This window comes from Triticum aestivum, chromosome 3D, assembly GCF_018294505.1.
Source record: "Triticum aestivum cultivar Chinese Spring chromosome 3D, IWGSC CS RefSeq v2.1, whole genome shotgun sequence".
NCBI classification, from domain to species: domain Eukaryota; kingdom Viridiplantae; phylum Streptophyta; class Magnoliopsida; order Poales; family Poaceae; genus Triticum; species Triticum aestivum.
The window spans coordinates 577,839,471-577,910,716 of record NC_057802.1 but is presented as its reverse complement, the minus strand read 5'-3'; the positions used below and the strand labels follow the sequence as shown (position 1 = coordinate 577,910,716).

General features: G+C 45.3%; 3 protein-coding genes, 2 long non-coding RNA genes and 1 pseudogene across 8 annotated transcripts; 2 read left to right on the top strand and 4 right to left on the bottom strand.

Moving 5' to 3' along the window:
* The first annotated feature begins 29,233 nt into the window (after positions 1-29,233).
* On the top strand, positions 29,234-30,463 carry LOC123080629 (uncharacterized). Its single transcript, XR_006438502.1, has 3 exons — positions 29,234-29,708; positions 29,820-29,933; positions 30,047-30,463. It is a non-coding gene; the product is annotated as an uncharacterized lncRNA (long non-coding RNA).
* A 2,236-nt stretch (positions 30,464-32,699) lies between these two features.
* On the bottom strand, positions 32,700-35,576 carry LOC123080628 (uncharacterized). Its single transcript, XR_006438501.1, has 2 exons — positions 35,010-35,576; positions 32,700-33,934 (listed from the first exon to the last, which is right to left on the bottom strand). It is a non-coding gene; the product is annotated as an uncharacterized lncRNA (long non-coding RNA).
* Positions 35,577-36,069: 493 nt separating this feature from the next.
* LOC123080627 (disease resistance protein RGA5) lies at positions 36,070-40,302 on the bottom strand. Its single transcript, XM_044503557.1, has 4 exons — positions 39,360-40,302; positions 36,975-38,936; positions 36,729-36,886; positions 36,070-36,479 (listed from the first exon to the last, which is right to left on the bottom strand). Exons 1-2 carry the CDS (start codon positions 40,184-40,186, stop codon positions 37,004-37,006), a joined length of 2,760 nt encoding a protein of 919 aa, XP_044359492.1. The 5' UTR covers positions 40,187-40,302; the 3' UTR covers positions 36,070-36,479; positions 36,729-36,886; positions 36,975-37,003.
* A 4,764-nt stretch (positions 40,303-45,066) lies between these two features.
* On the bottom strand, positions 45,067-52,969 carry LOC123080625 (uncharacterized). 3 transcript variants are annotated; one of them, XR_006438500.1, is made up of 5 exons: positions 49,377-52,955; positions 47,135-49,110; positions 46,998-47,030; positions 46,231-46,906; positions 45,067-45,488 (listed from the first exon to the last, which is right to left on the bottom strand). XR_006438500.1 is itself a non-coding variant. In XM_044503555.1 (3 exons), the coding sequence occupies exons 1-3, from the start codon at positions 52,966-52,968 to the stop codon at positions 45,376-45,378; spliced, it is 525 nt and encodes a 174-aa protein (XP_044359490.1). In that variant the 5' UTR covers position 52,969; the 3' UTR covers positions 45,067-45,375. The 3 variants fall into 3 exon arrangements, 2 of the variants coding, with proteins under 2 accessions (XP_044359490.1, XP_044359491.1); XM_044503555.1 differs by lacking the exons at positions 46,998-47,030; positions 47,135-49,110 and having other exon boundaries at positions 46,231-46,372; positions 52,699-52,969; XM_044503556.1 differs by lacking the exons at positions 45,067-45,488; positions 46,231-46,906; positions 46,998-47,030; positions 47,135-49,110 and having other exon boundaries at positions 51,266-51,478; positions 52,699-52,969.
* Positions 52,970-54,768: 1,799 nt separating this feature from the next.
* Positions 54,769-59,499, bottom strand: LOC123080624 (disease resistance protein RGA5). Of its 2 annotated transcripts, none has more exons than XR_006438499.1 (5): positions 58,538-59,498; positions 56,114-58,147; positions 55,973-56,022; positions 55,836-55,884; positions 54,769-55,251 (listed from the first exon to the last, which is right to left on the bottom strand). XR_006438499.1 is itself a non-coding variant. In XM_044503554.1 (5 exons), exons 1-5 carry the CDS (start codon positions 59,362-59,364, stop codon positions 55,238-55,240), a joined length of 2,970 nt encoding a protein of 989 aa, XP_044359489.1. In that variant the 5' UTR covers positions 59,365-59,499; the 3' UTR covers positions 54,769-55,237. The 2 variants fall into 2 exon arrangements, 1 of the variants encoding a protein (XP_044359489.1); XM_044503554.1 differs by having other exon boundaries at positions 55,973-56,018; positions 58,538-59,499.
* A 10,828-nt stretch (positions 59,500-70,327) lies between these two features.
* LOC123076562 (uncharacterized) lies at positions 70,328-70,909 on the top strand (annotated as a pseudogene).
* Positions 70,910-71,246: the final 337 nt, after the last annotated feature.

The following is a 71,246-nucleotide window of genomic DNA, read 5'->3' as shown; positions in this document are numbered from 1 at the left end:
TCTCCGTTTTCAGCGATCACGTGGTCAAGGAAGAATGCCGCCAATTCCTCTTGAATTCCTCGCATACGATCTGGTGCTAGGAGTTCATCCCGCTTCCGAAACATCTAATTTGAAGAAGGGGGTCAATACATATATATATGAATAAATGAAACTCAACACAAATGATGGTAATAAAATAAAATTGTGAATATTATTGCTTACGCACTCCATATTGTTCTTAGTGTAGCCCCGCTCACAGGTCGTGTAGCGGATGGACTCGCAAACGTAGTATCCACAGTAATTATTCTCGGGTTCCTGCCACAACCACTTTACAAGAAATAGAGGTCAATCAAATTGATAAGCAAGCATGCTAAATGGTATTGATGAAACTAGCGCTTGAATCACTAGGAGATGCGCGGAACATGCTACTATAGTACTTACTTTCGGGTGATTAAATTGCAGCTTCTTCGGCAGTCCCGGAGCTTTTGAGGTGAATTTTCTCCAAACCCTGCCAGACAAAGAAAACAATTACTTGATATCAGGAAATGAACAAAGTTGCTGATATGGTGGATAATGATCGATTTAACTTACTTCTCGAGCATTTGAGTCATGTTCGCATAGTCCTGGGGATCTTTTCGTCTCGAGTCTAAGACGGTTACTACTCCCTGCTCAAGCTTAATCTCTAGGAGAATATAGTGGAAGCTGCGCATGCATGCATAAGTCATCAATTACATTACCATAACCTGGACTAATAAGGGAAACCGAATATGCACAAGACAGTAACACTCACTTGAAGTTGTAAGGAAAGAGTATTATATCTTTGTTTTGATTTAATACCAACGATTGTAGCAAGTTGGCCTCGGCTTCTTTGGGATGTTTTTCAACCGTATATGCATCTATGAGATTTGTGTTAATGAACCCAATATCACCGATTTGTCTTTTCTTCAATTCGGCGATCTTCAATCTGCATAATATAGTGAGGATAATTATAAATACATGCAATGAAAGAGCTGACCTATATAGAGAGACTTAATGACAGAAGTAGTACTACTTACAGACAGTAGCAAGTGATCGTTGTTTTATCGAGGGCCTTTTGATTGTAAAACTGGAAGAAATCCTCAAATGGAACATTCAGCAGATCAATTCCAACGAGGTCATGCTCCGGTTTAACTCTCAGCGTCAAAGTATCCATCCCATCAGACTCTCTGCAGGTTTTCATGTACCAATCATGTAGTCTTCGCATCATCGTTGATAGAGATCTTTCATCTTTCACGAGAGGCTTCCCGTAATGGTATTTGTGTTCGTCGACCTCCATGATTTCATAATGTACATCATCGGGCAGGTAATCTCCAAGATTGCTATAACCGGCCACCATCCTCGGATCATTAGCGACGATGTCTTTTGACACCTTGAGCGGGGGGCACGATTGGTTCGCTTGTTCGCCGAGCTGGGCAATTTTTTTCCCAGCTCGTCGTTCTTTTAACCTTTGATCACTGACAGTACTTCCCGACCGCTCCGCTTCGGCATATGTCTTTGCGAGAATGCGCTCATAGTTGCCTCTCGGCGGAGACTTTGGTGGTTTTGTCAGGGCAGCCAGAGTGCGCTTTGCTTTCACCGGATCTACCTTCTCCTCCGGAGGTGGATGTTTCTTTGCTTTCACCCCTTCAAAGAAGTTTGTCACTTCGGCTCGCACAATCTTCCTGGTTTCCTCCTCGGTCCTCTCGTATGGTAACTTCTTTGGAGTCTTCAGAGAAGGACCGAATCTGTATTGCCTCCCGCCTCTGGCAGCTGTACTGCTAGACGCCGGCAGAGCAGACGGAGCGGCTGCTGTCTTCTTTCCTTGCTTACGAGGCGGAGGAGAAGGACTACGACGCGCCGGAGCAGCCGCAGCGGCGGTGGGTCTCTTCCGCCCTTGCTGACGAGGCGGAGAAGGAGGAGGCTGGCTGCTCTGGCGCGCCGGCGCTGGCGGAGAAGGAGGCGGAGTGCCGCCACGCGCCGGAGAAGGAGGCTGAGTGCCCTGATCACTCGCCGGAGGAGGAGGCGGAGTGCCCTTACTCGCCGGAGCCGTCCAGTTCGGAAGCTTGATGAGCTCCTTCCGCCATAGGCATGGAGTCTTCAGAGCAGAACCCAGCCGAGTCTCCCCTTCACCGGTAGGGTGGTCAAGCTGGAGCTCCTCAAATCCCTCCGTTATTTCATCCACCATCACCCTAGCATATCCTTCTGGAATCGGCCGGCAGTGGTAGGTTGCGCCGGGTTCAGGAGGTAAAACAGAGCCAACAGCCGCCTTGACTTTGAAGTTCTGCCATTCCGCCATAAGGTGGCAATGTTGAGACTCCGTGATAGCATCCACGGGGTAGCTAGCAGGAGCCGCATGCTCCAGCTGAAGCAGCTCGGTGGAAGCCATGCTCCTTCTCCGCTGAGATGGCGGTGTAGCTTCGGGGGCAGTTTCGGCATGTCGATTGCCGTCTCGTTCCTCTAGCGCTTGAACCCTTTCGTGCAGCTTCTGAATTTGGATCTGCTCCACTTTTTTACTCCTCTCCTGGCTTTTGTAACCGCCCGCGTCCGGAAAACCAGCCTTCCACGGAACGGAGCCTGGCGTGCCTCGTGTTCGTCCAGGTTGCTCAGGATTCCCGAGGGCCATTGTGAGCTCGTCGCTCTCTCTGTCTGGAATGAACGTCCCTTGCTGCGCTGCATCGATATATTGCTGAATCTTCTTCACTGGTATTCTCAAAAGCTCGTTCGTCCAAACGCACCTCCCTGATACAGGGTCCAAGGTTCCACCAGCCCCGAAGAACCAAGTCCGGCAACGGTCTGTCCAGTTCATTGTTTGTGGTTCGATCCCTTTTTCAAGCAGATCATTCTCAGCCTTGGCCCACTTAGGTCGGGCTTTGAGGTAGCCACCTGACCCCGTGCGATGGTGAAGCTTCTTCTTTGCAGCATTCTTCTTGTTTGTCGCTGACATCTTCTTACTCTTTTCCGATGTCTTGTGGGCCACAAATGCGGGCCAGTGATCTCTGATCTTCTCATACCGGCCGATGAATTCTGGTGTCTCTTCTTTGTCGACAAACGTTTTCAGCTCATTCTTCCACCTCCTTAATAGGTCTGCCATCTTCTTAAGAGCCTGAGACTTGATTAATTGCTCTATAACTGGATTCTCCGGATCCTCCTCTGGCGGTAGGGTGAAATTTGCCTTCAGCTCAGTCCAAAGATCATCTTTCTGCATATCATTGACATAAGACACCTCAGGGTCTTCCTTCTTAGGCTTATACCATTGCTGGATGCTGATCGGGATCTTGTCCCTAACTAGAACCCCGCACTGAGCAGAAAATGCATCCTTTGTCCGGATGGGTTCAATCGGTTGGCCGTCGCGCGCGATTGCTGTGATCTACGCCCACAACCCCGTTCCGACTAAAGTGGGAGAGACAGACACCCGCTAGCCACCTTATGCAACTAGTGCATGTCAGTCGGTGGAATCTGTCTCACGTAAGCGTACGTGTAAGGTCGGTCCGGGCCGCTTCATCCCACAATACTGCCGAAACAAGATAAGACTAGTAGCGGCAAGAAGAATTGGCAACATCTACGCCCACAACTGCTTTGTGTTCTACTCGTGCATAGTAACTACGCATAGGCCTGGCTCATGATGCCACTGTTGGGTATCGTAGCAGAATTTTAAAATTTCCTACGCATCACCAAGATCCATCTATGGAGTATACTAGCAACGAGGGGAAAGGAGTGCATCTACATACCCTTGTAGATCGCGAGCGGAAGCGTTCCAATGAACGAGGTTGATGGAGTCGTACTCGCCGTGATCCAAATCACCGATGACCGAGTGCCGAACGGACGGCACCTCCGCGTTCAACACACGTACGGAGCAGCGACGTCTCCTCCTTCTTGATCCAGCAAGGGGGAAGGATAGTTTGATGGAGATCCAGCAGCACGACGGCGTGGTGGTGGATGTAGCGGGATCTCGGCAGGGCTTCGCCAAGCTTCTGCGAGAGGGAGAGGTGTTGCAGGGGAGGAGGGAGGCGCCAAGGGCTGTCTCCTTGCTGCCCTCCCCCCTTTATATAGACCCCCTGGGAGGGGGGGGGGGCGCCGGCCAAGAACCCATCAGGGGGGGGGGGGCGGGGGCCAAGGGGGGGAAACTTCCCCCCCCAAGTCAAGTGGGGCGCCCCCCCCCCACCCTAGGGTTTCCAACCCTAGGCGCAGGGGGGAGGCCCATGGGGGGCGCCCCAGCCCACTAAGGGCTGGTTCCCTTCCCACTTCAGCCCATGGGGCCCTCCGGGATAGGTGGCCCCACCCGGTGGACCCCCGGGACCCTTCCGGTGGTCCCGGTACAATACCGATAACCCCCGAAACTTTCCCGGTGGCCGAAACTGGACTTCCTATATATAATTCTTCACCTCCGGACCATTCCAGAACTCCTCGTGACGTCCGGGATCTCATCCGGGACTCCGAACAACTTTCGGGTTTCCGCATACTCATATCTCTACAACCCTAGCGTCACCGAACCTTAAGTGTGTAGACCCTACGGGTTCGGGAGACATGCAGACATGACCGAGATGCCTCTCCGGTCAATAACCAACAGCGGGATCTGGATACCCATGTTGGCTCCCACATGTTCCACGATGATCTCATCGGATGAACCACAATGTCGAGGATTCAATCAATCCCGTATACAATTCCCTTTGTCAATCGGTATGTTACTTGCCCGAGATTCGATCGTCGGTATCCCAATACCTTGTTCAATCTCGTTACCGGCAAGTCTCTTTACTCGTACCGCAATGCATGATCCCGTGACTAACTCCTTAGTCACATTGAGCTCATTATGATGATGCATTACCGAGTGGGCCTAGACATACCTCTCCGTCATACGGAGTGACAAATCCCAGTCTCGATCCGTGCCAACCCAACAGACACTTTCGGAGATACCCGTAGTGTACCTTTATAGTCACCCAGTTACGTTGTGACGTTTGGCACACCCAAAGTACTCGTACGGTATCTGGGAGTTGCACGATCTCATGGTCTAAGGAGAAGATACTTGATATTGGAAAAGCTCTAGCAAACGAACTACACGATCTTTAAGCTATGCTTAGGATTGGGTCTTGTCCATCACATCATTCTCCTAATGATGTGATCCCGTTATCAATGACATACAATGTCCATAGTCAGGAAACCATGACTATCTGTTGATCAACGAGCTAGTCAACTAGAGGCTTACTAGGGACACGTTGTGGTCTATGTATTCACACATGTATTACGATTTCCGGATAACACAATTATAGCATGAACAATAGACAATTACCATGAACAAAGAAATATAATAATAACCATTTATTATTGCCTCTAGGGCATATTTCCAACAGACAGCAGGTGGATATATTAGTGCAAACGTAGACCTAGCTTATTCCGGGTTTGGGGTGGCCTAGGCAACGCTTCAAGGGTAGGGGCGCGGCGGGAGGGGGTAGGAGACCGACATCGTTTTTTCTAGGGTTTGGGTATCCTCGAGAGTTTTGGTCGAGCGAGAGGGCCGGGGGGTGCTCCCGTGGTATAAGTTATCATGGTCGAGAGGGGGTATAAATATCGACCGTCCATCATGTCGAAGTTATCTGGGAGGGAGTTATATATATCGACAACGACGACATACATACATGGGAAAATAATGTTATCGGGGAGGGGGTATATCGACCCCCCCACGTGTTGAAGTTATCGGGAGGGGGTTATATCGACAACGACGACATACGTACATGGGAAAATAATATTATCGGCGGGGAGGGGGTATATCGACCCCCCCTCGAGTTGAAGTTATCGGGAGAGGGGTATATCGACGACGACAGACCCGATAAAACATAAGAAAATGAAGAAGAAATAAAAAGAGGAGAAGAAGAAAAGGAATAGAGGAGAAGATCGAAGAAAAAAAAGAAGAAAAAAAAGAGGAGAAGAAGAAAGGAATAGAGGAGAGAAGAAGAAAAAATAGAATTTTTTCTATTTTTTCTTCTTCTCCTTTTCTTTTTCTTCTTTTTTCCTCTTCTTATTTATTTCTCCTCTTCTTCCTCTCCTCTTCTTCTCCTTTCTTCCTCTTCTTATTTTCCTTTTTTATGAACATATCATCATATATATGAACATACATTTTCTTTGCATATGCATATGAACATACATTTTCTTTGCATATGCATATGAACATACATACATACATTTTTCTTTCATATGAACATACATACATACATTTTTCTTTCATATGAACATACATACATACATTTTCTTTGCATATGACCATACATACATTTTTCTTTGCATATGACCATTCATACATTTTCTTTGCATATGCTTTGCATATAAACATACATACATACCTATAAACATAACATACACACACAAAAAATTCTAAAAATCTGCCTAAAAAAATTATATGAAAAAAAGCATACATCATCCATCCATCCATATAATGAACATATACATCATCCATCCATCCATATAATCAACATATGCATATGAAAAAAAATTATATGAAAAAATTATATGAAGAGGATCGAGGGGACAGGGAGGAAAGGGGGTCGCCGGAGCCGAACCGAACGGGGAGGAGGGGCGGCGTCGAGGCAGGGGCGGCAGTGGGGGCGGGCGCCGGCGACGACGACAATGGTGGGGGCGGGCCGGGGCGCAGGGGCGCGGCCGTGCGTGCTCGGGGACGGGGCAGGGGCACGGGGCGGCGGCCGGCGTGGGCTCGGGCGCGGGGCAGGGGCACGGGGAGACGGGGATGGCGGCCGGCGGCGGCGACGGCGACGAGGAGCGCGCGAGCGATTTGGGCAGCCTGGCGGCGAGGGCAACTGGCGAGGGAGGCGAGGGAGATGTGAAATTTTCACAAGTCCTGGTTATATAGCAAGGGCATTGGTCCCGGTTCGTGGCACCAACCGGGACCAATGCCACCCTTTAGTCCCGGTTGGTGCCACCAACCGGGACCAAAGGTCCCTTTTCAGCAGCGCAAAGGGCGGGAAGCGGCGGCCTTTGGTCCCGGTTGGTGGCTCCAACCGGGACTAAAGGGGGGCATTGGTCCCGGTTGGTGCCACGAACCGGTACCAATGCACCCCTTTAGTCCCGGTTGGTGGCACCAACCGGGACCAAAGGCCTCTTGCTGCCCGCGTCACGGCCAAAAGTTTAGTCCCACCTTGCTAGTTGAGAGGGGCTCGGAGTGGTTTATAAGCCCCGCTGCGGCTGCTGTCTCGAACTCCTCTCTATAGCAGGCTTCTGGGCTAACTTTGGCGCGCTGCCCGTTGAGCCCTCTAGCCCTTCTGGGCCTGTATTTGCAAACCCGAGGGTTGGAGGGCCCAGCGGGCAGCGCCCCAACAATTTTTTTTGCTGTCCGCATCGCGGCCAAAAGTTTAGTCCCACCTCGCTAGCCGAGGGGCGCCCGCACCAGTTTAAATGTCGCGGCGCGGCTGCTGTTTCGAACTCCTCTCTATAGCAGGCTTCTGGGCCTAACTTTGGCGCGCTGCCCGTTTAGCCTCCTAGCCCTTCTGGGCCTGTATTTGCAATCCTGAGGGTTGGAAGGCTAAGCGGGCAGCGCCCCAACATTTTTTTTTTCTGTATTTAGTATTTTTGTTTTCTTTTTTGCTTTATTTATTTTGTTTTGTTTTTACTTACAACAAAAAACTTATTTATTTTATTTTATTTTGTTTCTAATTAATTATTTATTTTACTTTATGATAATTCTTTTTGCTATTAAAGTTTCTATCAAAAAAAGTTCTTTATGAATTTTTTTTGCTGTCTCCTTGCTGCCCTCCCCCCTTTTTATAGACCCCCTGGGAGGGGGGGGGCGCCGGCCAAGAACCCATCTAGGGGGGGGGGGGGCCAAGGGGGGGAAACTTCCCCCCCAAGTCAAGTGGGGCGCCCCCCCACCCTAGGGTTTCCAACCCTAGGCGCAGGGGGGAGGCCCATGGGGGGCGCCCCAGCCCACTAAGGGCTGGTTCCCTTCCCACTTCAGCCCATGGGGCCCTCCGGGATAGGTGGCCCCACCCGGTGGACCCCCGGGACCCTTCCGGTGGTCCCGGTACAATACCGATAACCCCCGAAACTTTCCCGGTGGCCGAAACTGGACTTCCTATATATAATTCTTCACCTCCGGACCATTCCGGAACTCCTCGTGACGTCCGGGATCTCATCCGGGACTCCAAACAACTTTCGGGTTTCCGCATACTCATATCTCTACAACCCTAGCGTCACCGAACCTTAAGTGTGTAGACCCTACGGGTTCGGGAGACATGCAGACATGACCGAGACGCCTCTCTGGTCAATAACCAACAGCGGGATCTGGATACCCATGTTGGCTCCCACATGTTCCACGATGATCTCATCGGATGAACCACGATGTCGAGGATTCAATCAATCCCGTATACAATTCCCTTTGTCAATCGGTATGTTACTTGCCCGAGATTCGATCGTCGGTATCCCAATACCTTGTTCAATCTTGTTACCGGCAAGTCTCTTTACTCATACCGCAATGCATGATCCCGTGACTAACTCCTTAGTCACATTGAGCTCATTATGATGATGCATTACCGAGTGGGCCCAGAGATACCTCTCCGTCATACAGAGTGACAAATCCCAGTCTCGATCCATGCCAACCCAACAGACACTTTTGGAGATACCCGTAGTGTACCTTTATAGTCACCCAGTTACGTTGTGACGTTTGGCACACCCAAAGTACTCCTACGGTATCCGGGAGTTGCACGATCTCATGGTCTAAGGAGAAGATACTTGACATTGGAAAAGCTCTAGCAAACGAACTACACGATCTTTAAGCTATGCTTAGGATTGGGTCTTGTCCATCACATCATTCTCCTAATGATGTGATCCCGTTATCAATGACATCCAATGTCCATAGTCAGGAAACCATGACTATCTGTTGATCAACGAGCTAGTCAACTAGAGGCTTACTAGGGACACGTTGTGGTCTATGTATTCACACATGTATTACGATTTCCGGATAACACAATTATAGCATGAACAATAGACAATTACCATGAACAAAGAAATATAATAATAACCATTTATTATTGCCTCTAGGGCATATTTCCAATAGTCTCCCACTTGCACTAGAGTCAATAATCTAGTTACATTGTGATGAATCGAACACCCATTGCGTCCTGGTGTTGATCATGTTTTGCTCTAGGGAGAGGTTTAGTCAACGGATCTGCTACATTCAGGTCCGTATGTACTTTACAAATATCTATGTCTCCATTTTGAACACTTTCACGAATGGAGTTGAAGCGACGCTTGATATGCCTGGTCTTCCTGTGAAACCTGGGCTCCTTCGCAAGGGCAATAGCTCCAGTGTTGTCACAGAAGAGAGTCATCGGGCCCGACGCATTGGGAATCACCCCTAGGTCGGTAATGAACTCCTTCATCCAGACTGCTTCCTGTGCTGCCTCCGAGGATGCCATGTACTCCGCTTCACATGTAGATCCCGCCACGATGCTTTGCTTGCAACTGCACCAGCTTACTGCTCCTCCATTCAAAACATACACGTATCCGGTTTGTGACTTCGAGTCATCCAGATCTGTGTCGAAGCTAGCGTTGACGTAACCCTTTACGACGAGCTCTTCGTCACCTCCATAAACGAGAAATATATCCTTAGTCCTCTTCAGGTACTTCAGGATATTCTTGACCGCTGTCCAGTGTTCCATGCCGGGATTACTTTGGTACCTTCCTACCAAACTTACGGCAAGGTTTACATCAGGTCTGGTACACAGCATGGCATACATAATAGACCCTATAGCCGAGGCATAGGGGATGACACTCATCTTTTCTCTATCTTCTGTCGTGGTCGGGCATTGAGCCGTGCTCAATTGCACACCTTGCAATACAGGCAAGAACCCCTTCTTGGACTGATCCATATTGAACTTCTTCAATATCTTGTCAAGGTACGTACTCTGTGAAAGACCAATGAGGCGTCTTGATCTATCTCTATAGATCTTGATGCCTAATATATAAGCAGCTTCTCCAAGGTCCTTCATTGAAAAACACTTATTCAAATAGGCCTTTATACTTTCCAAGAATTCTATATCATTTCCCATCAATAGTATGTCATCCACATATAATATGAGAAATGCTACAGAGCTCCCACTCACTTTCATGTAAACACAGGCTTCTCCATAAGTCTGTGTAAACCCAAACGCTTTGATCATCTCATCAAAGCGAATGTTCCAACTCCGAGATGCTTGCACCAGCCCATAGATTGAGCGCTGGAGCTTGCATACTTTGTCAGCATTCTTAGGATCGACAAAACCTTCCGGCTGCATCATATACAATTCTACCTTAAGGAAGCCATTAAGGAATGCCGTTTTGACGTCCATCTGCCATATCTCATAATCATAGTATGCGGCAATTGCTAACATGATTCGGACGGACTTCAGCTTCGCTACGGGTGAGAAAGTCTCATCGTAGTCAACCCCTTGAACTTGTCGATAACCCTTAGCGACAAGTCGAGCCTTATAGATGGTCACATTACCATCCGCGTCTGTCTTCTTCTTAAAGATCCATTTATTTTCTATGGCTCGCCGATCATCGGGCAAGTCAGTCAAAGTCCATACTTCGTTTTCATACATGGATCCTATCTCGGATTTCATGGCTTCTAGCCATTTGTCGGAATCCGGGCCCGCCATCGCTTCTTCATAGTTCGAAGGTTCACCGTTGTCTAACAACATGATTTCCAGGACAGGGTTGCCGTACCACTCTGGTGCGGAACGTGTCCTTGTGGACCTACGAAGTTCAGCAGTAACTTGATCCGAAGCTTCATGATCATCATCATTAACTTCCTCCCCAGTCGGTGTAGGCACCACAGGAACATCTTCCCGCGCTGCGCTACTTTCCGGTTCGGAAGGGGTGACTATCACCTCATCAAGTTCCACTTTCCTCCCACTTAATTCTTTCGAGAGAAACTCTTTCTCCAGAAAGGACCCGTTCTTGGCAACGAAGATCTTGCCTTCGGATCTGAGGTAGAAGGTATACCCAATAGTTTCCTTAGGGTATCCTATGAAGACGCATTTTTCCGACTTGGGTTCGAGCTTTTCAGGTTGAAGTTTCTTGACATAAGCATCGCATCCCCAAACTTTTAGAAACGACAGCTTAGGTTTCTTCCCAAACCATAATTCATACGGTGTCGTCTCAACGGATTTCGACGGAGCCCTATTTAAAGTGAATGCGGCAGTCTCTAAAGCATAGCCCCAAAATGAGAGCGGTAAATCGGTAAGAGACATCATAGATCGCACCATATCCAATAGAGTGCGATTACGACGTTCGGACACACCGTTTCGCTGAGGTGTTCCAGGCGGCGTGAGTTGTGAAACGATTCCACATTTCCTTAAGTGCGCACCAAATTCGTGACTTAAATATTCTCCACCACGATCTGATCGTAAGAATTTTATTTTCCTGTCACGTTGATTCTCAACCTCACTCTGAAATTCCTTGAACTTTTCAAAGGTTTCAGACTTGTGTTTCATTAGGTAGACATACCCATATCTACTTAAGTCATCAGTGAGAGTGAGAACATAACGATATCCTCCGCGAGCCTCAACACTCATTGGACCGCACACATCGGTATGTATGATTTCCAATAAGTTGGTTGCTCGCTCCATTGTTCCGGAGAACGGAGTCTTGGTCATCTTACCCATGAGGCATGGTTCGCACGTGTCAAATGATTCGTAATCAAGAGACTCCAAAAGTCCATCTGCATGGAGCTTCTTCATGCGCTTGACACCAATGTGACCAAGGCGGCAGTGCCACAAGTATGTGGGACTATCGTTATCAACTTTACATCTTTTGGTATTCACACTATGAATATGTGTAACATCACGTTCGAGATTCATCAAGAATAAACCATTGACCAGCGGGGCATGACCATAAAACATATCTCTCATATAAATAGAACAACCATTATTCTCGGATTTAAATGAGTAGCCATCTCGAATTAAACGAGATCCAGATACAATGTTCATGCTCAAAGCTGGCACTAAATAACAATTATTGAGGTTTAAAACTAATCCCGTAGGTAGATGCAGAGGTAGCGTGCCGACGGCGATCACATCGACCTTGGAACCATTCCCGACGCGCATCGTCACCTCGTCCTTTGCCAGTCTCCGTTTATTCCGCAGTTCCTGTTTTGAGTTACAAATATGAGCAACCGCACCGGTATCAAATACCCAGGAGCTACTACGAGTACTGGTAAGGTACACATCAATTACATGTATATCACATATACCTTTGGTGTTGCCGGCCTTCTTATCCGCTAAGTATTTGGGGCAGTTCCGCTTCCAGTGACCCCTTCCCTTGCAATAAAAGCACTCAGTCTCAGGCTTGGGTCCATTCCTTGGCTTCTTCCCAGTAACTGGCTTACCGGGCGCGGCAACTCCCTTGCCGTCCTTCTTGAAGTTCTTCTTACCCTTGCCCTTCTTGAACTTAGTGGTTTTATTCACCATCAACACTTGATGTTCTTTTCTGATCTCCACCTCCGCTGATTTCAGCATCGAATATACCTCAGGAATGGTCTTTTCCATCCCCTGCATTTGAAGTTCATCACAAAGCTCTTGTAGCTTGGTGGAAGCGACTGAAGGATTCTGTCAATGACCGCGTCATCCGGGAGATTAACCCCCAGCTGAGACAAGCGGCTGTGTAACCCAGACATTCTGAGTATGTGCTCACTAACAGAACTATTTTCCTCCATTTTACAGCTGAAGAACTTGTCGGAGACTTCATATCTCTCGACCCGGGCATGAGCTTGGAAAACCATTTTAAGCTCTTCGAACATCTCATATGCTCCATGTTTCTCAAAACGCTTTTGGAGACCCGGTTCTAAGCTGTAAAGCATGCCGCACTGAACGAGGGAGTAATCATCAGCACGTGATTGCCAAGCGTTCATAATGTCTTGGTTCTCTGGGATTGGTGCTTCACCTAGCGGTGCTTCTAAGACATAATCTTTCTTGGCAGCTATGAGGATGATCCTCAGGTTCCGGACCCAGTCCATATAGTTACTGTCATCATCTTTCAACTTGGTTTTCTCTAGGAACGCGTTGAAGTTGAGGACAACGTGGGCCATTTGATCTACAAGACATATTGTAAAGATTTTAGACTAAGTTCATGATAATTAAGTTCATAATCAAATTATTCAATGAACTCCCACTCAGATAGACATCCCTCTAGTCATCTAAGTGAAACATGATCCGAGTTAACTAGGCCGTGTCCGATCATCACGTGAGACGGACTAGTCAAGATCGGTGAACATCTCCATGTTGATCGTATCTTCTATACGACTCATGCTCGACCTTTCGGTCCTCCGTGTTCCGAGGCCATGTCTGTACATGCTAGGCTCGTCAAGTCAACCTAAGTGTATTGCGTGTGTTCCGAGGCCATGTCTGTACATGCTAGGCTCGTCAACACCCGTTGTATGCGAACGTTAGAATCTATCACACCCGATCATCACGTGGTGCTTCGAAACAACGAACCTTCGCAACGGTGCACAGTTAGGGGGAACACTTTCTTGAAATTATTATAAGGGATCATCTTACTTACTACCGTCGTTCTAAGCAAATAAGATGCAAAACATGATAAACATCACATGCAATCAAATAGTGACATGATATGGCCAATATCATTTTGCTCCTTTGATCTCCATCTTCGGGGCACCATGATCATCTTCGTCACCGGCATGACACCATGATCTCCATCATCATGATCTCCATCATTGTGTCTTCATGAAGTTGTCACGCCAACGATTACTTCTACTTCTATGGCTAACGCGTTTAGCAATAAAGTAAAGTAATTTACATGGCGTTATTCAATGACACGCAGGTCATACAAAACTAAAGACAACTCCTATGGCTCCTGCCGGTTGTCATACTCATCGACATGCAAGTCGTGATTCCTATTACAAGAATATGATCAATCTCATACATCACATATATCATTCATCACATCTTCTGGCCATATCACATCACATAGCACATGCTGCAAAAACAAGTTAGACGTCCTCTAATTGTTGTTGCAAGTTTTTACGTGGCTTGTATAGGTTTCTAGCAAGAACGTTTCTTACCTACGTAAAACCACAACGTGATATGCCAATTTCTATTTACCCTTCATAAGGACCCTTTTCATCGAATCCGTTCCGACTAAAGTGGGAGAGACAGACACCCGCTAGCCACCTTATGCAACTAGTGCATGTCAGTCGGTGGAACCTGTCTCACGTAAGCGTACGTGTAAGGTCGGTCCGGGCCGCTTCATCCCACAATACCGCCGAAACAAGATAAGACTAGTAGCGGCAAGAAGAATTGGCAACATCTACGCCCACAACTGCTTTGTGTTCTACTCGTGCATAGTAACTACGCATAGGCCTGGCTCATGATGCCACTGTTGGGTATCGTAGCAGAATTTTAAAATTTCCTACGCATCACCAAGATCCATCTATGGAGTATACTAGCAACGAGGGGAAAGGAGTGCATCTACATACCCTTGTAGATCGCGAGCGGAAGCGTTCCAATGAACGAGGTTGATGGAGTCGTACTCGCCGTGATCCAAATCACCGATGACCGAGTGCCGAACGGACGGCACCTCCGCGTTCAACACACGTACGGAGCAGCGACGTCTCCTCCTTCTTGATCCAGCAAGGGGGAAGGATAGTTTGATGGAGATCCAGCAGCACGACAGCGTGGTGGTGGATGTAGCGGGATCTCGGCAGGGCTTCGCCAAGCTTCTGCGAGAGGGAGAGGTGTTGCAGGGGAGGAGGGAGGCGCCAAGGGCTGTCTCCTTGCTGCCCTCCCCCCTTTATATAGACCCCCTGGGAGGGGGGGCGCCGGCCAAGAACCCATCTAGGGGGGGGGCGGCGGCCAAGGGGGGAAACTTCCCCCCCAAGTCAAGTGGGGCGCCCCCCCACCCTAGGGTTTCCAACCCTAGGCGCAGGGGGAGGCCCATGGGGGGCGCCCCAGCCCACTAAGGGCTGGTTCCCTTCCCACTTCAGCCCATGGGGCCCTTCGGGATAGGTGGCCCCACCCGGTGGACCCCCGGGACCCTTCCGGTGGTCCCGGTACAATACCGATAACCCCCGAAACTTTCCCGGTGGCCGAAACTGGACTTCCTATATATAATTCTTCACCTCCGGACCATTCCGGAACTCCTCGTGACGTCCGGGATCTCATCCGGGACTCCGAACAACTTTCGGGTTTCCGCATACTCATATCTCTACAACCCTAGCGTCACCGAACCTTAAGTGTGTAGACCCTACGGGTTCGGGAGACATGCAGACATGACCGAGACGCCTCTCCGGTCAATAACCAACAGCGGGATCTGGATACCCATGTTGGCTCCCACATGTTCCACGATGATCTCATCGGATGAACCACGATGTCGAGGATTCAATCAATCCCGTATACAATTCCCTTTGTCAATCGGTATGTTACTTGCCCGAGATTCGATCGTCGGTATCCCAATACCTTGTTCAATCTCGTTACCGGCAAGTCTCTTTACTCGTACCGCAATGCATGATCCCGTGACTAACTCCTTAGTCACATTGAGCTCATTATGATGATGCATTACCGAGTGGGCCTAGAGATACCTCTCCGTCATACGGAGTGACAAATCCCAGTCTCGATCCGTGCCAACCCAACAGACACTTTCGGAGATACCCGTAGTGTACCTTTATAGTCACCCAGTTACGTTGTGACGTTTGGCACACCCAAAGTACTCCTACGGTATCCGGGAGTTGCACGATCTCATGGTCTAAGGAGAAGATACTTGACATTGGAAAAGCTCTAGCAAACGAACTACACGATCTTTAAGCTATGCTTAGGATTGGGTCTTGTCCATCACATCATTCTCCTAATGATGTGATCCCGTTATCAATGACATACAATGTCCATAGTCAGGAAACCATGACTATCTGTTGATCAACGAGCTAGTCAACTAGAGGCTTACTAGGGACACGTTGTGGTCTATGTATTCACACATGTATTACGATTTCCGGATAACACAATTATAGCATGAACAATAGACAATTACCATGAACAAAGAAATATAATAATAACCATTTATTATTGCCTCTAGGGCATATTTCCAACAGACAGCAGGTGGATATATTAGTGCAAACGTAGACCTAGCTTATTCCGGGTTTGGGGTGGCCTAGGCAACGCTTCAAGGGTAGGGGCGCGGCGGGAGGGGGTAGGAGACCGACATCGTTTTTTCTAGGGTTTGGGTGTCCTCGAGAGTTTTGGTCGAGCGAGATGGCCGGGGGGTGCTCCCGTGGTATAAGTTATCATGGTCGAGAGGGGGTATAAAAATCGACCGTCCATCATGTCGAAGTTATCTGGGAGGGAGTTATATATATCGACAACGACGACATACATACATGGGAAAATAATGTTATCGGGGAGGGGGTATATCGACCCCCCCCACGTGTTGAAGTTATCGGGAGGGGGTTATATCGACAACGACGACATACGTACATGGGAAAATAATATTATCGGCGGGGAGGGGGTATATCGACCCCCCCCCTCGTGTTGAAGTTATCGGGAGAGGGGTATATCGACGACGACAGACCCGATAAAACATAAGAAAATGAAGAAGAAATAAAAAGAGGAGAAGAAGAAAAGGAATAGAGGAGAAGATCGAAGAAAAAAAAGAAGAAAAAAAGAGGAGAAGAAGAAAGGAATAGAGGAGAGAAGAAGAAAAAATAGAATTTTTTCTATTTTTTCTTCTTCTCCTTTTCTTTTTCTTCTTTTTTCCTCTTCTTATTTATTTCTCCTCTTCTTCCTCTCCTCTTCTTCTCCTTTCTTCCTCTTCTTATTTTCCTTTTTTTATGAACATATCATCATATATATGAACATACATTTTCTTTGCATATGCATATGAACATACATTTTCTTTGCATATGCATATGAACATACATACATACATTTTTCTTTCATATGAACATACATACATACATTTTTCTTTCATATGAACATACATACATACATTTTCTTTGCATATGACCATACATACATTTTTCTTTGCATATGACCATTCATACATTTTCTTTGCATATGCTTTGCATATAAACATACATACATACATATAAACATAACATACACACACAAAAAATTCTAAAAATCTGCCTAAAAAAATTATATGAAAAAAAGCATACATCATCCATCCATCCATATAATGAACATATACATCATCCATCCATCCATATAATCAACATATGCATATGAAAAAAATTATATGAAAAATTATATGAAGAGGATCGAGGGGACAGGGAGGAAAGGGGGTCGCCGGAGCCGGACCGAACGGGGAGGAGGGGCGGCGTCGAGGCAGGGGCGGCAGTGGGGGCGGGCGCCGGCGACGACGACAATGGTGGGGGCGGGCCGGGGCGCAGGGGCGCGGCCGTGCGTGCTCGGGGACGGGGCAGGGGCACGGGGCGGCGGGCGGCGTGGGCTCGGGCGCGGGGCAGGGGCACGGGGAGACGGGGATGGCGGCCGGCGGCGGCGACGACGACAAGGAGCGCGCGAGCGATTTGGGCAGCCTGGCGGCGAGGGCAACTGGCGAGGGAGGCGAGGGAGATGTGAAATTTTCACAAGTCCTGGTTATATAGTAAGGGCATTGGTCCCGGTTTGTGGCACCAACCGGGACCAATGCCACCCTTTAGTCCCGGTTGGTGCCACCAACCGGGACCAAAGGTCCCTTTTCAGCAGCGCAAAGGGCGGGAAGCGGCGGCCTTTGGTCCCGGTTGGTGGCTCCAACCGGGACTAAAGGGGGGCATTGGTCCCGGTTGGTGCCACGAACCGGTACCAATGCACCCCTTTAGTCCCGGTTGGTGGCACCAACCGGGACCAAAGGCCTCTTGCTGCCCGCGTCACGGCCAAAAGTTTAGTCCCATCTCGCTAGTTGAGAGGGGCTCGGAGTGGTTTATAAGCCCCGCTGCGGCTGCTGTCTCGAACTCCTCTCTATAGCAGGCTTCTGGGCTAACTTTGGCGCGCTGCCCGTTGAGCCCTCTAGCCCTTCTGGGCCTGTATTTGCAAACCCGAGGGTTGGAGGGCCCAGCGGGCAGCGCCCCAACAATTTTTTTTGCTGTCCGCATCACGGCCAAAAGTTTAGTCCCACCTCGCTAGCCGAGGGGCGCCCGCACCAGTTTAAATGTCGCGGCGCGGCTGCTGTTTCGAACTCCTCTCTATAGCAGGCTTCTAGGCCTAACTTTGGCGCGCTGCCCGTTTAGCCTCCTAGCCCTTCTGGGCCTGTATTTGCAATCCTGAGGGTTGGAAGGCTAAGCGGGCAGCGCCCCAACAATTTTTTTTGCTGTATTTAGTTTTTTTTGTTTTCTTTTTTGCTTTATTTATTTTGTTTTGTTTTTACTTACAACAAAAAACTTATTTATTTTATTTTATTTTGTTTCTAATTAATTAATTATTTTACTTTATGATAATTTTTTTTCTATTAAAGTTTCTATAAAAAAAGTTCTTTATGAATTTTTTTGCTGTATTTTGTTTTTTTGTTTTCTTTTTTGCTTTATTTATTTTGTTTTGTTTCTACTTACAACAAAAAACTTATTTATTTTATTTTATTTTGTTTCTAATTAATTATTTTATTTTACTTTATGATAATTCTTTTTGCTATTAAAGTTTCTATCAAAAAAAGTTCTTTATGATTTTTTTTGCTGTATTTAGTTTTTTTGTTTTCTTTTTTGCTTTATTTATTTTGTTTTGTTTCTACTTACAACAAAAAACTTATTTATTTTATTTTATTTTGTTTCTAATTACTTATTTATTTTACTTTATGATAATTCTTTTTGCTATTAAAGTTTCTATCAAAAAAAGTTCTTTATGAAAATTCTTTTTGCTTTTAGTGATTTTGAACAGAAAATACTTCGATAATTTTAGTTGCATCAATTTTATATGATTTTAGTTTCAATAATAATAGAGGTTTCTTATAATGTTTTGAACAGAAAATACTTTGTTAATTTTAGTTTCATAAATTTTATTAAAGTTTATTTTATTTTGTCGGAACACAAGAAGTCCGGAGTTGTAATAAGTTATTAAAAATAAAAAAGAGGCGCAATGCTCGTTGATTTGCTTCAAGCCTTTCGGAATAGTGTAGAATGCACTGCACATAGCTCCATGCAGTCTACCTTATTCCTCAAGGCTTGAAGCTAAGCAACGTGAGCATTGCGCCTCTTCTTCATCGTCTCTGCACTCAGGGCTTATAAACCGCTCGTAGTGCCTCTCAGCTAGCGAGGTGGGACTAAAAAACTGCTTAGTAAGAAACTCTAGTACCGGTTCGTGCCACGAACCGGTACTAAAGGTGCTCGTGGGGCCACAGCCTCATTAGTACCGGTTCGTGGCACCAACAGGGACCAAAGGGTGGAATTGGTCCTGGTTCGTGCCACCAACCGGGACCAATGGCCTTGCACAACGGCGTGGTGGTGAGTTTAGTCCCACCTCGATAGCTGAGAGAGAGCCGCACCTGTTTATAAGGTGCGGTGCGCCTGAGCTGTCGAGCTCCTCTCTAAAGCAGGCTTACGGGCCTAACCTCTCTGTACATGCCTGTGGGCCTACTGGGCCTTCTGCGGGCTTGAATCCTGGCCCATGGATGGGTTTCTAATCGTATTCAGGCCGTGGTGGCCCAGTAGGTGGCATAATTTTTAATTTTTAGCCTGTTATTTTTCATGCATTTACTAATTATTTTGAGCTATAAGACCCTAAAATTGAAAAGCATTTCAAATGAACTCTGAGAAGGTTGAAAGTTGGCATGGTATCATCATTTCATCCACATAGCATGTGCAAGAAAGTTGAGAGGGTTACGGCAAAAACTAGATGCACTTCTTGTACAAAACGGACAATGGTATCATACTCGTCTATTACAAAGTTGGCATGGTATCATCATAATAGTTGTGGGAGAAAGTCTTCACTTTTTCTTCGCTTGTGTCATTTGCTTATTGCGCCGTAACCATGGATAATCTTCATCGTTTATCAGGGTGCTTGGGTCAGCCTTGACTTTGAAGGGAGGAATTTCATGAAACTTTTCATAATCTTCAGACATGTCTGTCTTGCCCTCCACTCCCACAATGTCCCTTTTTCCTGAAAGAACTATGTGGCGCTTTGGCTCATCGTATGATGTATTCGCTTCCTTATCTTTTCTTTTCCTCGGTCTGGTAGACATGTCCTTCACATAGATAACCTGTGCCACATCGGTTCGTCAGTGTACCCAAGATTGTTCAGATCCACTGTTGTCATTCCGTACTGTGGGTCTACCTGTACCCCGCCTCCTGACAGATTGACCCATTTGCACTTAAACAAAGGGACCTTAAAATCATGTCCGTAGTCAAGTTCCCATATGTCCATTATGTAACCATAATATGTATCCTTTCCCCTCTCGGTTGCTGCATCAAAGCGGACACCGCTGTTTTGGTTGGTGCTCTTTTGATCTTGGGCGATCGTGTAAAATGTATTCCCATTTATCTCGTATCCTTTGTAAGTCAATACAGTCGAAGATGGTCCCCTGGACAACGAGTACAACTCATCACAAACAGTGGTGTCACCTCTGAGACGTGTTTCCAACCAACTGCTGATAGTCCTGATGTGTTCACATGTAATCCAGTCGTCACACTGCTCCGGGTGTTTGGAGCGCAGACTGTTCTTGTGTTCATCGACATACGGGGTCACCAAGGTAGAGTTCTGTAGAACTGTGTAGTGTGCTTGAGACCAAGAATGCCCGTCCCTGCATATTATTGAGTCCGCTCCTAGCGTGCCTTTTCCAGTCAGTCTCCCCTCATACCGCGATTTAGGGAGACCTATCTTCTTAAGGCCAGGAATGAAGTCAACACAAAACCCAATGACATCCTCTGTTTGATGGCCCATGGAGATGCTTCCTTCTGGCCTAGCGCGGTTACGGACATATTTCTTTAGGACTCCCATGAACATCTCAAAGGGGAACATATTGTGTAGAAATACGGGCCCCAGAACGACAATCTCGTGGACTAGATGAACTAGCACGTGCGTCATGATATTGAAGAAGGATGGTGGGAACACCAGCTCGAAACTGACAAGACATTGCGCCACATCACTCCTTAGCCTTGGTATGATTTCTGGATCGATCACCTTCTGAGAGATTGCATTGAGGAATGCATATAGCTTCACAATGGCTAATCGGACGTTTTTCGGTAGAAGCCCCCTCAATGCAACCGGAAGCAGTTGCGTCATAATCATGTGGCAGTCATGAGACTTTAGGTTCTGGAACTTTTTCTCTGGCATATTTATTATTCCCTTTATATTCGACGAGAAGCCAGTCGGGACCTTCATACTGAGCAGGCATTCAAAGAAGATTTCTTTCTCTTCTTTCGTAAGAGCGTAGCTGGCAGGACCTTCATACTGCTTCGGAGGCATGCCGTCTTTTTCGTGCAAACGTTGCAGGTCCTCCCGTGCCTCAGGTGTATCTTTTGTCTTCCCATACACGCCCAAGAAGCCTAGCAGGTTCACGCAAAGGTTCTTCGTCACGTGCATCACGTCGATTGAAGAGCGGACCTCTAGCTCTTTCCAGTAGGGTAGGTCCCAAAATATAGATTTCTTCTTCCACATGGGTGCGTGTCCCTCAGCGTCATTCGGAACAGCTAGTCCGCCGGGACCCTTTCCAAAGATTACGTGTAAATCATTGACCATAGCAAGTACGTGATCACCGGTACGCATGGCGGGCTTCTTCCGGTGATCTGCCTTGCCTTTGAAATGCTTGCCTTTCTTTCGACATTGATGGTTGGTCGGAAGAAATCGACGATGGCCCAGGTACACATTCTTCCTGCTTTTGTCCAGGTATATACTTTCAGTGTCATCTAAACAGTGCGTGCATGCGTGGTATCCCTTGTTTGTCTGTCCTGAAAGGTTACTGAGAGCGGGCCAATCGTTGATGGTTACAAACAGCAACGCGTGCAGGTTAAATTCCTCCTGTTTGTGCTCATCCCACGTACGTACACCGTTTCCATTCCACAGCTGTAAAAGTTCTTCAACTAATGGCCTTAGGTACACATCAATGTCGTTGCCGGGTTGCTTAGGGCCTTGGATGAGAACTGGCATCATAATGAACTTCCGCTTCATGCACATCCAAGGAGGAAGGTTATACATACATAGAGTCACGGGCCAGGTGCTGTGATTGCTGCTCTGCTCCCCGAAAGGATTAATGCCATCCGCGCTTAAACCAAACCATACGTTCCTTGGGTCAGCTGCAAACTCAGCCCAGTACTTTCTCTTGATTTTTCTCCACTGCGACCCGTCAGCGGGTGCTCTCAACTTCCCGTCTTTCTTACGGTCCTCACTGTGCCATCGCATCAACTTGGCATGCTCTTCGTTTCTGAACAGACGTTTCAACCGTGGTATTATAGGAGCATACCACATCACCTTCGCAGGAACCCTCTTCCTGGGGGGCTCGCTGTCAACATCACCAGGGTCATCTCGTCTGATCTTATACCGCAATGCACCGCATACCGGGCATGCGTTCAGATCCTTGTACGCACCGCGGTAGAGGATGCAGTCATTAGGGCATGCATGTATCTTCTGCACCTCCAATCCTAGAGGGCATACGACCTTCTTTGCTGCATATGTACTGTCGGGCAATTCGTTATCCTTTGGAAGCTTCTTCTTCAATATTTTCAATAGCTTCTCAAATCCTTTGTTAGGCACAGCATTCTTTGCCTTCCACTGCAGCAATTCCAGTACGGTACCGAGCTTTGTGTTGCCATCTTCGCAATTGGGGTACAACCCTTTTTTGTGATCCTCTAACATGCGATCGAACTTCAGCTTCTCCTTTTGACTTTCGCATTGCGTCCTTGCATCGACAATGACCCGGCGGAGATCATCATCATCGGGCACTGGTTCCTCTTGATCTTCAGCAGCTTCCCCCCTTGCAGCATCATTGGGCACATCGTCTGGTTCCTCTTGATCTTCAGCAGCTTCCCCCATTGCAGCATCACCGTATTCAGGGGGCACATAGTTGTCATCGTCCTCTTCTTCTTCGCCGTCTTCCATCATAACCCCTATTTCTCCGTCCCTCGTCCAAACATTATAGTGTGGCATGAAACCCTTGTAAAGTAGGTGGGTGTGAAGGATTTTCCGGTCAGAGTAAGACTTCGTATTCCCACATATAGGGCATGGACAACACATAAAACCATTCTGCTTGTTTGCCTCAGCCACTTCGAGAAAATCATGCACGCCCTTAATGTACTCGGAGGTGTGTCTGTCACCGTACATCCATTGCCGGTTCATCTGCGTGCATTATATATAATTAAGTGTGTAAAAAACCATTACAGAACATCATGAATAGATAATTAAGTGACCAAATTAATAGAAGTTCATCATCACATTAGAACCAAAGTACATACATAGTTCTCATCTAACAACATATATATAGCTCTCCAGAGCATCTAATTAATTAAACCATACATTGAAACTATGTAAAACATTTCAATGCGAAAACAAATGCGATCATAATCGCAACCAAGGTAACAATTGATCCAACGGCATAATGATACCAAGCCTCGGTATGAATGGCATATTTTCTAATCTTTCTAATCTTCAAGCGCATTGCATCCATCTTGATCTTGTGATCATCGACGACATCCGCAATATGCAACTCCAATATCATCTTCTCCTCCTCAATTTTTTTTATTTTTTCCTTCAAGTAATTGTTTTCTTCTTCAACTAAATTTAACCTCTCGACAATAGGGTCGGTTAGAATTTCCGGTTCAACCACCTCCTAGATAAATAAAATCTATGTCACGTTGGTCGGTATATTTGTCATAAACAATAAATGAACCAAATAGTTATAAAAAGATAATATATACCACATCCGAATCATAGACAGGACGAGGGCCGACGGGGGCGGATACCAAAACCATCGCACTATGTAATAAGAAGGAATAATAAAAGTAACAAAATTAGACAAGTAACTATCTAAAGTAAGAATTTTTTCCTTTCAGAAAGAAGATAAGAACAAGAGGCTCACCACGGTGGTGCTGGCGACGAGATTGGCGCGGGCGATCGACGGCGGTGAAGACAGGGACGGGACGTGACGGACCGCTAAACCTAGACAAATCTCGGGGAAAATGGAGCTCGGAGGTCGAGTTTCGAGAGGACAAAGATTAACTAGTGTGGCTCAGACATTTCATCGAACACCTCATGTGCATAGGAGGTGAGCTAGAGCACCCAAATGCCCTCCCCTCGCCGGCCAGAAAAAACAGAGCACTCTGGAGTGCTCTGCTGTGGCGATGGGGTATATATAGGGAACTCATTGGTCCCGGTTGGTGGCACCAACCGGGACTAAGGCCTTTGGTCCCGGTTGGTGCCACGAACCGGGACCAATGCCCCCTTTAGTCCCGGTTGGTGGCACCAACCGGGACCAAAGGCCTTGTGCTGCCCCACGTCAAAAGTTTAGTCCCACCTCGCTAGTTGAGAGAGCTCGAGAGTGGTTTATAAGCGCTGCTGCGCCCACCCTCTCGAACTCCTCTCAACTGCAGGCTTTCGGGCCTAACTGTTCTCTTTGCCTGTGGGGCCTACTGGGCCTTCTGCGGGCCTGAATCCTGGCCCATGGATGGGTTTCTAGTCGTATTCAGACCGTGGTGGCCCAGTAGGTGGCATAATTTTTTTCCTCTGTTTTTTTTTCTCTTTTGCTTTATTTGTTTTGTTTTGTTTCTACTTACAACAAAAAACTTATTTATTTTATTTCTAATTACTTATGTATTTTACTTTAATTATTTTATTTTTATTTATTTTACTGCTGCTATTTTTACTTAATTTATTAAGGTTTATTTATTGTAGTTACTATAGTTTATTTAATTTTATTTTATTTTATTAAGGTTTATTTAGTTTTATTTATTTTATTAAGGTTTATTTATTTTATAAATATAAAAAATGAACATAGATGCGCTTATAGAGAAAATCCAACCTAAATTCATAATAAATTTCTATGAAATTTACTGTGAATTTAGGTCAAATTCCCTGTTTAAGGGCATCTATTTTCACTTTAAGAGAAGCTCAACAAGGCAGAGAGGGACGACCTTATAAACTGATGTGAGCGCCCTTCGGTTGGCGAGGTGGGACTAAATGCTGGCCTCAACTAGGACCAGGCCTTTAGTCCCGGTTTGTGGTAGGAACCGGGACTAAAGGGTGGTGGGCCAGGAGCGTGGCCCATTGGTCCCGGTTTGTCCCACCAACCGGGACCAAAGGGTCCGGACGAACCGGGACCAATGCCCCCACGAGGCCCGGCAGGTCCCTGGCCGCACGAACCGGGACCAATGCTCACATTAGTCCCGGTTCGTGACTGAACCGGGACTAATGTGAAAACTGTCCTGTGACCTAAGCCCTGTTTTCTACTAGTGTGAAGCAACACAAGGTTGTGGAGGAGCAACTCCGCCTTGCTGCTATAAAGTGTACAACACTAGAGTTGAAGGAACTACTTCAACGTCTTGCGTTAGATATTGCTCTAGAGGCAAATGTAGGACGATATGGCAGTAGGAGTTCAATCCAGAACTCCTATAGCACAAGATCTACTCCAAGATCTTAGATAAAAACACCAAGTTCTATTATAGGTAGTGGGGGTACATAGTCTGGGTATAAAGTAGAGGTGAGGACCTCTATTTATAGGGCTCCAGGAAGCCTTCACATACTCCTACTTATAGCTGGAACACTCTAGAAAACATTATTTAAGATTCATCATTCTACTCATAGCTACTCACAACTAGAGGGCTCTAGAAAACAGTAGGTAGGATAGAAAAGAAATATTTTTATTGAGGAAAGGGAGAGCTTCATTTATATCAATAAAACCCTGGGTTACAATCGGAAACAATTACATGTTTCTAAGCTTGTGGCACATCAACTAACACAAAGAAATCCCCATTCACTCTAGCATGGGCAGCAAGCTCATGCGCGACCACATTGCTCTTCCTATGGACTTTGGAAACAGAACAAGCTCCAACCTCCTTAATATCCTTAGAGTTATCATAGCAAGCCCACCAGCTGCCCCTGCTAACATTACAATCATTCACAGCGGCCACTACAGCGTTGCAACCGGTCTCCATCTGCACTTTGTTCAAATTCAATTTACGATCCTAGTTGGGCCCAAAAGATAGGACCTGGACTTTAGCTTCCTCTGCATCCGAGCATCCATGAAAATAGGAAGCCGCTGAGAAGACAATATCACCAAAACAATCCCTGCCAACCGCTCCCAGCGCAGCCAATCCCGTGCCTACAATGAAAGAAGCATCGGCATTGATCTTTATGTGATTCTTAGGCGGCTTAGTCCAGCCAACCACATCAACATGCAGTGGTAGGCTAGAAGACTGCATATTAACTTCATACAACTTTTGCTTCCCCTTAACATCATTTGCAACTAGATAGAACCAAAATATTACACCAAAGCGAAAGTATCTAGAAGCAGCCAAATAAATTTGACATACGTTTTCTTTTCTTTTTACTCATCTAGTGTTCCTCATGAACGAACCCCTCCGTCCTAGTAACGGTGAAGAGGGGTATTAGACGAGGCTCAAGCTCGATGCGATCTTGAGATGGGCGAAAAATGCCCTTGGATGCCGCCTTGACTGCAGTGATCAGGTTAAATTATACCACGTCACTGGTCTCCATGCGCGCACTTTACTCGCGTGCTGTCGTACCTAAGAAAAATGTCAGGAGAGATTCGGCTTGCACCCTGAGAGCATGTGTACGTGTGAGCAACTCTAGTACATTACTCCACCCATGCAATATTTGAACTCTCTTTGGCACTTGTGAAATCGTAGTATGTGCCTGCGATGATGCCATCTATGCCTCTGAGCATGTGCAGTCTAGTTTAGTTATAAAGTGCTTGGTTTGCATTACCTAGAGATGCCTCTGAGCAGATGCATTAGTTTAGTTATAAACTTGGCAGTTTGCAGTTAGGCAGAAGGCAGACACCTCTGTATTTTGGCAGTCCCACCATGCGTACCCATTTTATTTTAACTCATTCCAGGCATGGATTGTGCGTACAATTCACCACTCGTATTGTACGCGCGCTCGTATTGTACCGTTGTCGTTGCTAGAGATTAGCCGAAGCATGGCATCGCTGCTCACAACTCCAGTCAGTCAGTCATACAGACGTCTGCATGCGATTGCGAGGACGTGGCTTTGGCTCGTATTGTACAGTCAGTCTTTCAGGACATCTTCGTTGAGGTACGCGGATTTCATGACCAGCTATGGAACATGAACGTATGAAGCATTTCTATTTTCCTGTCGACATGGAAGCAAATTCAGTCAACATGGAACCAACTTTGGTTTGACATGAAATCAAATTTAGTAGCACTCCACATGGAATAAATTTTTCGTTCAACATGGAAGGAAATTTTCATTCAGCATGGAAGCAACACAATTTATTTTAGGGCGCTTATAGGCACCGGCACACCGGCCGAGCGTTTCGGCCGGTCCAGCCCAGGCCATCGGATATGAGCCACGCAGCCGTTGGATCCAGGTAAAAAAAAAAGATCGCCCCCAACTTCTTCTTCCTTGGGCAGTCGCCTGGATCCGCATCTCCCGCTCGGGGAGCACGGTACCGCGCCTCCTGTCCCCTCCGGTGGTCGTCCCCGTCGTCAGTCCCCGCCCTCGTCGGTCTTCCTCGTCGCCGGCCGGACCCCGCCCTCGCCGCCCGTCCTCGTCGCAGGTCCCCGCCCTCGCCGCCCGTCCTCGTCGCCAGTCCCCGCCCTCGCCGGCTGTCCTCGTCGCCAGTTCCCATGCAACAACTCCACCTGCGTTGCAGCTCTTGACGGCGACGGTTGTGGCTCGGCCGCCGCCCCTCGCCATTGATGCTCGCTGCAGGAAATTATGTCGACGGCGGCCGTCAGTCAATCAACACCGTTTTACATGGATGTAGCAAAAAACTTCGCCCGTAGTAGCAAAAAAAACTACGGTTGCAGCAAAAATCAAACACCGTCGCCGTCTTTCGCGAGGTCGCGACTCCGCCTTACATGGATGTAGCAAAAAACTTCACCCGTAGTAGCAAAAAACTTCACAAAAGGTTGCAGCTTTTTACTCTGCGGTTGCAACAAAAACACAGAGAGACGCTATGGTCATCGTCGAGGAGGATTTTCTCAATCTCTGTTTGAAGCTTTTTCATCTGTGGGTTGAAGCTTTTTGTCAAAACGGTTGTAACTTTTCCTGTATTTCGTTGTCTGGTTGAAGCTTTTTTATCTACTGGATGTAGCAAAAACCTCCCACGGTAGTAGCAAAAGCCTGCTACGGTTGCAGCAAAAAAATCATTGTCGTCCTCGCGAGGTCGTAGCTCTGCCTGATGGATGTAGCAAAAAGCTTTGCCGGTAGTAGCAAAATCCAACAACGGTTGCAGCTTTCCCTTGTTGTGCAGTGCCATTGAAGCTTTCTATGTCTATGGTTGAAGCTTTTGTCAATGGCTGTTGAAGCTTTTCTAGGTGACGGTTGCAACACTTGTATACGCGGGAGAATCCGGGCATGGCTGCAGGCAGCCATGGCGGCCGGCGAGGGAGCGCCTGGCCGCCGGCGATGGAGATCGTGGTCGCCCAGTCGCAGCCCGGGGGGAGGGGGAAGGGGGGGAGGGGATGCGCCCGCGTGAAGGCTTGAGGTAGGGGATGGATCTGGCCATGGCGGCAGGCAGCCATGGCAGTCGGCGAGGGGAGCCTGGCCGCCGGCGAAGTAGCTCGTGGTGGCCCAGTCGCAGCTCGGGAAGAGGGGAAGGGATGGGGAAGGGGTGGGGAGGAGGGGGCAGAAGAAGAGGGCTTCCGCGGGTCCCATGAAGGAGGCGCGAGGAAGAGGGAGACCGGCCCAATGTTTCCGCCGGTGCCCCGGCCCCAAACGTTTCCCTTTATTTTATATCGAAGCACACTTTATTTGTGCTCAATGCAATTGAAAGGAACATTGGAAACATGAAGTGCTTCACCAGGAAAGAAAATCACATTTAGAAAGTCTTTTGCGCTGTGCTCCCTAAGGAAATAAATGTGATTCATAAGAAAGAAAATTTCATCTTCTACATCTAAATAGGAGCCCCCCACTAGCTGATTTTCTTGGCTTCTCGCGCAGCCACGTCACCTCTATTATTATTAGCCATTGGATCAACAACGAACGCAATCAACTACGAACGCTAACTCTCGATGCGTTCCCGTGTCGAGTGCACGTGGGCTGCCCAAGCCGAGTACATGGGCTTTCAATCCCGCAAGTATTTGCCCAAGCGCAAGCCAAGTCTGTCTCAAAAAAAACTGCAGCTCAAAAAAAAAAGATCGCTCATTTTCATCGCGTGACTCTAATCGCCGCTGCTATCTCTTCCGCTGCAGCGACCGAATCTCTACCGACGCATTCATCGCCCCTCATTATCTTGCCCTCCGTTACAGGAAGAAAAGCGAGATTAAACTGCGCGGCCACCGCCTTCACGTCTACTACTAACCTGTCCATGCTACCATCCTCCCCACCATCGCCGGTCTGCCTCTGTTCGGATGCAATTCTGGGTGCTGGTAGGACGCGGTTCCGTTCGACCACCCACATCGTCGAGGAAGACACGTCGTTGCTCTGCTCCGGACCACCTCCCGCACGCCCGCCTGTCTGCCTCGCCTCGCCTCGCTTCAATGTGTCTCTGATCGTGGGAACACAGAACGGGCCGGCGGCGGGAGGAGAGGTGGGGAATCCGACTCAATTGCCAAACAGGACTTCCAAAGGGACTCCACCTTTGGGGCTAACACACCAGCTTATCAGGTGAGCATCTCCACGCTTACATTTGAATAACATCCGATCCTTGACATGCTTCTGTGTGATTGCTCATTCCGGTTCTGCCTTTCCAATCGCTTCCCAATCCATACTCTGCAGTCCGCAACATCTGTTCATCAGCTCCACACGTGTCTGACACTCCCAAGGCCAGGCTAGCAGCTCGATGTGCTTCCACATGGACTTCATGGAGATTCTGTTTCACTTGGACATAAGGTAGCATATATCATTTTAGACAATACATGAGATTTTTGATTTAATTTTCCCATTCCTCTCACACAAGTGTTTGATTGCTAATATATGTCTCTGAATTTCTCACGCCTTTTCAGCAATATTTTTGATGTGTAATGGCATCATTCCGACCAAGGGGTTGGCAAAATTCCAAGCAGGTTGTGTTATATATGTATCAAGTAATGCCTCTTTTATATATTCCAGTTTCTCTTCCGTTCTTATGTTCTATTTATTCAGCATCTGGATCCATCACATTCATTGGTTGCTGTTGTTTTGGATAACCTGATGCACCTATATCTCTTGATTTATCAGCAGGCCGCACGCCACCAGAAATCCGGCAATTTTTACTTCATCTACCAAGCGGAGGTAAGCACTCATGCATCAAACGCAAGTGTTGTTCACTTGGACGATCCATCTACCTGCCACTTTTGATTTCTCTTCAACCTTCTGATCACTAGCAATCCTACACCATAGGTAGGCACTGATGTTTACTGCTTCATTTTAGTTGATCTTCTGCTGGGATTAAATCTATCACTGTATGATGAGATAATCCATTCTAGGTTTCTATATTATAATCTGTTTGTGCTAAAAATAACATGGTTGTTTGTTTATGCTGGCAGTTACACAGTGGATTCTAGGTACTCTTTTGTATTTACCCAGATCAATATGACCACACACAACACTAACAACCGACAACTTTCTTTGCTCCTTCACGTTCGAATGACTGACGAAGATTTTCTCTATTCTGGAATCTGACTAATCTTTATCAGTGCAACCTTCAGTCACTTTCAGGTTTGCTGTTTCAACTTCTCATCCATGTTTTTAATTTCCAAATACATTGTCCATGTATCATCCCTTTGGGTATATTGTCATTACCACATATTGACAGGCCCGCCGTTGAGAGAAGACATGATAAGTGGGCGGCTTAAGTATAAATGGCATAAAAGTGAATCATATATAGCACACTTTGGACAAGTTAAGAGCACATGCCATTTTTTAATTTGAGACTATAAATACACGTTTAATATTGAAATAGAAACGATTCAGCTTCTTATACATTATCAGTTCCATCCAAGTGATATATATGAAAATTGGCGTCGTATGAAAAGGAAAGTGAGGACTTGCGTGATTGTCCCAGTTCTATAAACAGAATATCAAATGTCGATTTCGTATGAACAGAAAAGGGTTGATGGCTGCAACGAAGTCTAACAGGAATAAAATCCACATGATAAGTATCAATGCCATCGGAATATACCATATCGGAGGAACACAACATAAAATTAATTAGAGATAACTCAATGATTATATAACACTGAAGTAGAGGCCTAGAATTACATTTATTATCACTATACTACGATATGATGTTCTGGCAATAACATGGTTTATTCGTCTATGCTCGCAGGTATCAATGTGTGTAGTCTATGCATTATTTCTATCATCCCCAAATCAATATGACCGCACACAACAATGATGACTGACAACCTTGGTTGACCTTTAATCAGGAGCCCACCTATTTACCATTGCAACACTTGAACTATTTTCAGGCAGACACTTTTACCACCAGAATTAATCAAACGTACCTACGTCGTGACATACTATGTCATTCCAAAATAAAATGTACACATCACATGCATATTTTACTCCCACCTCTTACATAAATGTAATCCTACATATGTTTTGTATCTCCAACACATGGTATGGAGGGAGTACTAACACCTCACTGCAGGCTGGTCTACGTATTTCTGAACTTATTTTCCTGTTCTTTCAGAATATTGTTTCTCAATGCTATGTGATAAGATTTCTCATCTGGAATTCCCTAGATTCTATATTTTCATTCCTAGCCGTTAACTCCATGGACAATGCTACCTCCCTATATAAATCTTCAAGGAAAATTAGTGTGAGCAAAACTAAGTGCGATCTTACTATACAAAACTGCACATATGCGAGGTGGTCTCTCAATTTCACCCTCACTGTCCACTATGCTAAGAGAACTATTTGCTTTGAATTTCCTAAAAGGGGCAAGAGGCCCACCACAACGTGTCACCATGGATTTTGTTATGCTACTTACATGTAGTACATATTACGTTTTAGTTCTCATATTATTAATTCAATATTCATGCTCCATACAAAAAAGTTTCACTGAGATATTTCGCAACCGATTCCCGCAGCAACGCACGGGGCATCATCTAGTTTGGAAAGCCTTTACGCTGCATTAATCCTTCCCTAATTAGTTTCCTGAAACTGCTCAATCGGTTTCCTAAATATCTGGGATTAGTTACCCTAAATTACGTGCTTCTGTATCCCAACAAACTTGCTTCCAATGTAGCTTGATCTGTACTACATCCAACGGTCCACTACATTGTGATCCAACGGCAGCGCACTATCTGATGGAGGCTAGGAATCAGTAGTCCGATTCCTAGTGCTTCCCAATAGAAAGATGTACTCAATACATGTCCTAAGCCGCCACATCAAAATGACACTGCTGACTTCCCCGTTAATTTGTTCAAACCAGCATGAAAAATACAGCTGTTACAAAAAAGGAGTGTAGTGAAGAATGCAGGAGACCAATCTAACCAAACATCAGTACATAATAACCAATGGTTCATAAGGGCGAAATGCAGGGGGGCACCCTACAAACTTAATGGTTCTTGAGCTGACCGAAAATTAACCTGCCAGATAATCATAAGTACAAAACTCTTTCTTACAAAAAAAGAAATGGAGAAGGAAGTTCATCGTGAGCAAAATGCAGGAGGCGGTACAAAAACTTGGTGGTTATTGAATCTCACAAAAGTGATAATAGTATTCATGCATAAAAGGGTACAACCACACTGAGAGCTTCATGTCGTTGCAGAAGACAAATAAAAACACCATGGTAAATGCACTGTTCTTGAATCTCACCATCTCAATTGGAAAGAATGGAAGCATGCAACACAATATTCTAAATCTAACATATGTAGAACATGAAAACTCAGCATAAGCAATACTGAATCGACAATAGCACATGAATATTGCAAAGAGAGCTCACTTGTGAAATAGTTGCTCTTTCTGATGGTGGTCATATTTGTCGTGCTTTTTCGGACGGATCATCTTCAATTCTTGCCTTTGGATAGATGGCTTTCACCGAATGCCATACAAGCGGTTTTCTTCACTTGGCAAAAACATATGGGATCAATCACCATATCATGTATACGATAAGATTTTTTTTTTCATGCCTTTGTCACATTGATGTCTGTTGGTTCAATCATGTTTCTATTTATGGTCTCATTGAGAAACTCTATCACCGATCTCAAATAAGCTAATCTCTTGTTTTCATGATAAAAAAACATTCAGCTATCCATTTACATATCAAGTGACTTTGCTTAATCTTCTAATCTTCTAAAAACATACTTAGATATAATAACTAATCTTCTAGATGATAAGGTAGATCAAAACTGGTAGTAAAAGAAGCTTGACTCTAGATCATCCCTTTGACATAATCTACAAGTCAGGAGCTCCATTTACCATTTTTTGCTACTTTCCATGTTGTTGTTGTGTATGTGACACATCTTGCATTCTATCTCTAGTCTACTCCACCTTGCTTGAGACTAAAGATTATGTTATTGTTCTATGCTCTACCTTCACATCATTTATTATATGCAAGCATATATCCAGAAGATTACAAAATTAAGAGAGACTAGTTCATATGGAGATGGATATCTGAATGTTTTATGTATCATGTAAACGAGAAAATTGTCCCATTTGAGCTAGGAGAAGGTTACTTCAATGAGTTGATAAATAGAAGCATGATCGAACTGGTAGACATCGACTATGAAGACATCAAAAGCTTATGGTGTACATGACATGATGCTCGATCTAATATATTCGTTGCGGAGAGAAACGCTTATTGCATTGTGCAACCCAAAAGAACATGGATGGCAACAACCAAGTAACAAGACATTCTTCGCTTCCTCCACAACAATTGTGATTCTCATCTCATGCCCATGTACCTATGCACGTGAAGTTTTTTCAACAATTAGTTGGCAGGTAAGTCAACATGATGCGTATACTATTTCTAAATATAGAGAAGATATCAATGAATGAATAATGAGCTAGTTATCAAGGCAAAAACATAAGCAAACCCCAGGGGGAAAACCATCTTATACCAACCAATGTAAAGCTACAGTGTGTCATCAACGATTTGCACTTAAGGCGCAAACACCAAACCAGCAGTAAAAAACAGTGGATGGTAACAGCTAATTAACAACGTCCTCTTCATTTCTTCCGCACTAGCATCTCTTTTAAGTCCACAAAGAGCTGTAACTTTCATCCAAGACTGACCTATTTATATGAAGTTTTTGCACCGTTTAGTTGGCAAACAAATCAAGATGCATCTTTTTTTGTGTGTGGGACAAATCAAGATGCATCTGATATATGTTTCTTCATAAAGAGAGGTCAGTATTGAAGCGTGCGCTAGTTATCTGGCAGCAAATGGACTCACTGGAGCAGACCCTACAAGTAGCTTATACGACCAAACTAGCACTATAAATCTATCCTGGATAACCAACAATTTGCACTGAAGAACTGAGATGCACACACCGGCCGACCAGCACAGAAATGATTTACTTAACTAGAGTGCACGATGAAAGATCTACAGTAGAACGGAAGGAAATCAGTGGTGGACGACGAACAATCCACACTTAAGATGCACACCGCGACCCCACGATTTAGTCAGATCCCGAACGGAAGAACAAATTATGTACAAGTAGCTTTTTTTTTTTTGGGGGGGGGGGGGGGGGGGGGGGGTGTACAAGTAGCTTACACGGCCAAATTAGCACTATAAATCTATCGTGGATAACCAATAATTTGCAGCGAAGAACTGAGATGCACACACCGGCAAACCAGCACAGAAATGATTTACTTGAAGAAACTAGAGTCCACGATGAAAGATCTACTAGAACGGATGGAAATTTGTGGTGGACGACGAACAGTTTGCACTTAAGATGCACACCCTGACGCCCACGATTGTAGTCGAAGAAACTAATTTAGTCAGATCTAATGTAGAACAGAAGAACAGATTCATACCTGATATCGCTGTCTTGCGAGATCCGGGCTGGACGTGCCTCTTCGGGCCGCTGCACACACTCAGCAGCGAGCAGGTCGCCGGTGGTCGACAGGACTTACCGGACCAGGGAGGAGGCCGGGGGCCGGCGGCCGGCGGCCAGCAGAGGCCCCCTCCACGAGATCCACTCGACGGCTCTTCCCTCTCCGTACGCGGTAGATATAACATTGGGAGCAGAGGAGCTACGAACGAACACGACCGGTCATGTGCACGCAGTCACGCACACAACCGCTGCCTTGTGGTCCTCCTTACGCTATGGTCCCATGTGTCATCCGGTTACTGATAAAAACATGATGCTGTCATTTTTCTTTTGCTGATACTGTTACTTGATAACCAAAATCTAGTAGTCCTGCGTGAAACAGCTCCAAACGAGTTGACTGAATTTTGTAAGATTTTCTAACGAAACGGCGAGCGATCGAAAGAAAGACTGAAAAAGGATGACATTGTCATCTCGCCTGATCTTGGCTGCAACCTCGGACAGAGCAGGCAATGGAACTAGAATTAATGCCCTGGCACAAACCCGTGCTTGATTGCAATAAGAGGAGAGCAACCACTTAGACAGACAAGATAATGCAGCACTAGACTTAGACACAAGGACCGCCGGAGTTTGCTCTTGAGCTGGGCTTCAGGCTTTCAGCTTCAGTTAAATTACATGGTTGGCAACGTTCTCATCTGATCTCGGCTGCAGCTAGGCCGAAGCAAGCTACCGATTGCGGTGGAAATAATATAGCAGGAAGAAACGAATACGTGTAGCTTATCAATCGAGTTGCTAATAAACGGGCCTTCATGGTACACAAAAAAGATCACCTGGTTTGCTGCCCTGTGTAAGTGCAAGTAAAGGAGAGACTGACAATCGATGAATGGAGTACACCGAACCACATTCTTACCTCCAGAAATCATTGCATCTGTTCTGGGCCAATAATTCTACAGAGTAATAAATAACAGCAAGGGCACACAGTGTGTCTCAGTGGCAAATTCAAGCTACAGTTCACGATTTATTTGATCAAACCAACATGACAGATGGAAGATAAACTTCAGACCATATTACAAACTGAACTCTGACAGTATAGTTTATGAGTCTGGAATAAATATCGAGTTTTAGAAAAAGCTGTTACAAATAAAGGAGTGTAATGAACAACGCTGGATAGGAGGCAAACCATACATCATCAGTACATAATAACTAATGGTTCATCAGGGCAAAATGCAGGGGGTGCCCTACAAGCTTGATTGTTCTTGAATTGGTATAAAGAAAAGGATAACTCAAACATGACAGGCCATAATGGGGCCTTCATCTCTCCTTGGAGAAAGAAGGCGGATCAAACAGCAAGGAAAATGCAGCGTGCTTCACTGTATTGGTTGGAAAAGAAGGGACACCGGAGTTGGAGGCACGCACGATTGAGTACATGTCGACGACATCTGTTAGCTCATTCTACCTGCAATTCATGTTGAAGGAATGGCTCAGTTAAATATTTACAGAACAACAAAACAGAAGGTGTACATATATTACTACACTAGTGGATTCCTTGCTAATCAGCACTGCCATCGTTTGGCAAGCAGAGATAACAAGTGATGCTATGCATTCCTTGCTAATTAACTACTAATTTAATTAATGTAGTTAGTAGAAAGATTTGGTAAATGCTGAAACAAAGAAGATACTAATGAAACTAAGAACAGTTTGGTACCTGATTTCAAGATTTTTGAGAAATCGACCTAGCACTCCGCACCAGGAAACTGAAAAACGGAAGCAGAGGGGAATAAACACTTGGTGAGAAAACATGCTTGTACCCTTCTGTTTGATCACGTATCAAGCGAACCTCAACGCATGCTTTGCTTCCTCTGCCTGAAACGAAGAAAAGCGAGCAATGAACACATGGGAGAGGGAGAATGTACAGATGATGAGAATACATGCTTGTGCGACTTGTGTGTACCTTTTTCCTATGCGTGCGTGATGGGTCAATTAAATCTCGAGGACGGGACGGTTGGGGTGGTCTTCCACCGCGGCCCTCACAGCAGCCTTTGCTTCATCCACCTCCTGATCGTTAGCTTCTCCTTGGGAAACTGTAACAGTGACTCGCTGGAGGGAAGGAAGGTGCCTCATGCCCAAATCAATGTTTTCACGGGAGACCCACTTCGCTGGTAAAGCGAACCTAAGCTGTTTAAGCCTCGGCGCAGCTCCTCGTGGAAACATAGATGGCACGGCACCAATACCATAGAAGCGGCACTCTGTCGCACATGGGAATAATGCAACATTAGAGGAAAGGACGGGCGCTTCCACCTCATGCGCTTCTTGGAACACAGAATGATCCAGTATCTCGAGATAAACAAGAGCAGGTAGAGTCCCTAGAAATTGGATGACCTCCGGTCGCACTTCAAACAACGTTATCTCCAGATAGGAGAGGAGAGGAAGGGATGAAGGATTAATCCATGACGGCAATGTCTCGAACCAACTTTGAATTGCCGGGAAAGCCAATCTACGGAGTTGTGGAGGAGGCACCCAATCTTCGCTCAGGCAATTGATGAGTCCATCAGAGACATATACATCTAGACTGTCCAGTTTGTGTATATTACAAATGGATTCCTCCAAAGCTTTACCCAGGCTCTCATCAAAATCATCGCAGTCAAGCCGGAGCACCCTGAGCTTGGTCAGACGGCCCAATTCTTTCACAAAATCAAGGTCCACGTCAGATAACCCCAGGTCATCTAGCACTTCTAGGGATGTCAGGTTACCTATCCCAGATGACAGCTTCATATCATAATCAACATACAGGCACATTAGACGTCTTAGTTGAACAACACTCGATGGCAGTACTTTTATATTAGAACCTCTTAAGTCCAAGGTAAGCAAAAACTGCAGCTTCCCTATTTCCATGGGAAGGTCCTTAACATGAGTATCTTTTAGCCCCAAGTACCTCAAATGTAACAGATTCCCGACATACCCAACATCTGAGACATTTTTACAACCTTCTAAATCCAACACGCGCAGAACTTGAAAACTTGAAATATCCAACACTTTCCCAACAACATCACTTGTGAAAATGGTAAGAGATCTCATATGTTCCATCCTAGTGGTATCCACATCTATCTTGGTATTTTGAATGGACAATCTGCGAACCTTGATCTCTGAGTTAGGTATTTTTCTTCTGGTGTCATCTAGTATTGTGACAAAGTTTTCTTCACTTGATAATGAGCATATAAGGTCAAGCACCATGTCATGTACACGGCAACCTTCTACATTTCCTTCAACATCAATGCCTATTGGCTGGACCATACTTCTATTTACTAGCTCAGTGAAGTAACTATTACCGAGCTCATATAAGCTAGTTTCTTGTTTATCACTGTAAACAAGACCTTCGGATATCCATCTCCATATCAGTCTACCTCTCACAATCGCATGATCTTCTGGGAAGATGCTAAGATATAATAGACAAGGTTTTAGATATGAAGGTAGATCATAGTAGCTGAATAATAATATCTTTTTCATCTGCTCCAAACTGCGATCTTCTGTGAGTCCATGACCAATGGAACTGAGCAAAGCATACCATTCATCCTTTGCTTTTATCTGACCCTTATTAGCTAGAAGACTTGCTATAGTAATAATAGCTAACGGTATACCACCACATTTCTTCAAAATTTCTTCGGATACTTGCAACAATTCTCGAGGGCAGCCTTCTTCTTGTGAAAAGACTCTTTTACAGAAGAGTCTTCTTGATACATCATCAGAAAGGGGTTCCATTCTATAAATATCACCCTCAAAAGAGCAACATGCTGTAGAGACACTAACATTGCGGGTTGTCGTGATTAGTCGGCTTCCGGGGCTCTTCTTGGAGAAAGCACACTTAATTAACTCCCATGCTTTTTCATTCCATATATCATCGACTACGATGAGGTACCTTTATGAATGCATTTAATAATTAGTTAACAAATCAATACAATGAAGATAATAAAATAATATATTATTATATTAGTTTTGATAAATTACTTCTAAGCTAACTTTTACTAAATTGCATAATCAGAGACTTGTGTAACCCCCTCCCCCCAACACACACACACACACACACACACACACACACACACACACACACACATAATTGAGATCATCGATTTAGAATAAGAACTTTTCAATTACCCTAAAAATATATGCTCCCTAATTATTACGTGATATGATTTATACAATAACTATAGGAATTTACATGAAAAGTATAAATTAACAATATACTATCAAGATGCATATGCACTAGTATAAAATGGTGTCACTATTTTACTAGATGAAATGAAAATCAGTGTGTAAAAGAAGAAAAAGCACATGTACGTACCTCTTTTCATTAAGGAATTCAATTATATCTTCAATGAGATACTTTTCGTCCCTCGCTGCATTGTGTATGTTTTCGTACTTGACCTTGTCAAGTCCATAGAGAATATCCTTCAAAACCTTTTTCATTTCAGGGTTTTGCGAAACCGAGACAAAAGCACCACAATCAAATTGCACTTTGATCTTGTCGTATGCTGCTTTGGCAAGAGTTGTCTTGCCTAACCCACCAAATCCAACAATAGAGATCGTCTTCAACGGATACTTCGACCAATCATCATCTTCAATCAACATGTTGATCAACTTGTCTCGTGTTTCTTCAATGCCGACGAGCTCTGTCACATCTGTGTACAAGGCCATCATGCGAGGGTCAACACTAGTATGAGCACTAGTGTCCCGCATCTCTTGCTCGTACCTTTGACGCAGCTCGGCCAACTGCTTAGCTTGAAGAACCACTTCATCTAGAGCATCAGAGATCCGATGGAGATCCTTGCCATTCTTGAATAATCTTTTGACCTTCTTGAGTATCTTCTTGACTCTGTTCCTCGGGTTGGTGGACTCGCCATCATTCCCCACACGCACCATGAAAGCATCAACGATGTCCTCCATTTGGTAGGACAACTCCTTGACATTTCCTGCCCAGATCTTGACCCCCTCGTCAAGCTGGTCCGCAGGCACTTTTGACACCTTGCTAAGGACAACATGCATCAATTTCAGCTCTGTTACGAGAGACACGATGCCTTTCCTCACTTGTTTCTCCATGGTGAGCTCGCCGACGAGCAGCTCGGCGAGCTTCGGGAGGAGAGGGCCGATAGCCCCCATGGCAATCTCCATGTCTTGCCCTCTCTACAAGAGGTTGTGGTAGTGGTTTAGGTGGAAGAGAGGTGGAAGAGCTTGCGATTGGTACGAAGACACTCTGGGCAATGTTTGTTTCCTTCAATATATGGAAGCTCTAAGTATTTCAACCAACGTTAGGGTTTTGTAATAATTTAGGAAGGAACGGGACTTGGGTTGGGTCTCTGGACAGCCAGGTCCCATGTATCAGCTGGATATTGTAGCTAGTCGTCCGTAGTGCGAGTCTAGCAAGGCTCAGATGCGCGCTTTCGTGAGACAGGAGAATATGGCCTTGAAGATGCCGCTTGGACTACAGAGCTCCACCAACATTCCTGCGTTCACATTCTTGACGTGTTTTGGTGTCAAAGAAAACTGAGAAAGAACCCATCTGCTCCATGAAAGCAAATTTTAAGCGGTAGGACAAGCGTGGCCGGCCAACTGCTTCTTTGTCACTTGCGAAATGGTCTCCACGCTTGCGAGGATGTGATCGTTACCTCTGAGCAGACGCATTAGCCTAACTAGTTTAACAGCTCGGTTTGCATTATTATCTAGAGATAGACAGCAACCTTGGTTGGACTAATCAACCTTGGGAATTGGCACCATGCACCACCATGCGGACCTGACACGAAAATGTCATAAACTAAACTAATTTCAAGAGTGGTGAGGTGATTGATCCCGTGTCATCGCTAACTTCTATGACTATTCCGGTGTCCACTTGTGCCTTGTGGCGTGTAAGTTGAAAGGATGAGGACAGATGAGTCATTCACCTTCTTCTTTTTTAACTCGCCTCTCTCTTTGGTTAGAGGGATGCCATGAACTAGCTATAGGTACACTAATTTCAAATATTTGAAATGAGAAGCAGGCTATTTTGATTATGTCAAAAAATAAATAAAACTAGCATATCGTTATCATAACTGGCTACAAACTCGTGCATTCACATCACAATGGCGCTGCTGACATACCTTATATTTGATGAAACCAACATGATAAATATAAGGTAAAACTTCAGAGCAATTGCACAAACCGAAAGCGACATTTTAATTTTTAACTCTGGAATAAACTGAGTATGAATGATGTTACAAACAGCAATGCATCATAATTAATGGTTCACCATGAGCAAAATGCTTGGGGGACGCCCCACAAACTTTATTGTACTTGACGTGCCGGAGGCATCAAGAGAATCCAGGCATACGTGGACAGTATGCATAAAACTACGAAAGCTTTATGCCTCAGCAGAAGTAAGACCATCAAAACAACACGGGAGAAATACAGTGTTCTTGGCCGTCTTGGTGGCACTGGAAGCAGTAGAGAGAACTGTGGGCTGTCGCATGATCGACTGATTCTGTATCAGCAAAATCTATTAGCTCCTGCTACCTACAATGACATGTGGAAGCACATTGGTACAAGTACTTCAGCTAAATGTTACAAACGGAAACAGAGTTCATCCAAGCACAATGCCATGAGGAAGTACAGACATGCGAATAGCTCCCCTGACTGTTCCATAAAAAAAGCAGAGTAACAATTGAAGTGCAGAAAGCAGAGTTTGTTGCTAATCTGGAGTACGTTATACCGATGCTGTTACTGATGAACTTTTTTTTTGCCTTGGCTAATTTAGGCCACCCTATGTAAAGATAGAAGAGTGTCCATAAACAATTTCCATATTTTGATCACGAACGGGGAAGCAAAACATTCATTTCAGTTCACTCCAGGTGTATGAGCGTTCCGACGGTTGGCAATATCCTCGTCTGATCTCCTGCTGCAGCTCGGCCGAAGTAGGCTAATTATCGAGGAGGAATGGATACACCAAAAAGAAACAGGCCTTTGGTCTTCAAAGACAGTCCGGGCAATGTTTTGTTTCCATCAAGAGAAGCTGGCTAAGAGCATCTCCAGCCGCCAGAAGCTGGCTAAGAGCATCTCCAGCCGCGTCCCCAACAGGCCCCCAGACCATTTTTTCGGCGCCGGCGCCAAAAAAACGTCCTAGTCGCGCCCCCAGGATGCTGAAAAGCCCCGGTTCGGCCATTTTTTCCGCCCGGCGGTCACAGGCCGAACCCGGCGCACTGGGGGGCCATTGGGGGCTCCGGCTCAAGGGAAAAGCGCGGCTGGCCCACACCGTCAGGTGAAAAGTCAAGATTTTCTTCCCCGACTCACCTCCCACCCACCGCGCCCTCGGCCGCCACTAGCTATATCCCGGCGCCGCCCGCTGCCCTTCACCGCTAGATAGCCATTCCCCGCCGGAAAAATACCAGCGGTTCGCCGCGGCAGTCCCTCCAACAGCAGCTGGGCGTTTCCGGCCGCGGAGGGGCAGTTTAGCGGCGGGTACACGCCCACCGGGCGCAAGGTGTTCGGCGATTTGCCTGCCTCGGCGATGGACTCGGATAACGAGGAAGCGCTCGCCGCGCTGCTAGAGGAGGAAACCGAGGCCGACGTCTAGGAAGAAGAACATCTCATGGTGCTCGCCGCCCTCGCCCAGCTGCTGGCGAGCAATGAAAAGCCGCGGCGAGGTGGCTCGGCGTCGGGGCGGGTGAAAGCAAAGAACCGGCATCGTCTCGAAGGCTACTGCATGCTCTACTCCGACTACTTCGCCGATGCTCCACTTCACGGCGAGAAAACATTTCGGCGCCGTTATCGGATGAGCCGAAAGCTCTTCCTCAGGATTGTGAATTCCATCCAGGTGTTCGACAACTACTTCAAGTGCAAGATGGATTGCACCGGCAAACTTGGATTCACCTCGATCCAGAAGTGCACGACAGCGATGAGGATGCTTGCATACGGAGCTCCCGGTGATTCACTCGACGACTATGGGCGCATGGCCGAGTCCACCAGCATAGAGTGTTTCTACAAGTTCTGTCGGGCAGTGGTGGCAGTGTTTGGACCGCAATACTTGAGAACACCCAATGTGGAAGACACTGCTCGGATCCTAGCACAGAATGCAGCAAAAGGATTTCTTGGGATGCTTGGAAGCATCGACTGTATGCATTGAAAATGGAAGAATTGCCCATTTGCTTGGCAGGGGATGTACAGAGGCGCCAAAGGGGGTTGCAGTGTGGTACTTGAGGCGGTGGCCACACAGGACCTCTGGATTTGGCACTCCTTCTTTGGTATGTCAGGAACTCACAATGACATCAACGTGTTGCAGTGCTCTCCTATCTTTGCCAAGCTTGTTGAAGGTCATTCTCCTCCGGTGAACTTCGAGATCAATGGGCGGCATTACAACAAGGGGTACTATCTAGCTGATGGCATCTATCCGAGATGGTCGACATTTGTGAAGACCATCTCAAACCCTGTGGCAGGAGGCAAGAAAGCCTAGTTTGCGAAGATTTAGGATGCTTGCAGGAAGGATGTCGAGCGGGCATTTGGTGTGCTCCAATCTCGATTTGCAGTTGTCCGTTACTCCGCTCAGACCTGGTTGAAAGATCAAATGGGGGAGATCATGACTTGCTGTGTCATCTTGCACAACATGATCATCGAAAGCGAGCAAGAAGACCCCGTGTTTGACACTGAACCATACTACAGGCAAGGCCCTCTAGCCGAAGTTGATCACCAGCTACCGGCAACCTGGACTGCCTACCTCAGTATGCGTCAGGAGATCCGAGACCCACAGGTGCATCATCAGCTATAGCATGATCTGGTGGAGCACCTATGAAGGCTCAAGGGCGACGCCGGGCGCGACGTGTGATGAAATATGATTTTTTTGTTGAACTATATAATTTGTATTGAACTATTTGTGTTGTACTATTTTGTTGAAGTATTTGATTTTTCTGTGATGAAATATGTGATAAAAAATATTTAAATGTTCATAATTTAAAGCCGAGCCACGGCGAACCACGCCGAATATGGGCCTATTCTGGCCATATGGACCCTTTATTCGCCGAAAGTGGGCCGAAAAATGGGCCAATTTCAACGCCTGGGGGCGACGGTTGGGCGCTAAACCGCCCCCAGCGCGGATTTAGCGCCGGCTTGCCCCAGGGGGGGATTTTTATGCGTCCTGGGGGGGCCAACGGCTGGAGATGCTCTAAGTATTGAAAACCAACGTTGGGGAGTAATAATGTAGTGAGGAATGGGAATTGGATGATAGGACGATCAGGCGCATAAAAGAAAGGTGCATAGACTTGCTGTCATGTGGGTCTCAGGACTACCAGGTCCCATGCATCAGCTGGTTGTTGTACTTGTACCTAGTCGCCCACAATGTTAGTCTGTCAAGGCTGAGATGCTTTCTGCAGACGGGGGAATAAGGCCTTGGAGATGCCGCTTGGACTGCGGTGGTCGGGTTAAGCTAATTAACCAATCTCCTTTTCGTTAAAGGAAACTGAGAAAGAACCCACCTGCTCCCTCATACTATGTGCGCCTGACGCGCTAATCATTCATACTCATGCAAAGTTTAGGCGTTATGATAAGCAGGGCCGGCCAACTGCTTCTTTGGCACTTGCGAAATGGTCTCGATGCTTGCGATGATGTGATCGATACCTTTGAGCAGACGCGTTAGATTAACTAGTTTAACAGCTCAGTTTGCATTATCTACAGACATACAACTACGATTGATTGGACTAACCAACCTTGGCAATTGGCACCATGCACCACCATACAAACCTGACACGAAAATGTCATAGACTAAACTAATTTCAAGAGTGTCATCGCTAGCTTCTATGACTATTTCCGTGCCCACTTGTGGCGTGTCAAGTTGAAAGGATGAGGATGGATGAGTCATCCACCTTCTTTTTTTTAATTCGCCTCTCTCTTTGGTTAGAGGGATGCTATGAAATAGCTATAGGTACGCTGATTTCAGAAATGTAGTATATTCCAAATGAGAAGTAGGCTATTTTGATTCTTCAAAATAAAAAGAACTAGCGTCCCGTAACCATAACTAGCTACAAACTCATGCATTCACATCGAAGCGACACCGTATATTTGATCAAACCAACATGATAAATACAAGGTAAAACTTCAAATAATTGTGCAAACTGAAAACGACATTTTAATTTAGAACTGGAATAAACACGAGTCAGAATGCTGTTAAAAAGAACACAGTATAACGAAGAATGAAAGGAGGCAAAGTAGCCAGCGGTGCATCATAATTAATGGTTCTCCATGGGCAAAATGCAGGGGGGGGGATCGAACGCCCCACAAACTTCATTGTTCTTGAGTTGCCGAAAGCATGAAGATAATTCAGACATAAGTGGACGATGAGAGCTTTATGCCACTGCAGGAGTAAGACAATCAAACGGTACCAGAGAAATAGAGTTTTCTTGACCGTCTTGGTTGCAATGGAAGCAGAAGACTGAGCTGTAGCCTTCACAGGATCGATCTGTGTACATGTCAACGAAATTTGTTAGCTCCTGCTAACTACAATGCCATGTGGAAGCACATTCATACTAGTGGTTCAGCTAAATGTTGCCCAAGAGAACAGAGTTCATCCAAGTACAGAAGGTGCATGCATATCATTTGTAGATTGTTCATCTTGATCACGTCATACCTAATCTTTTGGTGGACAGAAACAACAATAATACAACACCAGTAATCTCACACATTATTTTTAAAACATATTTATTTTCTTGAATATTTGCCTAATTATTCATACAAATTAAATTAATGGACAAAGTTGCTTACCGTTTGGTGTGCAAAATACAAATGCTATCTGTGTCCATCATATTGAGAATGGGAGTAAATAGTTAGTGAGCTCAATGGTGTGTGTGTGTGTGTGTGTGTGTTATTGATTAGCAATTAGCTACAAAACCATGCATTCAAATTTGAAACGACACTGCTGACATACATTTATTTGATCAATCCAACTTGATGAACACAAGGTAAAACTTCAGAATAATAATTGTACAAACTGAAAGCGGTATTTCAGTTTACAACTATGGAAGTCTGAATGCTGTTACAAACAAAGCAGTGGAATGGAGAATGAAAAGCAAACCAGGCAAATAATTAATGGTTCATCATGCGCAAAATGCATGTGGCCCTCACTACAAACTTTATTGTTCTTTAAATGCCAGAACCAAGAAGAAAATTCAGACATAAGTGGACAGTATGCACAAGAGCCTTACGTCGCTGCACAGGATGATCAAACGGCAACAGAAATACAGTGCTATTGACCGTCTTGGTTGGATTGGTACCAGCCATGGGATGTTGGAAGCTTTCGCATGATCGATTGAATCCATGTCGATCAAATCTGTTAGCTCCTGCTACCTACAATGCAATGTGGAAGCACATTCAGACAAGTGGTTCAGTTAAATGTTGTACAACAAAACAGAGTTCATCCAAGTACAGAAAGGGCATACATATTATTTTCATTGTTAATATTCATCACATAATATTGTGCTGGATAGTAACAACACGTAGTGCTATGTGAAATCAAACGTTCAGAACCAAGGAGAAATTCTTGATATTTCTTGGTACTTAAAATAGGAAGGTAGGGCAAAAAGAAAAAAAGAGTTCATCCAAGCATACAGAAGGGCATAGATAGTACAAGGAAAAATGAACTCAGTTCATCCAACTACCTAGAAGGGAATATAACTAGTGAATTACTCCGTATTTGCTAATCTAGGAAAGGTCATGCTTAATCTTTTGGCAGGCAAAAACAAAAAAATATTATTTTTAGACAGTAGTAATGGACTGATCGAACTAGCTAGCTACAGAAAATAGGCTAAAGGAAAATGGTTACATAGCGTATAGTTTGGTGGTAGTGTGCTACTAACTGATTTGATGAATCGATCCCTCGACCTGAAATTGGAAACAATGGCAGAAATGAACACCGAATACATAACAGTAGGTGAACGAAAAACAATGTATGTATAACAGAGGTGTGGCGAACCTCATCACATGCAGCCTTGGCAACATCCTCCCCCTGAATTTGATAAACAAAAGAGAGAGGAATGGATTGAACATTTGGGACTTGTGAACACAGAAATGTGAATACGTGCATGCTGCGTGGAGGTGGAGTAGGTGTACCTTTCCCGGTGTGCCAACATTACCAACTGCACAAACTAAGTTGCACGCCGTTGGGATGGTCCTCCGTGGCGACCCTCACCGCAGCATCTGCTTCCTCCAGCTCGACGTCAGTTGCTTTTTCACACAGAAGCCCAATCTGAACATACTTCAGGGAAGGGAGGTGTCCCATGCCGAAATCAAAGTCACCACGGGAGATCCACACAGCCGGGAAGCCAAAGCAGAGGAGTTTAACCTTTGGCATAGCTTCCTGTGGAAATATAGATGGCACTGCGGCGATACCAATGAAGCGGCACTCCGTCGCGCATGGGAATGCATCAGCGGTGACGACTGACATTTCCACTGCAGGCCCCCCTGAGAATATAGTACTGCGCACCAAGGAGAGAGAGCGCAGAGCGGGCAACAACCCGAGGAGCCGAATGTCGTCCGGTCGCACTTCCTCCACCCATATTTCCAGGTAAGAAAGTAAAGGAAGCGTTGAAGGGTTAATCCATGTTGGCAGAGTCTGGAATGAGCAGGTGGTTCCCTGAAACTACAATCTATGGAGCTGTGGGGGAGGAACCCAGCCTTCACGCATGAGATCGACATGTCGACCGCCATCTGCACAAATATCTAGATTTTGTATTCAGTGCAGGTTACTTAGGGACTCAACCAAAGTTTTATCAGTGATGTCATTGATACATCTCCATTTAAACCGGAGCACACTCAACTTGGTCAGTTGGCCCAACTCTTTTGCAGTGTCTTGATTAAAATTGCCTGAAGATAACTGGCCTACCAGCAGTTCGTCTAGCACTTCTAGGGACTTGAGGCTACCCATTCCGGATGGCATCTTCATGTCCTCATGAACGTACAAGCAAATCAAATGTCGTAGACGAACAATACTCAACGGTAGTTCTTTTATACCACGAGCTCGTCTCAAGTCCAGTGTCTGCAGAAATTGCAACTTCCCTATTTCCACTGGAAGCTCATTAACATGTGCATGTATCAGCCGTAGGTACTTCAAGTGTAATAAATTCTTCATATACCCAGGATCTGAAATAGTACAACCTTCTAAATCCAACACACGCAGAACTTCAAAACTGCAGATATTCAGCTGTACTTTGTCAATTATACCATGTGTGAAAAAAGTAAGAGATCTCACTTGTTTCATGCTGGTGGTAGAAATATCCATCTTGCCATTTTGGATGGATAATCTGCGAACCTTACTTTGCAAGTTAGACACTTTTCTCATAGTACCATCAAGAATAGTGACAAAGTTTTCTTCAGTGGACAAGGTACGTATGAGATCAAGTACCATGTCATGTACCCGGCAAGCTTCTACCCTTTCTTCATCATCAATGCCTATGGGCTGTATCATACTTCTATTTATTAGCTCATTGAAATAATTGTTTCCGAGCTCATATAAGCTAGTTTCTTGTTTTTCACTATGAACAAAGCCTTCGGCTATCCACCTCCATATCAAGTCAACTCTTAAGACCTTGAAATTTTCCGGAAATATGCTTAAATATAATAAACAAGGCTTCAGATGAGATGGCAGATCATAATAGCTAAACAATAGTATCTTTTTCATCTCCTCCACATTGTGATCTTCTGTAAGTCCATGACCGATGGAATTGAGCAAATCATACCACTGATCTTTTGCTTTTGTTTGATGATTACTTGCTAGAAGACTTGCTATGGTAATAATGGCTAATGGTATACCACCACATTTCTTTAAGATGTCTTCGGATACTTGCACCAGTTCATGAGGACACCCCCTCTCATTAGAGAATACTATCTTATAGAAGAGCCTTCTAGAGATGTCATCAGCAAGAAATTCCATTCTGAAAATATCATCACTAGAAGAGCAGCATGCTTCAGATACACTAACAATGCGAGTAGTCGTGATTATTCGACTTCCAAGACTATTCTTGGGGAAAGCACACTTGATTAAACGCCACACTTTTTCATCCCATATGTCATCGATTACGATGATGTACCTGCTTAAACGTTTCAGATAGTAAGTTAATAGATCAATCAGGGTATATCTAAGTCTGTCTTGGTAAAAAGGACTTATGCGATGATGTGTTATTGAGGCGAAAATGCACTGGAGAAAAATTCATGAATTTATATGAACACTGTAAATCTAGTGGATGACTAACAATGTGGTACAAAGATGTTTATACAACAGTTCAAAAACAGTATCATGGTTGTACTATGTGAAAAGACAAATTGATCAATGACAAAGAAAAAGCAGTTGGCATACCTCTTGTTGGCAAGGAATTCATTATTGCTCTTAATAAATTTGGTCTTGCTCTTAAGAAATTCACTGAGTTCATCGATAAGCTGTTTTTCATCCCTTATTGCACTATGAATGCATGAATACTTCTTCTTGTCTAACTCATAGAGAATATCCTTGAAGACTTTCTTCATGTCGGGATTCTGAGAAACTGAAACAAAGGCCCCACAATCAAAATGTACTTTGATCTTATCATACACCACTTTCGCAAGAGAATCCAACAACAGATACCGTCTTTATTGGACTCTTCAACCAATCATCACCCCCAGTCAACATGTTAATCAACTTGTCTTGTGCTTATTTGATCCCAACAAGCTCTGTCACATCTGTGTATAGAGCCAACACACGAGGGTCAATGCCAGCACCAGCACTGGTGTCCCGCATCTCTTGCTCATATCTTTTGCGCTGCTCAGCCAACTGCTTAGCTTGACCCATCACCACTTCTAGAGAGTCAGATATCCGATGCAGATCCCTTCCGTTCTTGAATAATTTGATGATCTTCTTGATCAACTTCTTGATTCTATTCTGGTTGACAGGCTCACCGTCATCTTCCACATGCACCATCATGGTGTCAACGATGTCCTCCATTTGGTAGGACAACTCGACATTTTCGGCCCATATCTTGACCCCCTCATCAAGCTGCTCTTGCGGGACTTTTGCCACCTTGCGGAGGGCAGCGTGCATCAAGGTTAGCTCTATGACAAGAGACTCCATACCTTTCCTCACGCGCTTCTCCAGGGTGAACTCACCAGCGAGCAGGCCGCCAAGCTTCGTAAGGAGAGGCCTTATGGCCACCATGGCGATCTCCATGGCTAAGGTAGCTTGACCTCTCTACACACTGTTGTGGTGGTATTTTGGGTGTAAGGGAGTTGGCAGTGTGCAATCTTGGTTTCCTTGCAGATAAGCTAGCTAGGAAAGTAGGAAGAAACCAACAGTGACCATTAGTGTGTGCGTCATTGTCTTGTGCAAAAGAAAAAAAAAATAGAGATAGCCCTCCTCAGTATGCATTGTTTAAGCAACAACTCAATGTGGCCATGTTTAAGCAACAACTCAATGCATTGACTCCAGGACAAACACGGCTAGTTGGCTGGACCAATCAACGTCGGCACCACCGGCGAACCAACCACACACCGCCATGCGTATGGAGAGGGAAAAAAGGAAAATGACAAATTTAAACGCATTTAAAAAATGGTTCTAACTGCAAAGAGCAATGGGCACCAGCTGCGACTAACCGATTAGCTGACTAATTTGCTGATTGTGTACCTGGTCATCATAAAAGCATGTGCCATGCAAATGAGTACATTTTCACGAGAGTAAAAGAAATCAGAGTATTGTCACAGAGAGTGTTGAGTGAGAGAGACATTAGTGTGAACTTATACAGCTTTTTGTTTGCACACCGCATTGTTTGCTAAGCCAAATCATTTACCTCCAGAAATTGTTGCATCAGTTCAGGCTAATAGCACTGCCCCATTTATTCAATCAAGTTTCAATTAACGTGACAAATACAAGGCCACAAATAAAACAAATAGTAACCCATACAGATAAAAGATGAAATTTCAGATGATTGTACAAACTGAAGAACCATAGTTTCATACCATGATTCTGGAAACTGCTAGGAGAAAGAGACGCAATGGATAATCAAAGTCATCAAACCAGGCAACAGTGCATCAAAATTACATACTCTGCCTTACAAAACGAATAAATGGAAAAGTTGACATATTCTGCCTTACAAAAGAAACAAATGCAAAAGGAAGTTCATCATAAGCAAAATACAAGAGGCACAGCAGAAACTGAATGTTCCTTCAATCTGCAGAAGTGATAATAGAATTCAGGAATAAGTGGGAACAATCACAATGAGAGCTTCATGTCGAAGAAGATTCAAAACGCCAAGGCAAATTAACCAGCCAGCAGTACATCATAATTACACACTTCCTTACAACACAAAGAAATGGAAAAATAAGTTCATAAGAAGCTAAACACAGGAGGCGGCGCTGAAACTTGACGGTTCTTGAGTCGATAGAAGAGAATTCAGGCATAGGAGGATGCAATCACAAGGAGAGCTTCATGTACTTGCAGAAGAAAGACAAATCAAAACACCAAGACAAATGCAGTGTTCTCCAAGTTTCAGGAGCCTCCATTGACAAGAAACATACAACACAGTATTCTAAATCCAACACAGGTACTCGACATAAGCAGCACTATCAGCAATAGCACATATAGATTTATTGTAAGATACCTCACTTGTGGCATTGCTGCTTCTGATGGTGGTCATATCCGACATGCTCTTTTGGATGAATAATCTTCAAGTCTTGCCTTTGTATAAACCACTCTCACTCAGTGCCATGCAAGTGGTTCTCTTCACTTGGCAAAAATATATGGGATCAATCATCATACCATGAATACGATAAGATGTTTCCATGCCTTCATCAACATTGATGTCTATTGGTTGAACCATACTTCTATTTATGATCTCATTGAGTAAATCTATCACTGAGCTCAAATAGGCTAATCTCTTGTTTTCAATGAGAAATAAAGCACTCGGTTACCCATTTACATATCAAGTGACCTTGCTTAATCTTCTACAAATATACTTAGATAGATATAATAACTAATCCTATAGACGACAAGGTAGATCAGAATAGTATTAAAAGAAGCTTGACTCTAGATCATCCCTTTGACATAATCTACGAATCAAGAGCTTCTTTTACTATTTATTTGCTATAGTTCATATTGCTGTTATGTGTGGCTCCTATTGTGCTTTATCTCTAGTCTATCCCAACTTGCTTAAGACTAAAGATTGTGTTGTTTTTATCATCTACCTTCACATCATTTATTATATGTAAATCATTCTTTTAGAAGATTACAAAATTAAGAGAGACCAGCTGATATTGAGATGGATAGCCGAAGGATTTGTGTATCATGTAAATGATAAGTTGGCCCATTTGAGCTAGGAGAGGGTTACTTCAGTGAGCTTGTAAACAGAAGCATGATCCAACCGGTAGGCATCAAATGATGAGAAGAACAAAAGCTTATCGTGTCCATGACATGATTCTTGATCTAATATATTCGTTGCGGAGAGATTTCTATCAGGGTTAACCAACGCAGTTAAAGTGCTGAGATGCACACACGAGCTGGCCAGCAGAGAAATAGTAGGCACGCATGATTTAGTTGAAGAAACAGTAAACGATGAAGGATATAGAGCGGAAGCAAATCTGTGGTGGACGATCAACAGCTTCCTAGTCGAAGAAACTGATTTAGTCGGATCGAGAACAGAGGAACGGATTTATACCTCATCTGCCCTGCAAGATCCGACGCCTTCCCCTGCAGGCGCCTCTTCAGGCCGCTGTACATACTCACCGGCGAGCAGGTCGCCGGTGGCCGGCAGGATGAACGAACCCTGGGCCCTGGGGCCGCCGGGGGCCGGCGGTCGGCGGAGCCCCCCCTGCGAGATCCACTCCACGGTTACCCCTCTCCTCTCTCTCTCGCTCTCTCTGACTCTGCGCATCTCGGCGTCGCCAAACGCGGATAGAATAATCCTCGGGAGCAGAGGACCTACCATGTGCCCGCACAGAGCCGCTGCCCTGTGGTCCTCCTCAAGGTATGGTCCCACGTGTCATCCAGCTGCAGTACCGTGTAGTACAAGAAAAAGTGAACAACTACGTTGAATTCGAGGTCTCAGGGCGCAACATATTATTTTCTTTTTTTAGAACATGCCATATTATTTGCTGATGCTGTTACCGATAAACAACAGTCAAAGATAGATAGAAGAGTCCATTATAAACCAGTTCATATTTCGATCGTTACAGCTCCGTTCAAACGGGTTGACTGAATTTGGTAACGTTTGAGCTAGGGGCTTCAGGCTTTCAGCTTCAGTCACATTTCTTGTCCAAACAACGAGCGATCGAAAGTTCGAAACATAGACTGAAAAGTGATGGCATTATCCTCTTGGCTGCACCTCGGACAGAGCAGGCTATGGGAGTAGAATTAATTCAGCACGAACTACGTGATTGCAACAATAGGACAGCAGGCCAGATCAACCAAGGACGAGGGACCGGGCAACATAACAAGACACTCTCCTGGCATCCTTTGATGTCAACTTTAAACCCAGTTGCTAATAATTAGACGGGTCGCCACACCGTATGTGTTAGCCAGGTGACTTGGTCACCGCAGTTTCCCCACGACTCCCGCACGATCTCGTGCACGTACTAGTTCTGGTTGGGCCTCGCCCCCCTATATGTAATCCGCTGTGTATTCTGTAAGTCATCAAGGAAAGAACTCAAATCAGTTTTCAGTATGATCCGCTTCACCGCAGCAGAAACAGCATCATATGATTTACTAGAAATCACTAATTCTTACCTCCAAGAGCCATTGCATCAGTTCAGGGCAACAGTTCTACAGGGTAAAGCACACCCAAGGACACAGTTCAGATGCATTAGCATGCCCCATTTGCACTCGAAGAGAAAGGTGATGATACATCCGGCTGTTTGTGCACCGAAACAACACCCCTGACTTCCCTGTTTGTTTGATGAAACTTGGACCAGCATGACAAATGCAAGGAGATGGAGTCCAGAAGATCTAACCAACTGAATGTTCACTAGTCTAGTCGAATAAGAAAGAGTCTGTAAAGGCTATGAAGAAAGCAGCGCATTGATATCAAGGCGCAGCCGGCCGTATACCTACGACGTAGGTGTATATCCTGTTGGCTCGGAAAACGTGAAGCGCGTCCTGGACCCATCGACCGCATTCCGGGGGCGACCGAAGGCATTCACAATCACACACACAGAGCATGCACCTGATCGAGCTGGATGTGCCGGAATTTTTTTTTCCTCTTGGCATGATGAAGTGTGTGAGCGGATGAATCTTAATTCCTGACCATAAATGTTGATTTCAGGGGTAGGCAAAAGTAACTAGACAACGCCCAGGAATTAGTAACCCAGAGTATGAAATGGTACAAAAGGCACTAGACAATATTATTGCCTGAGTTTGATGTTGAGTTGGGCTTCAGGGCTTTCAGCTTTACTTAGATTTCTGTCGACACGGCGACTGTTAATTACACGGTTGGCAACATCCTCATCTGATCTCGCTTGCATCTCGCCAAAGCAGGCTACCTATTGCGGTGTACCTTGTCGATTGAGTTGCTAATAAACGGGCCTTTGTCTGCGTTACAGCATATGATTTGCTTCACTGCACACACAAACGTCGCCTTATTTGCTCCCTGTACAGGACTGGGAGTAAAGGAGAGGCTGACAGTCGACGAAGGGAGTACACCGAATCATTCTGACCTCCCGAAAATCATTGCATCAGATCAGGGCCAATAATTCTACAGAGTAGTAAATAATAGCCAAGGCACACAGTGTGATTCAGTGGCAAATTCAAGTTCCAGTTCACGATGTATTTGATCAAACCAAGTCCAACACAGCAACTGGAAGATAAAGTTCAGACCATATTACAAACTGAATTCTGACAATTATGGTTCACGAGTCTGGAATAAATTTCAAGTCTGAAATAAAGCTTTTACAAATAAAGGAGTGTAATGAACAATGCTGGAGAGCATCCAAACCAGACATCATCAGTACATGAAAACTAATGGTTCATCAGGGCAAAATGCAGGGGGAGCCCTACAAATTTGATTGTTGTTGAATTGACGGAAGCAAGAAGAGACTTCAGACATGGGTGGTGGACAGAATGAGAGCTTCATCTCGTTACGGAATAAAGGCAGATCAAACCGCAAGGCAAATGCATGCAGTGTGCTCGACTGTATTGGTTGAAATAGAAACGGCACCGGAGTTGAAGGCACGCACGGATCGAGTCCATGTCAACGAAATTTATTAGCTCATGCTACCTGCAGTGCCACATGTGAATGGCTCAGTTAAATGTTAGAGAACAAGAGAACAGAGTTGAACCAACTGCAGAGAAGGTACACATATATTACTGCGGTAGCTTGCTAATCTGTACCACGTCATCTGAGACCACGTGTTTTCAGGAAATACGAGACCTTGTACGTGGCTAGAAAAAGTAACTAGTGATCCTATGTACTTATGCACCGTAAAGTAACCAAGGCGAAAATCACGTTGCAGTTCTGTTGGTACTTCAGAATTTAGATATAGACATACAAATTTGGATTGTCGAAACACATACACGAAAGACACAGGGGTTCATCCAAGTAGAGAAACACATATTACTTAGTGGATTGCTCACTAAACTAATATAGATTAGTTGTGATCATTTAGCATGCAGAAATAGCAACTAAGGGGCCCTATATGTATCTTTGCAGCAGAAATGAACAGGCCAACGCTGAATAGATTCATATTGTAATGTTTAGGCTTTAGGGACCTGATCGATCGAGCTAGCTGGCTTATGAAAAATGCTGAAATTAAGAATACTTTGGTACTACTTGTAATAAAATCAATGGAGTTAGTATAGTACCTGGGTGCAAGATTGGATGAATCGACCTAAGCACTCGGGCTGCCTGAAACTGGAAAACGGAAGAGGAGAGGAATAAAACACTTGGTGCGGAAACAAGGGACTACAGGTACAAAATCGTGGAGGAGTCTCTAGCGAACCTCAATCGCATCGCATGCCTCGCTTCGCCCGCCTCTGGATGAACATCTGCCTGGGACAATGAACGAAACAAACAAAGAGCAATGAACATCTGCCTGGGACAATGTGCAGATGATGTGAATACACGCGTCTAGTGTATGTACCTTACACCACGGTCTACAAACTCAATCTTAAGGGCAGGACGGTTGGGGTGGTCCTGCGTGGCGGCGTTCAGCGCAACCATCGCTTCATCCACCTCCTGATTGCTGGAAATAGCCCCCTCATTGATAACATCAACTTCGACTCGCTGGAGGGAAGGGAGGTGCCGCATACCCAAACTAAGCTTCCTCCATGATAACACCGACCTTTTTCTTTTTGCGGGGGTTGATAACACGAACCTTGACTCGCTGGAGGGAAGGGAGGTGCCGGAAATCCACTTGGTTGGGTAGGCGAACCCAAGGTGTTGAAGCCTTGGCGCAGCTCCGTGTGGAAACATAGACGGCACGGCACCAATACTAGTGAAGTTACACTCTGTCGCACATGGGAATAACGCACCAGAGGAAAGCATAGGCATTTCCACCACATCCTCTCCTCTTCGGGACTGAGAATAATCCATCACCCAGAGAACACGAAGAGAAGGCAGCATGCCAAGAAGCTGGATGTCCTCCGGTCGCACTTTGAACGCCGTTATATGCAGATAGGAGAGGAGAGGAAGCAATGAAGAATTAATCCATGGCGGCAATGTCTTGAACCAACTTACATCTGACTGGAAAGCCAATCTACAGAGTTGTGGAGGAGGCACCCAATCTTCGCTCAGGCAATTGATGAGTCCATCATCGACATATACGTCTAGACTGTCCAGTTTGTATATATTACTAATGGATTCCTTCAAAGCTTTACCCAGGCTCTCATCAAAACTATAGCAATCAAGCCGGAGCACCCTGAGCTTGGTCAGATGGCCCAATTCTTTCACAAAATCAAGGTCCACGTCAGATAACCCCAGGTCATCTAGCACTTCTAGGGATGCCAGGTTACCTATCCCAGATGGCAGCTTCATATCATAATCAACATACAGGCACATTAGACGTCTTAGTTGAACAACACTCGATGGCAGTACTTCTATCTTAGTCCCTCTCAAGTCCAAGGTAAGCAAAAACTGCAGCTTCCCTATTTCCATCGGAAGGTCCTTAACATGAGTATCTTTTAGCCCCAAGTACCTCAAATGCAACAGATTCCCCACATACCCAACATCTGAGACATTTTTACAACCTTCTAAATCCAACACGCGCAGAACTTGAAAGCTTGAAATATCCAACACTTTCCCAACAACATCACTTGTGAAAATGGTAAGAGATCTCATATGTTCCATCCTAGTGGTATCCACATCTATCTTGGTATTTTGAATGGACAATCTGCGAACCTTGATCTCTGAGTTAGGTATTTTTCTTCTGGTGTCATCTAGTATTGTGACAAAGTTTTCTTCACTTGATAATGAGCATATAAGGTCAAGCACCATGTCATGTACACGGCAACCTTCTACATTTCCTTCAACATTAATGCCTATTGGCTGGATCATACTTCTATTTACTAGCTCATTGAAGTAGCTATTACCGAGCTCATATAAGCTAGTTTCTTCTTTATCACTGTAAACAAGACCTTCGGATATCCATCTCCATATCAGTCTATCTCTCATAATCTTGTGGTCTTCTGGGAAGATGCTAAGATATAATAAACAAGGTTTCAGATATGAGGGTAGATCATAATAGCTGAATAATAATATCTTTTTCATCTCCTCCAAACTTTGATCTTCTGTCAATCCACGACCAATGGAATTAAGCAAGGTATACCATTGGTCCTTTTTTTTAATCTGATGATTATTAGCCAGAAGACTTGCTATAGAAATAATAGCTAATGGTATGCCACCACATTTCTTCAAAATGTCTTTGGATACTTGCACCAACTCTTGGGGACACCCTTCCTCATGAGAAAATACTCTTTTATAGAAGAGTGTTCTTGATACATCATCAGAAAGGGGTTCCATCCTATAAATATCACCCTCAGAAGAGCAACATGCTTCAGAGACACTAACATTGCGGGTTGTCGTGATTAGTCGGCTTCCAGGGCTCTTCTTGGAGAAAGCGCACTTGATTGATTTCCACACTTCTTTATCCCATATGTCATCGATTACGATGAGATACCTTTATGAATGCATTTAATAATTAGTTAACAAATCAATACAATGAAGATAACAAAATAATATATTATTATATTACTTTGGATAAATTAGTTCTAAGCAAACTCGACCAAATTGCATAATTAGAGAATTGTATTACCCCCCCCCCCCCCCACTCACACACACATAATTGAGATCGTCGACCTAGAATATATATTTTTAATTACCTTAAAAATATGCACTCACTAATTATTACATTATATGATTTATATAATAACTATAGAAATTTACATGAAAAGTATAAATTAACAATATGCTATCAAGATGCATATGCACTAGTATTAAACGATGTCACTATTTTACTAGATGAAATGGTAATCGGTGTGTATAAGAGGAAAAAAGCATACGTACATACCTCTTGTCATTAAGGTATTCAATTATATCGTCTATGAGATACTTTTCGTCCCTCGCTGCATTATGTATGTTTTCGTACTTGACCTTGTCAAGTCCATAGAGAATATCCTTCAAAACCTTTTTCATTTTAGGGTTTTGCGAAACCGAGACAAAAGCAACACGATCAAATTTCGCTTTGATCTCGTCGTATGCTGCTTTGGCAAGAGTCGTCTTGCCTAACCCACCAAATCCAACAATAGATATCGTCTTCAACGGATGCTTCGACCAATCATCACCTTCAGTCAACATTTTGATCAACTTGTCCCGTGTTTCTTTAATGCCGACGAGCTCTGTCACATCTGTGTACAAGGCCATCATGCGAGGGTCAACACTAGTATTAGCACTAGTGTCCCGCATCTCTTGCTCGTACCTTTGACGCAGCTCGGCCAACTGCTTCGCTTGAAGAACAACTTCTTCAAGAGCATCGGAGATCCGATGGAGATCCTTGCCATTCTTGAATAATCTTTTGACCTTCTTGAGTATCTTCTTGACTCTGTTCTTCGGGTTGGTGGACTCGCCGCCATCCCCCACACGCATCATGAAAGCATCAACGATGTCCTCCATTTGGTAGGACAACTCCTTGACATTTCCTGCCCAGATCTTGACCCCCTCGTCAAGCTGGTCTGCCGGCTCTTTCGACACCTTGTTGAGAACATCCTGCATCAATTTCAGCTCTGTTATGAGAGATTCGATGCCCTTTCTCACTTGTTTCTCCAGGGTGATCTCGCCGATGAGCAGCTCGCCAAGCTTCGGGAGGAGAGGGCCGATAGCCCCCATGGCAATCTCCATAGCTAGATCTCTCTCTTTCTCTACTTGCGAGATTGCGGTGGTGTGGGGAGGAAGAAGCTGGTATCTCCGTGCTGCTCTATGAAGGCCTCTACTCGTGGTGTGTTGGCTCGTTGCTGGGTGGTTGAGATTAATGATGGTTCGCTGGGTGTAAGGAAGAGATAAATGTAGCGAGCAGTACAAGACTTCAATTTGGCCACCAACCGGACCGAGACATAACCGGCATGGTCATGTGCAGCTGCAGCCTGTGGGCTTCTGCACTATGCTGCCGCATACAGCGGGGTCCCAGCTTCAATACTACGGTACCACTTGGTAGTACGAGCCAGACTGGCCACTGTTGGACAACTGCATTAGGTCTTAAAGCTGAGCATGGTACGTACCAATGTCAAGAGCGTTCACATCATGATCAAGCAAAGAAGAGATTCCTGCTCGAGGCAACTGTCTGCTAAATTGCAGCTCGAGTTAAATGGATCACACACATACAAACTAAAATTAAACCTCAAAAGAGGCATGCCTTGTTACGGAGACATACTACATGCGAAGAAAATTGTAACATTGACTAGGTACATACGCCCATTGAGTTTTCTTATTTCCGAATTGTAAGACTGGTTCCAGAATGGCGTGGAATGTTTACTGAGGCAAAAATGGTATCTGTCTCACATTTCTCAAACGTGAGTTACTATAACTTGTACTATACTAGCAAAAATGTCCGTGCGTTGCAACGGGGAAAATAATAAAAATACTCCCCTAGCCTAATGGCTCAAAACTATATTTTGCTGCTTCACTAAAAAACGCTCCATGTGTGTGTGTCACCGAGGCATTCCTCGAAGTGTTAGTCATCTAATATATTTGCCGACAATCTTAAACATGCAAAATCAATGTATGAAGTGCTACACTTCAATTTTAAAGAAATTGAGCTATTGACCTCAAAGAAGTTGATTTGTGTTGGTGTCGATTATAGTGTATTTTTCTCTGAAACATGTTCATCCCTTCAGAAATAGATCAACATAAGGAAAAGAAGATAAGCTATATTCAAAGAGAACTGTTTATAAATGAAATGTTCATTGTAAGTTTGTCAAGAATTGATTAATTTAAATATATAATGTATTTTATATTCACAAATGACCAATTTACCTCGGCCGCTGATGTAGAGCTCTATGGAGTGTATTTGTCATGGATGCATAATGCATTCTAAATCTCCTCTCTCCTTTTTTACCTTCTTAGCATGATCTTGCTTACCTAGGTTGTGCTTGAGCGGGCAACTTGTTATATTTGCTTTCGGATTGCAGCTGGACCGGTTGTCCCAGGTCCCAGCCTCCCAGGGGAGGTTGTTGTCCATGACGTCGTTGCCATGGAAGAGAAAAAAAACTTATAAAACCGGGTCTCTTTCTGTATAACATGGGACCCTATGTAAAAGAGGACATGTGTTTAGCACCAATATCAAAGCACTTTCTTTCCGGGCTAATTGTTATTATGTTTAATGTTTTTTGTACTTCTGACGGATCTTTATAATAGGTCTATCATCCTTTTCGCAAAAAAAATCCAGGTCGGCGATGGCCGTCGCGTTCCTAGCCTTCTCTCCAACCTCATGATCTCATCGTCTCCATATAGGAGGTCGGCTGATTAATTCACGGCGGACGCATTGGGTCCGCTAATGACTAATTTGCTTCTACATGTTCTTTTTAGGAGAATTTTCTTCTAATTTTTTTAGGGTTAGAAGAATTTGCTTCTACATGTATCCGTTCATGGTTTGCTGCTGGCTAGCTAACGTTCGATGCAAAAAAATGCAGAAAAAATCAAATGGCCAGATGGTTGTCTAAATGGGCCATGCAACCAGCTATTGGGCCCCATCGAGCACCAAGCATGAACCGATCGAGCAGCCAGCGAACACAGCGAGCGACACACGCGAGACGCCGCGAGCCCTAGCTAGCAGTGCGGCAGTGGAAATCGAGCAAGCGGCCGCAGTGGCAAGGCGGCGAACCAATGGAGGACAGACAGTACGATGTACGCAGCCGTGGCGGGAGTGCAGAGGCCCCAAACAAATGGGCCAATAGCTCCTGTGCGACATTTTTCATGCGAATTGAAAGGAGGGCGACGTTGTTGGAATGAATGGCTGTGATGCGACGTTTTAGAAGCAAACAATAGCTCCAATGCGACATGGCTCTGTTTAACCATGAAATGAAAAACACGAGGGGTTAGCGATTCGAGTTATGACACGCGGGACCTAGCAGTTACTCGCATGAGGGTGGGACCCACAACTTATCCACGCAAGCATGCCCGTGCTCATCAGCGTGCCCCGACCCGAGCCAGCCACGAGCCCGAGCCAGCCCCGCCCCCCCCCCCCCCCCCCCCCCCCGCGCCCTCCATTGCTTGCCCTGCCCCTTTCCTTTCCCACCTCCTTCTTCCTCTGCTCCGGCAACGAAGCACGCCGCCGGCGAGTGATGTCTAGCTCGACTTCGGCCTCCCGCCAATCATGGACGCAGTACGGTCCACTGCCGTTGACAAGATGCCCCGATTGCCCGCGCATGGAGCCTCTGAAGCGTTTGACTTGTGTGAGGGAAGAAAATGGCAACCGTGGGCGCGAGTTTGTGAAATGCTTGAGCAAGCCACAGCCGGGGCAGGTTAGATCTGTGTTCTTGACCAATCCTATGGTCTAATTTCTCCCGATTTCTTTCTTTTTTCCTCGAATTAGGGCGGTGGATCTGGGTGGTGGATCTAGGATTCATGCGCCGCCGGCCCCCTGTTTTTCAGGTTCCGCAGAAATGTGGGCATTTTGAGTGGCTCGATGACTATGTTGAAAAGTTGAAATTGGAGGGATCAACCCGAACCCAAGAGCTCAATTTTGGGGGGCGGCTTGCCGTGGAACAAGCCCCCAATTTGGCGGACAGAGCCGATCCGATGATGCACAGTGCAGAACTGAAGTGTGAATTAAAGAAAATTGGCAAGCAACTAAAGCATCTGATCGATTTGAAGCAGCAAGCAAATATGATGGCTGGAGCATTTTATGGTTGTGTCATTGCTATGGGTTTATTTTACTTGATGTTCATCAATCGCTAGAATTTGTTAGAGTTTCAGTTAGTGTGTCAGCTAGTTTCAGGGGTGCCCAGTAGTTTGAGTTAGCCAGGGATCATTTGTTAGATGAATTTGAATTTGTGTGAAGCAAAACTTGCTTGAATTATTGTAATGTTATTCTCAGGGGCCCTATTCAGTGTTCATGCTCTGTTTCCTCTGTTTTTGTTCTTCAGTTAACAGAGTACACACCCAAATTCAGTTTCTAGTAAAAAACAAAACTGGGCTGCCGAATAGATGTTGGGCCGTGAGAAAATGGGCCCTGAGAAAATAACCATGCCCAAGACCAACCCACCCGCGTAGGGGCACCAGCCCACCTCTAACTTCGGCAAATAAAATGGGGCCCAATAAAATGTTACTTGTTTTTTACTTTGGCCTTTTTCTTGCACTAAATTTTGTGATGGATCATTTTTTGATGCACTAAAACTAAATGTTAATTGTTTTTATGCATGTCTATGAACTAAATGAGTTGCATGCTTGCATGAAGTGCCCGCAGTAAATTAGTTTGCATTTCCTAGTTGCATGTCCATAGTGGGTTTGCATGGGGCTCCTAGTTGCATGTCCATGGTTTGGCCAATATTTTGAAGATGGTGTGTGTGGTGATTGGGGTGTAGCAACCCGGGCCCGTAGCAACCCATAGCAATACACGAATAATAAGCAAGAACAACCCATAGCAATCCACAAATAATAGCACGAAACACACAATATATATAGTAGCATAACGATTATATAGAAGCATAATGATTGCAACCCATAGTTCCACGATAGCCTTACAACTCCATGATAGCCTTACAACTTAAAGTACTAAAAAAACTTAATAATAGTAGCATAACAATTACAACTTAAAAAAACTAATCCAATAGATCTATAGCAAGCTAGATAGATCGGGGGCACCAAACGCGGGTTCTTCTTCGGGTTCTTCTTCTCCTCCTCCTCCGGGGCCACCTCGCTCCTCCGGGCGCCGCCCTTCACTCCTCCCCGTTGTTGATGGGGTACGGGAGCGTGTGCATAACACCGTTGTTGGGGAAGATGCCGTTGAAGTCGGTGAAGATATTGTAGGTGGTGAAAGCTATGAACTCACAACCAACCCAATACGCTCGCCCGAGGAGATGGAAAGCATCGAAAGGGTTAGTGAACGTGGCAAGGAGCCCAACCACAACGCCGTTGTGGTTGACCTCCTTAAGATGGTACATCCGAGGAGAGCCGCGGGGGAGGTGGTGGAAGCCGGCCGCAAGGAAGAACTCCGTTAACTCCCTTGCGCCCCTCCACCTTGAGATCGCCCAAACCCTAAGGGTTCTCTCTACATACACTCCGGCCGGGTAGAGCCTTTCCGGCACGGTTGGGGGGAAGCGGTAGGTGGGGGCGTTGTACTGCATGGTGGCGGGGTGGCTCGAGAGCTCAATCGGGTTTGATGGAGAAGAAGGAAGAAGGAGGGCAGAGGAGGCAGAGGATGGGGTGTGGATGAGGAGGGAGAGGAAGACGATAGTGCCCGGCTTAAATAGCCCAAGTGCGACGTGGTTTCACCCCGTAGAATTAATGGGCGGGCGGCGTTTGGTGGCGCCCCATGAAAGTGTGTACACGAGCGTGGGAAACGGGCTACGATCCTTCTGTGCCACCGATCGCGGGTCAAGGGGGACGGGCTCACGCACGCGTCTGTGCCGTCGTGGGTCAAGGGGACACGCCTGCCCCAGGTTCTCTGTGTGTGCTGCCCGTGCATTCATGCCGTAGCCCATTCATTTGCCCATCTTGCTAGGGCCTGGCTAGAGGACAACGTTCGGTCGATGGGAGACGTGACAATAATGGACGCCTTCATTTGCCCATCTTGTAACGGGCAGCACGCCGTTTGAACTGCATCGATACCCCATGCCAGTATTGCGTCCTCAAAGAGGAGCACGCCATGTACAGCACGCCATGCAACGTTGGCTTTTTGGTTGTCTTCATCGGGCTGCTGCATTGTGGCCGGGTGCATGCCTTGATGCGACGCTGCATCGGTTCTAATGGTAGGCATGCGACAGCTTACTGCGTCGATAGGGGTGGCGGAGCAAGGCTACGTCGAGGGCATGCATGCAACGCACGGGCGCGGTTCTGCGGGTGGGCATGCATGCTGCGGGTAGGCACGGGCACGCATGCAACGATGGAAAGGGCACTGCGTAGGCTTGGTCCATGCACCACGTCAACTCTTGCCGTTGGATTCAAATGAACGGTCCTGATGCCCCAACGAGAGAGGCTGATCCAAACCCCACCGATTCAACCAATCAGCGCGTCTCGTGCGGATCGATGCACACGGATTCAACCAATCAGCGCGTCTCATGCGGATCGATGCACACTATAGCTAACCCTAGCGCCTGATCTCAACCGTCCACGCACAACGATCGACGACCCGGTAGTGTGCGGGGTTTTGAGGGGTTTTGAGAGGGGTTTTGAGGGGTTTTGACTGATTAGGGTTGAGCATAACTAATTAAAAAAATCAAAAAAATATAAAACTTGCGCACATAGTCTTATTATGTCGTATAGTAACGAGAAAAATAAATAAATATGGTTTACATACATTTTTACGAAAAATCCTTCACAAAATTGTCATTCCTCGAACAATGTAGTATCGAGTTCAAGGGAGAGAGTAGTGGGCACCCGAGAGTAGGTGGGTTTTGAAAATGAAAAGTGTGAAAACCTCACCGAAACTTCATTTTGGATCGACTAAGAAAGATCTTAACTTACTTTTCTCATTTTCATGTTTTAAACTTGTTTTATATATAATTTTCTATTAAACCTTGTTTTTTCAAAAGAAAAGAAAATAATAGAAAATTAATTCAATAAATAGTGAGACTTTAGATTTACACTATATAGGTAGAATAAATGTGTAGAAAAATTATTTGGCTGGTTTAGACAAGGTGCCAAAAAAAACTTGCTTAAATATGAGGCCGTTTACCCTACCTTTGGAGGTCATTGAGACACACTTTTCATGACTATGAGTTCAACTTACCAAAAGGGCTCGGAATGATCAGCAAGCAAACATATTTCAGTTGAGGTACTTTAGATAGCATTAAAACATCAATACCCCATCCCTAATTCAAATTTGAGCCCAAATTTGAATTTAAATCTGAATTTTATTTGGCTGGTTTAGACAAGGTACCAACAAACAAGTTCGAATAGAAATACAAGGATACATAGTGACTACCAGTACGCACCAAGTTACAAATATTATTACATGCCCCAAATTTTCAAACTGTTCTCTGTTCTACCTCTTCCTACCACGTCGTGTGCCCTTCTTCCCCTTAGCACTTCTTGTTTTTGGTTCTACTACACACACAAGTTCACTGATCATCTTGGTTTTCTTCACTGGTCTTTTCAACACCTCGCCAACACCCTCGTGATTAGTGTCTTCAGTCTCAATGTTGACAGCAGTTTTAGTTTCTTCGGTGTGTACCTCAACATGGGTTTCTTCAGTCTGAACCTCGACACGCTCAGGTTCAGTTTCAACCTCGAGAGTAGTTTCTTCAGTCTGAATGTTGACTGCAATTTCAGTTTCTTCGGTGTGCACCTCCACATTAGTTTCTTCAGTCTGAATGTTGACTGCAGCAGGATTTTCTTCAGTCCGCTCAGGCTCAGGCACACTTCTCTTCTTTCTACCACCATTGACTCTTGCTTTTTTTGTTGGCCAACACTGTTCAACAACAAGGGGCTGACTTGCTCGCTTTCTCCTGGCCATTGGGAAAATGTTATAGATATAGTAATTGGAAAAAAGCACCAAATCAAAATACAGACAAATAAACAAGAACATACTTTGGCTTATCAGGAGTGTAACGACATTTGACAGATCCCACTCTGTGCCCAAGTTCCTGGCACAACTTGCATATGTTTTTGTTACCTTTTTGGGCCTTTTTTGGCTTTCCATCTTTTTTCCCTTCTTACTACTCCCACCTTTCTCAAACCATGCCTTGAATCTACTCTGTTTAGGCCTGCCAGCCTTTCTTTTCATCAAGGGAGGACACATGGAAAATTCAATGTCCACTTCAGGCCACTGAGACTGATCTGTAAGTGCTGGAATTGGAATTGGAGTAGCATATGCATCTTTGAATCTTGCTACCGAATAATATTCATGCAAATATGGGTGCATGTTTATCTTCGGTTGGGATGCTAAGAAAAGAATGGCATGCTCACATGGTTTACCAGTGTGTTACCACTCGAGGCAAGTGCAATCATGCAATTCAGTGTTAACAACATGTCTCCTTCCAGTTTTGTTATCTCTAAATTCAGCACCCCAAGGTGAAGATTTTTCAACAAACAAATGTGAAAGACATCTGCTCCTATTGACCACCTGTTGTACCACTGCTGGAAGCTTATCACCTTGCAGACAATCACCTATCCTTCTTCTCAACTCCCACAACCGCATAAGCATGATCCTGATTTGGTCAACCATGTCATGCACAGGCAAATCTTTTAACTCCTTCACCTTGTTGTTGAAACTCTCTGCCAAATTGTCGTTGATGTGGTCACACTTGATGGCAGTGTTGAATGCTGACCTGTACCATAACAAAGAATGGTAGGTGTTCAGCCATGGACCAACCTCATCACATGCTGCCATTATCTTGTCAAGATGATATTTGTGTGTCTGTTTAGTGTAAGATCTTGCTGCTGGCCACATGCGCCCAAATTCTTCTCCTCTAATTTTTTTGATCAAATTCATCCAAAAATGACCGAAGCACTCCCTCTGCTCAGCATTTGGGAAAACATTTTCACTGAATTTTCAAGCCCCTTACATGCATCTGTGTGTATAGCCAAAGGTGACACTGGCCCTAGGCATCTTTTCAACTGGATCATGAACCATGTCCATGAAGCCTCTGTTTTTGACTGAAACAAGCCAACAGCAATAGGAAACATCCAGTTGTGTCCATCTAAAGCATTGCATGCTGCCAACTGACCATTCCACTTGCCTGTCAAAAATGATGAGTCTATGCTCAAATATGGACGGCACCCTGCTTTGGACCCATCGATGCAAGGCTTCAAAGCTATAAAAAACTTGGAGAACTTTACTTCACCTTCGGCTGATACCTCTGTATCTATCTCCACAACACTGCCAGGTGACCTCTTTTCCACCTCTGCTTTGAAGTTGTAAAGCATCCTAAATGTATTTTCCCAATCACCATATAAATTTTTCATTGCCCTTTGTTTTGCCTTCCACACTGTGGTATATTTCAGTTTAATGGGGTACATCTTTTCCAAGTCTACTTTGAGTTTCTTGGCAGTAGTGTTTGGTGTTTTGGCTAAAACTCGGGTGATCTTTTCTGCAACCCAAAGTTGTGATGTCATGGTTGATACTCTCTGTGAACTTGTAATACAAGTATGTTGATTGGGGATTTGGTTAACCCTGACAGTACTTCCATCAGGTTTCAGCCTGTGCAAAACCGAACCGAAAAACAAAAACCAAACCAAAAAAAATAAAACCGAACCGAATTTCGGTTTTTTTCAGGTTTTGGTTTCAGTTTCAGTTTTCAATTTTGAAAACCATATAGCCTTCGGTTTTTTCGGTTAGAAACCGATGGTTTTCAGTTAAACCGAATTAAACCGAAAGTGGCTCCACAATGTGAAGATATTTAGTTCAAGCTACAGCCACCCCTCCTTTTATAGCCTTGTGTCCACCGCGCTTCAGCTCCATACGCGAGGTGGTACTAAACGTTATAGAGACCAACGACATGAGCACCTGGCGCTTCATTTTGCTTTCTTGGGCCTCGATTATCCAGCCCATACAGCCAGTTCTGGCGCATGTTGGAGGTCGCTTGCCTAAAAGAAAGGCCGGCCGGCCACTGGAGTGGGCCGTGGCTCCTGGGTCAAACTCTTTCTTTTTTTTTCTTGCTCCCTCACGTAATAAAAAACCTGCCTAATCCTCGTATCTGCTCCTGTAATGCCTAGGACCAAATCATGTCTGCCACTGCCATTTAATAACGATCTAATCCATGTAGGCATTTCTTATAAGAAAAATCTTACGTACATGGCTACATGCACAGACCGAATCATGTGACCAAAAATATTTGTGGTTCATTCAAAAATTCACGTCAATTTTGGTTATTACCGAAACCAAACCGAAAGCAAACGGTTACAACCGAAATCGAACCGTATCTTCGTATAAAACCGTATAAACCGAAGTATAAAAACCGTATAAACCGAAAACCATATAAACCGAACCGAATCAAACCGAAAAAACCGAATGCACAGGCTGAATCAGGTTGCAGTCTAGCAGATATGTACCACTTGCAAGGCTTCACACTACCAACAAATCCTCTGCACATCGCATAAAACTTCTTTCTATTAGTCCAAACAGTCTTGGCATCAAACTCATGTTTCACTGCATAAGTCTTGAAACACATCGTAAACTCCTTCATGCTTGGGAACAACTTGCCTACTTCAATGATAGGGTTTTCTTTATCATACACATGCACCAGCTCATCATCATGTGCATCATCTACTTCATCTGCAGCTTGTTCCATCAACTGTCCATCTACTTCTTCATCAGCATTAGCAGGCAAACTAGATTCGCCCCTATCCTGCTTATCTCTGTCATCGACTGGAATGCCAAAAAGTTTGGCCATCTCAATGTCAGGCATTCGTGCAATGACCAAATCAGTAGGCTCATCTAATTCAACTACATTCCAATCAACAGTTGCTGCAGTTTCAGTTTCAGTTCCAGTCACCTGTCCCTCTTCGGCTATTACTGTAAGTTCAGTACACATGGGAATCAATGGTGTCTGTGTAGCCCAATCATCATCTACCATCTGCGCAGCCAATTGTGATGGCACATATCCAACCTTCGAAAAAATGTTCAGATCAACGAGCTCAGCAAAAAAATTAGCCCGTTTGCTTGTCTAGCCATTTTGCCGATCGATTTCTTCAACAATCTGTTTACCATCTTCTATTCTCACATACTCTCCTTTCCAATCATCAAACCGCAACAGTGATACTTCTTGCTCTGGACCCGAAACAATATTCTCCCCAATTCATTCCACCCATTTCTTCACTGCCGTCTCTCCCATGTTCTGTAGAACTTGTGGATCAATCTCTGTAAACTCAACCTCCCATTTAACAATTGTGTCTCTCTCAATGTTCTGTATGCTACCATCAACTAATTTTGCCTTTGATGGAAAGAAATTGACTGTCAATTCGAAGGTCCGAGCGGCAGCATCCCCTCTGTCAGTAGCGGACAGTGTGAGCCCGTGAGAAAGAGCAGACGAGGCTCTAATTGCATGCAAAATTGGATCAGAGAGAGGCGCATTACCTATTCGAAGTTGAATCTGGCGGCTCCATCTCAGTATGCCCACGGGCTCCCCTCACAACCAATCGATTCAACAAGCGAAAATAGAGGAAACGAGCTGAGATCTATGGGCCCGAGAGAGGAACGGGAGGGCGACTAGGGTTCGAATTCACTCACCATTTTCTGAGGACGAAGGCTCCGCCGCCGTTGAGAACGAGGGCTCCGCCGCCACCACCGAGAACGCAAGATCCGCCGCCACCGGAGAAGAAGGGGGCAGAGTGGCGGGCCCGGCACGGTCAGGCGGCAGGGCACGGTCAGCTGTTTTGAGGAACAATTAAGTTGGACCCACATGTCCTAACATAAATGGGCGGGCTTGATTGACGACCAATTTAACCACATTTAACACCCCATGTGGCCCTGGGTTATTTACACGCTCAAATATGTCGCATCACAGCCATTCATTCCAACAACGTCGCACTCCTTCCAATTCACATCAAAAACGTCGCACAGGAGCTATTGGCCCCAAACAAATAAGGTCCACGGATGGAGATTAGGAAAACACACCTACAATTATTCAGTGATTGATTCACAACATCCCTGTCCTAGAAATCTCTCTACGTAAAGTGGTCGGGGTCTGCGGTTTTGGCCGCATCCATGTTGTCCCCAGCGGCATCGCGTGACAATTTTGACGACGTCCACGAACGCACCCGGTAGGACCAACTCCAACCTGACGCTGTTGTACATCATCGTCACTATCCTCATGGGCGTCTTACCGTACTTGGCCGTCCGCTACGGCTGGCCGCTCTTGTCGGAGTGGCGCGAGGGCGAGCTCCACGGCACCGGCCACAGCGCGCCTCCCTCAACCCACCTCGTGCTGAGGTTGGAGGACATCGCTGCGCTACCCATCTTCATGTATAGAGCGCGAGGGACGCCGACGTCGCGGCCCTCAGTGCAGGGCAGCTGGGGCGGCTGCAGGAGCACCAGTGCTAAGAGGAGGAGCGGCAGCAAGGGGAGGGCAACGTCAGTGCGTGGTGTGCATGCAGGAGCTGGAAGACAATGAGCGTGCAGTGCGTGGTCACCCATGTCGCCGCCGTTCCCCAGTTGCAGTGCTGTGGTGTGTCACCCGAGCGCCCTACAGCGTCAAGGATCCTGGCCGACATCTTGATACGATCGCTATTGAGGATCAGCGCTTGCTGGCGAGGAAATAGATCATGTGGCATAAGATTTTTCTCCTGACATCATGTGTGCGTGGCTATTATCTATGGAGCTATTTTTTTCTTCCGGCTCACTCAATTGTGCAGCGGTCAGTTTCTTTTTTTCCCAAGCGTCAAGTGGGCCGAACGAAGAAAGAGACGACGGATGGAAAGAACGATCGAGACACGGTACGACGCAACCAAGAAAGCATCATCAATGCGGATCATTTTTTTATTTACTTTTAAATCTCAGCCGTCTATTCTTAAGATTAACATAAAATCAACGGATATAAAGAGATGACCTATAGAGAACTATGAAAGTTTTCGTCCTTTATTATTAGCTATAGATATAGAGGTATAGATATAGATATAAATATAGA

What these genes read in the sequence shown, in the direction of transcription:
- LOC123080627 (XM_044503557.1), bottom strand. Translation starts at nt 40,186, where the DNA reads ATGGAGATTGCCATGGGGGCTATCGGCCCTCTCCTCCCGAAGCTCGCC. An exon ending in GAATTCCTTAATGAAAAGAG is followed by an intron (nt 38,937 to 39,359) that starts GTACGTACATGT and finishes GCATTCATAAAG; the next exon opens with GTACCTCATCGTAGTCGATG.
- LOC123080625 (XM_044503555.1), bottom strand. Translation starts at nt 52,968, where the DNA reads ATGGTAGGTCCTCTGCTCCCGAGGATTATTCTATCCGCGTTTGGCGAC. An exon ending in GATCTTGCAGGGCAGATGAG is followed by an intron (nt 46,373 to 52,698) that starts GTATAAATCCGT and finishes ATTGCATTGTAG; the next exon opens with GTAGCAGGAGCTAACAGATT. An exon ending in TGATCATCCTGTGCAGCGAC is followed by an intron (nt 45,489 to 46,230) that starts GTAAGGCTCTTG and finishes ACATGTACACAG; the next exon opens with ATCGATCCTGTGAAGGCTAC.
- LOC123080624 (XM_044503554.1), bottom strand. Translation starts at nt 59,364, where the DNA reads ATGGAGATTGCCATGGGGGCTATCGGCCCTCTCCTCCCGAAGCTTGGC. An exon ending in GAATACCTTAATGACAAGAG is followed by an intron (nt 58,148 to 58,537) that starts GTATGTACGTAT and finishes GCATTCATAAAG; the next exon opens with GTATCTCATCGTAATCGATG. An exon ending in TTTGTAGACCGTGGTGTAAG is followed by an intron (nt 56,019 to 56,113) that starts GTACATACACTA and finishes TGTCCCAGGCAG; the next exon opens with ATGTTCATCCAGAGGCGGGC.